Source organism: Bos grunniens, chromosome 29 (assembly GCF_055505025.1).
Source record: "Bos grunniens cultivar Pamir isolate PY7600 chromosome 29, Bosgru_T2T1.0, whole genome shotgun sequence".
Taxonomy (NCBI): Eukaryota; Metazoa; Chordata; class Mammalia; order Artiodactyla; family Bovidae; genus Bos; species Bos grunniens.
Genome location: NC_141193.1, coordinates 25299141 through 25360088, shown reverse-complemented (window position 1 = coordinate 25360088; position 60948 = coordinate 25299141). Strand labels below are relative to the sequence as shown.

The following is a 60948-nucleotide window of genomic DNA, read 5'->3' as shown; positions in this document are numbered from 1 at the left end:
AAACAGAGGTGAGTTGAGGGGTCAGCTGAGGTTGGAGCCTTTGCTTGGACACTCCTGCTGAGGAGGAGCCTGCTTATTCCTTCCCCATTGTGATCTTTCCATGATTGATAGTATTGCCTGAGCAGAACCCTGCTCCCCTGTAACTTCCCTGCCCCGGTCCAACTTCGGTCCTGAGGGACCACACTGGATGGGTCCACCTCTGCTGATCTCTGTAGCCCTTTGACCATTTTAAAGACACAGGTCACATTCTCTCAAGCTTTTTCTTCAATTTACTCATCCCTATTTCCTACAACAACTTCTCTCTTGGCATGGGTTCTTCTTTCAGGTAGTCCCTCCACTTCCCACCTTTAACTTAATTTTTAAGAAAATATTTTGGCTCTGCTTTGCAGCATGTGGGATCTTAGTTCCCCAACCAGGGATTGAACTCTGCAGAGGGAGCTCAGAGTCTTAACCTCTGGACCACCAGAGAAGCCCCCTCCCACCTTTAGTCACACAATGCCTGAACTCTGGAGAGTGTCTGATCAGCCAGAAGACAGTAGCAACCCCTTCGGGAGCCTGACAGTCTACTCCAAGCATGCCCATACTCTTCTGTCTTGCCAGGAAGCTGTCTCTCTTCCCTGAACATTTGAGGGAACATCCCCCAGTGGCATCTGGGGTGCCCTGGGCAATGGATACAAGCCTGGGCCAGAGCCTCAGCTGGGGAAACAGGTTTGATGAGGCCCTCGCTGACTCATCTCCAATCGCAAACAAGCTGTGTCTGGGAGCACGTGACCCAGCTTCACCAGCAAATGGATGACCTGCCTTTTCTCCTCTGGTGAGAATCAGGCACCAGGGGCTGTTCACTGGCCCAAGATGGGTGTGTGGCTTGGTGTGGAAAATAGAGGTGTGACTCTGGCTCCATCTTTAGAACCCATGTAGCCTTATTGGAAGAGAGGATATAGACTGGGTGGCCAGAGGTGGGCCTTCACGGAAGAGTCAGGGCTACAGCTAGACCTCAAAGGGTAGGGGAATGTCTGTCGGTGAGAAGAGTAAGGCTGTGCATTAGGAGGGCAAAGAAAGATGCGGAACTCCAGAGTACTGAAGGTGGACCCAGGGAAGAAAAAGAAGACTCTGTGGTCACAGCAGAGACTCTCTGCACGTGAACATCAAGAGAAAATGCTCTAAAGGTAGTCTATCAGGCTAGACTCTCCTCCAGGTAGGGAGGGGCCAAGGGCTCTTGAACCAAAGACGGAGATGATTAAAGTGGTGAGTGTTTGGGGAATGGGTCTGGCAAAACTAATGATGAATCCTGAGCCCTGCTGTGGCCCAGGAGAACAGGACTCCAGGATGTCTAGGGAGGGAAAACCCTTCCAGGAGGTCATCCAGGGAACCCAGGGGAGCATCCGGCTGGCCTAGTTTTGGTTCCCCTTCAGGTGATTTTTCCAGAAGTCCTTCCTAGGGGGATGAGGACAGGGAGAACAGGAGACTGATCAAAGCAGGGACTTGCTTGGGGCTGTGGCCCAAGGAAGGAAAGTGGTGTAGTAGGAAAAGCAGCAGACTGGGAGTCTGGAGTCCAGATCTAGTCTCTCCTTATCCTCTTAGTGCCCTTGACCACTTCCCTTCTTCTCTGCAAGTTATAGTTTTCCTTGGAGAAACAGGAGTTTTGAGATCTGTGACCAGTTTACTTCTATATCGTCTGACTCGAGTTTTTTTTAACAGAGTTATCCTGAGAGAGTTGGCACCATCTCTGAGGTTCTTGGGCCATCCTGCCCTTGGTGTGATCATCATGTACAACAAGCAAAACAGGTCCTATGAGGCAAAGCAAATAAGTCCTCCCTGGAAATTCACACTCGTGTCACCGCAGAGCTCATGGTACTGGCATCAGCTCCAACAGGAAAATCCACATGCTTGTCAGTAACATCCTGGGCCCTCCCACATGGGCTGTGGCACCAGCACAACCGAATCATGTTTAGCAAAGGAAAGATCATGGCCAGCTGTGTTGCTGAAGATACTGATGAAAGTCAGTACTGCCCTGGAGGACTGAATTCCTGACTGATTTCCAAGTTCTGAGTTCAGAACTAGGTTTTCCCTTTGCTGACAAATCTCCACCAGGATTAAAGGGAGCTGGATGTATCTCTGTCATCAAACACATCATGACAAATTAGTCATTTGTTAATTCATCCAAAAACATGCATTGAGCAACTGCCTTACTTATTAAATGTACGTGTGTGAATGGATGGATGGATCAGGAGACCCAGGATCTGGTTCACTGATCAGCTGGGCATATGAGGTAGGATTTTCTCTCTTACAAGTGACAGAAACTTAAATCTAACAGCTTGAGAGAGAGAGAGAGAGAAGTACATTGATTTCTGTATCTGAAAACTTATCAAGAGTTTGCAAAAAGTCCCTCTTTATCTTGAAGCCCTGGTTTCTTCTGTGTTAGCTTCATCTTTCAACATCCAGTGACCAGGCTCACCACCCAGCAGCTCCAGACTTACATTCTTCTAGCTTGGCAACTCCAACGAGGAGAGGGCCTTATCCCCAGGACTTCTAGAAGAAGTCCTTGAGGGGATTCTCACTGGCTCAGCAGGTGTCAGATGCCATCCCTGGACAGATCCTGTGGCCAGGAGGGTCCAGCACTGAGTCTGAATTCTGGGCCACCCACAAAGTCTAGAGGCGATGTCAGCCCCAGAGAATCCCCACGGACAGAGTGAGAACAGGGAGAAAGGGAACAGATCCCCAGCAGGCATGTCTGCAAATGCCCTCTCACTGGGGAGCTCTGTGACTTCCCTGGTGGCTCAGACGGTAAGGCGTCTGCCTACAATGCGGGAGACTGGGGTTCGATCCCTGGGTCAGGAAGATCCCCTGGAGAAGGGAATGGCAACCCACTCCAGTACTCTCGCCTGGAGAATCCCATGGATGGAGGAGCCTGGTAGGCTACAGTCCATGGGGTCGCAAAGGGTCAGACATGACTGAGTGACTTCACTTTTGGGGAGCTTTAAGGCAGTGCCTCTGCCTCTTAGAACCTCTCATTTTTCTCCCCATCACCCCCACCACAGACTTCGCCCTCTAACAAGGTGGTGCGGGGGGCAGTAATTCTTTTCACTGGTCATTTAATAGTAACCACCACGGCTCCTCCTCCCTCTTGAAGCTTTTCCCAGCATCCTGGCCTCCAGACTCCTCCCTGTTTCTGACCTCGGCCACATAACATTCCTGCCATCCGACGTGACAGCCAATCATTAGGTGTATCTGGAGCAGAAAGAGTACCTAGACCTTTGTCTGGCCCAACACGAAAGACTGTCCTGAGTAAGACCCTTTCTTCCCTCACAGGAAACTCGCAATCTAGTCAGTGACGAACCTGCATTGCCGGGAGCCGGCATATTGCATATTGAGTGCATATTGCATATTGAGTGCAGCACTTTCCACAGCATCATTTTTCAGGATCTGGAATAGCTCAACTGGAATTCTATCACTGCCGGGAGCCAGCGTGAGGAACTCCGCCTGTGGCAAAGGTCATGAGGAAGGAGGCTCAGCATACGCAAAGACGGGATCGAGCCTCAGGAGTCCCCCTGGAAATTCTCGAGCATCTACCCCCCAAACCAGAGTCTGCCTACTTTCTGCTTTGTGCTTTCACCTACACCTCTGACTTTATGGGGGGCTGTCTCCCACTACCTCTCTCTGAAAAAAGAGTTAGCTTACAGCTCCAGTTAATAATTCCTGGGTATGACAGTGTTTCAACCTACAAACTCCTTTGGAAATCCTCTAGCCTGCCTGAATAGGTTTTTCCAGCCGCATGTGATTGTTCAGAGCCTCCCAACTGTGAGAGGCGGGAGATGTTCTAAACTGTCTAAATACAGATTCCTTTGAGCAGTTAAAAGATTGATTAGAAATTGTATTGGTGAAGGGTTTTTCACTTATTGGGCCAATGTTTGCTGCTAAGTCTCCATACCCCTTACCTACTGTGTCCTTGGCAGTGTATTGATTGATATAATGGGTTTATAGAAATGTAAGTAGTAGCCTCAATGTTTGTAACCTTGGACCCTTGAGTTAATTCTTTTCTTGATTGAGCCCACTTCACCTTTGCCCTATAGGAATGCAACTCTATCCAATGCTTTTTGGAGGCTGGTGCCTGACTTTAGAATAATCACCTTTAGAGAAAAATAAGTTTCTTAAAATGTTAACAGGCCTCCAGGCCAGAAGATGATGTAAATCACCTAAACTTTTGCATATGATAAGTTTGCAGGAAGAAAGCCTGGCTTACTGCATGACTCTACCCCTTCCCCCATTATTCTCTATACATAACTTAAGGTATAAAAACTACTTTGGAAAATAAAGTGCGGGCCTTGTTCATCGAAACTTGGTCTCCCCATGTCGTTCTTTCTCTTACCTTCTGGCTGAATTATTCAGCCTCTTTTCTTCACTGAATTTTCCTACTGAGCTATCCTTATTTCAGCCTCTTTTCTCCACTGAATTTCCTCACTGAGCTATCCTTATTTCAGCTGCTTTTCTCCACTGAATTTCTTCACTGAGCTATCCTCATTCTATTACCCTTTATATCTTTGATGAATATTTAAATAAATAGGTCGCCCATGCCGTCTCTCCTTTGAATACCCTGGATCAGCTGGGGCTGGACCCTGGCACTGCATTATTCTCTGAACTTCTCTGTGTGTAAGTCTAATCTCCAAAAAAGAACTACCGGTTCCCTTAGGCAAGGCCAGGCCTTATCCTTTCCCCCATCTCTGCATCCTTCCAAGCTGCACCATCTCCAGTGGACCAGTCTCGGGGCCTGGGAGCCCCCATCAGCAGAAGTATTGGCAGCCTTACCCCACAGGTCCCAGGCTTCTTGCCAAAGGATGCACAAGCTCCCAGCAGGCAGGACAGCCCTCCTCTTTGTCACTTCACACTGCGGGCGCTGCTTCCCACACACCTCACCCTGGGCCCTTGGTCACCACATCACATGCACCTTCAGCCCTAGCTTATCGGTGATTTACATCTTTCATTCTGAAGTCACTGGAACCATGTGACCCCAGCTGTCCCTTGGATCCAACCATTTCCAAGACAAGGAGAGGAAGGCTCCTTCTCTGTTTTGTATCGGACCATCTTGCAAGGCCAGAAACGGAGTGGCAGCTTCATGATCTATGCCTGTGGTCAACATATATGGTCTGACCACCCGCCACTCGGTGCACAGAACAAGTACTGGGGAAAGTGGTGAACTGCAGTCCGGGCAGTCTGTCCTCCAGGAGCTCTCACACCAGCAGGAAAGCCCATTGGCCCCTCCCCCAACCCTGGGATAGTTTTTCATGCTCCCTCGGGTTCCCTTCTATCCAGCCAATGGGATGGGGATAAACTTGGTACAAGCACAGGAGTGTCTCAGTTATGGGACAGGGGAGTGGGGAGGAAACGGACAGAGTGGCCTCACGATGCGCTACTCACAATGGTCATCCATCATTTGTCAATCAGGTCCCTGGACTCAGCATATGGACCCAAACTCCTTTCTCCCTCACCTGCTGCCCAAGAGGTGTTGGAGCAGCCACTGGCCACATGCTGGGGCATCTTGGCTTTGGCCTTAGCCATTTGTTTAAAGCATCCATCGGAACTTTCCTGGGAGGTTCCTGTGCCTACTGCTTACTCCAACGTGCCCTTGTCTGCAGTGGACACACTCAGAAACCCATGCTTCCCTTCTATCTTTCACATCAGCACAGGCCTGACTGCTGGAGACCAGCTCAAAGGACAATTGGTGGACAAGTCTACACTGAAATGAAGCAGCCAAACTGAACAGAGCCAAATGGAATGATCTCTTCTAGGCACACAGGAACTGATTTTTTAAAAATAAGGAATATTTCCTGATCCATCTGCTCTTCACTGAGTATCTCTTGAACTTCTGAAGGTGGGACTTTCTCTGGCAAATTTCTGCTCTTGTCTCCTTTGAACTCAGAGGTGAAATTAATCCTGGGATCCCAGTCTGCTTCTTTCTCCTCCACCTCTTCTTTCTGACATTAAAATCTGTCTCTGCCTTTCATATCCACAGAGAAGAGGGTGGGGCTCCACTAATGAATGTTTGAGAAGCCCTTTGAGATCTTGGATGAAAGGCACCTTCTAAAATACAATTAAAAATAATAGGGGTAATTACCAGCTGGCCTAGTCCCTGTGGGATAATTAGACAGTTTTCCTCGGGCAGATTCTGAATTCATGCAGAAATACACGGGTTCACAAGGCTAAACTGATCTGAGATTTCAGGGGCCATTGTTATGCTTCCTCCATTCTAGGATCATAGACTAGAATTTTTCTGAAATCTGAGGCACATCGTAGCCATCCAGAGCTGGAAAGTATCTTTGAGATGATCTGTCCCACCCCTTTGGTATGCAGATGAAGACGGGGAGGCCCAGGGTGGCAAGGTGACCACCTCAAAGTTGCACACCGAGTGCAAGAGCCACAGCGCAGGAGGTCCAGTCCCTGTATACCCCGCTTAGGGGATTCCTGTCACCCTACTCCTAATCAATAAATCACCTTTTCTCGTCTCTGTATACTGATCACTTTCTATTGCACAGAAGAGTCGTGGAATGAGTCAGAGAGAGCTGAGTACAAATCTTAGCTCTGACACATATGAAAGACAGTAGCTGGCAAGTAAGCCTCAGTTTCCTGATGCATAAAATGGGAATAACGATGCCTGCTTCACAGAGGTGTTAAAGGAGCCAGTCAGCAATGCACACAGAAGTGCCTGGCATGGAGCATGTATTCAGTCAATGCTGCTGGAAGACATGCTCCAAGAATGAGCCTGGCAGTGCAAGGGTTTGACTGACGGTCCTTGCTTTATATTGGTATCTTCAATCTGCATTTAATGAGCACCTAGCATGTGCTGAACACTATGCTAAGCTCTCCAGGATTTATCTCATTCAATCATCATCACCATGCCCATGAGGTCAGCCATGAGCAATCAAGTTTCAGAGAGGTTAGCTAACTTGTCCAAGGTCACACAGCTGAAGAGGAGGTGAGACTTGAACCCCGTGCTCCCAGTCACTATGAGACACTGCTTTCTCTTGTGAAAAGAGACGTGAACATTGTTACAATCACAGTGGAGTCTTTGCTGTGATACAGGAAAGGAGTGACGGGGGGTGTGGGGACAGTCATAGCCTAAGATGATGCACTGAAGGACTTTTACCTTCGAGGTCATGAAGGTTACACTCTTCTTCTTGTGTAAGATTATTCATTCTGAGGGGCTATACTGATGCAAGGCACATGATCTCCCCAAAGAATGCAAGGTCAGTAGCTGTAGCTGAATCTCAAATCAAGAAATCTAGATTGGGGTCCTGGATCTGCTTCTTAGAATCCAAGTACCTTTGCTCAAGTCCCTTAAGCTCTCTGCTTTCCGGGCCCCGTGTTCCTGGTCTGGAAAACAGAGATGACACTTCTCACATTACCCCTTTACTGCAAAAAGGGTCTTTGGAGATTCAAATGGGAATGAACGTGGAAGTACTTTGTCACTACCACTTTCTGTACAAATACAAATCTGTATTTGTACAGAAAGCAAAGTACTGATAGCTTTGAAGATTTTCAGTGTGATAAAGGAAGTGGCTGGAAGTCCCAGGCTGGTGCTGGACTTCAGAAAGACTGACTTAGCACCCATGGCAGGCAGGGGACAATATATATTACCTGCCTTTGAAGGACGCTTCAGTACATTCAGAGTGCTGAGCTCATATTATTTGGTTAGAAGAGGGCACTTTAGGGGACCAGCCCTTTGCAATTCAACTGTAAACATAATGGGTTCCATTTACTTCAGGTTTCGACTTTTTCCCAGCTGAGACCCAAGGTCAGAACCTGTTGTGTTACATTCTTTGTTTCCATATGTGGGGAAAAAAAAGCCCCTGTGAAAGGCCACTCACTGGGTGAGCCCAGCAAAGGAGGAAAGAAGACAACCCAAGCGTCATCAATTACTCTGGGTGATTTCCTCATCAATCAAGACTTTCCCAAATACCTCCCAGAAACTAGAATAACCAGGATTGTGCTCTGAATTACCCTGCTCCGGATGGATGGCTCAGAGTAATCTTCTCCAGGGATTTCCAGGGCTGACTGAGAGGATGACTGTGGCTCAGACTGTCAGAGATAAGGGAACACCCATCTGACTGACAGGTTGCCCTCTGTCAGCCTCCGGGCCTCTGGGAGGGAGAGACACCTAATACCCCAGATATGGGGCACTCACTCCCTCACATGGTTAGACACCCTCCAAGCACCGTCTGCCTCCAGGTGCTTCTCACGGACTGCTCAAGGGTCTCCAGCACCATTGGTATTGTGTCAACTCTAAGACACCCCTTCCCAAGACTAAATCCCCCACATTAGGAGGATGAAATGATATAAGCAAAAGGACATGGCTTTAGGCATCAGAAAGAAAGGCTTGATTTCCAAAATTCAAGATCAAAAACTGGATCAAAAACTCATCACCCATGTGACTTTGGGATATTTAATTGACCTCTCTGAACCTCTGTGCACTTACCTTTAAAACAAATAATAATCATCAGTACCTTTCTGGATTATTGTAAAGATACAAACTAACATAGAGAACGTGCTCACACAGAGCAGGCATTCAATACCAGCAGTCTCTACGTGGCAAGATTCAGTCATTTTAGAAACATGTATTGAGGGCTTTCTTTGGGTCAGTTGCTCTTCTGGGTGCTGCACATAGGAGAGCAGAATAGAGGAAGAGAAGGAGCATGGGAGGACTTTCCTGGTAGTCCAGTGGCTAAGGTGGCATTCCCAATGCAGGGGGTTTGGGTTCAATCCCTGGTCAGGGAACTAGACCCCACATGCTCCAACTTAAAGATTCTATATGCCACAATGAACGATTCCGTGCACTGCAACAACAATCCTGTGTGCGGCAACTAAGACCAGGTGCTGCCAAATAAGCACATGAATAAAAATAAGTATTTTTTTTAAAAAGAGAGAGAGTGGGCTTTGGTCTCAAAGATCTGGGTTCTAATCCAAATGTTTACCAACCTGGTGTCCCTGGACAGTGGGCGGACTGAGCCTCCCTCATCTCATCTCTGCACGGGGATGGTGTGGGGGTTAAATGAGATGATGCACACCACGTGCTGAGCCCAGGGCCCCATTCAGCATGAATTCTGAGGAAGCGGGAGCCACACTGCCAGAGTTAGGGATGCTGAATACGTGAAGGAGTTAGTGCCAGCCAAGTTCAGGCAGTTCAGTGGACATTTTATTATGTAGAATTTCAAGTAATCTTATTAAAGGCTATGGTTTCTCACCCTGGACTCCATGGGCTATTTCCTTTGTCCACTTATTTTCCCAGGGAAATAGACCCTTGAACATAGAAGGGAAAAGTCCTGTCCCTTTAGATTCACTGTGCTGTCTTTAAGAGTAGAAGGGGGTCAAGACTGGGGTGCAGGGTCAGCTCCCTCCGGCTACTGTTCAGAGTGGGGAAACTAAGGCAGAAGATCGGTGGTATAGATGGGACATCAGGGAGGCGAGCTGGGGGGGCCTGGTTTGGGGGGCAGATGGAGAAAACTCGGTAGGCATGAGGGCTGCCTGGCCCTGCAGATATGGGGCAGGGGCAGCTCTGGGACCTCTGAGCCCACCCCCAGGAGTCGCGCCCAGCTCAGGAACTGCCCAGGGCTGAGTCCACCCACCCAGGGTTTCTGCAGGCCTGAGAAAGGCAGCCGCTGACAGAGACATCACGCTAACCATAGCCTTTCTTCATTTGAGCCACTGATCCAGGGAGAATCTAGTGGGGAGGGAAAAGAATAGTTTCATTTTCTCCCTATCCTGGAATATCCATGCAAAGTGCCTGACCTCCCTCTGTTTCAGGTAATAGAGTAGAGGAAAATCATGCTTCTCAACCCAGTTTCCTGGGGTTATATAAAAATGCAGATTCTGAGTCTGTGGGTCTGCATGGTGCCTGAAATTCTGCACCTGTAATGAATTTAAAAGACACTTACTCCTTGGAAGGAAAGCTATGACCAACCTAGATAGCATATTCAAAAGCAGAGACATTACTTTGCCAACAAAGGTCCATCTAGTCAAGGCTATGGTTTTTCCAGTGGTCATGTATGGATGTGAGAGTTGGACTGTGAAGAAAGCTGAGCGCCGAAGAATTGATGCTTTTGAACTGTGGTGTTGGAGAAGACTCTTGAGAGTCCCTTGGACTGCAAGGAGATCCAACCCATCCATTCTAAAGGAGATCAGCCCTGGGTGTTCTTTGGAAGGAATGATGCTAAAGCTGAAACTCCAGTACTTTGGCCACCTCATGCAAAGAGTTGACTCATTGGAAAAGACTCTGATGCTGGGAGGGATTGGGGGCAGGAGGAGAAGGGGACGACAGAGGATGAGATGGCTGGATGGCATCACCGACTCGATGGACTTAAGTTTGAGTGAACTCTGGGAGTTGGTGATGGACAGGGAGGCCTGGCATGCTGCAGTTCATGGGGTCACAAAGAGTCAGAGACAACTGAGTGACTGAACTGAATGAGTTCCCAGGTAATGCTGAGGCCTCCCTGAAACTCCCTGCCCATGAACCATGTCAAAATGTTAGATAAAATATTTTAAAACACATCTTTAAATCAAGGAAGGGGAACCTAAGGCTAGGAGTGAAGCCAGACCCAAGTCCAAGCAGATGCATGTGAAGAAACGGCCACATTCTCAGGTGGGCTAGGCACGACCTCGTGGCCTAGAACTGCCACACACAGAACAGGATGATACGCAGCATTCATTCTGTACCCGTGCAGGCTGGGGAGCCACACTGGAGACCCTTCCACATAAAGCCAGGATTCAGGAAGGGCTACCCTGAGGAACACTGGGGAGAGATAAGAATTTCAGCAACAACAAAAAGAAACAAAAACTAGGAAAAGTGTCTGGGTCAATCTTGATTTGGGGGAGCTGGAGAAAAAAAATTGTCCTCTGAGATTTGAGAGCTACAGGCTGACCCTTGCTTGATGCAGGAGTCTGAAATGACAAGGCAGCCTGCCCTTAGAACCTCTCCAATGACCCTTTAAATTTCAAGCAGACTGTGGTCTATTGTATGTCCAGATGCCTGGAAACAGTCACAAGTTCTCCTGCAGGAATGCATCTCAAGCCAAACCACACAGAGTTATCGTAGGAAACCACCTCCAAAAGGGCCTCACAGTCCAAATCTCAGTGCATGCAAGGAGACAGACCACCATGAGCGAGACACAGCAGGAACAGCGCACTGCGGAGTCCAGCCCACAAAGACTTCAGATATCAGGACAGAGACGAATGAACAATTATGCTGAACATGCTTAAAGAAATAAAAAGAAAATTAAAAGTGAGTAAAGAGTAAGAGACTATAAAAATGACCAGGCAGATTTTTTTTTTTAAAAAGTGCTACTAATGATGAACAAGTTTCCCCAGCTTCCTGTTCCCCAGCCAACAACACGTTTTCCAATAGAAAAACGTTTGAAACGTGTCCACCCCCTCCCTGGCCATTAAATGCAGCCTGCTCACACCTGCCCTGTGTCAGCAGCAAGGAATGTTATTGAAAATATTTTTCCAGAATCATCTCTCCACCTGGCCCATCCTGTCTGGGGCTACTCCTCCAGGCTCTGGGATTCGCCACCTTCCTTCCCCAGCTCCCAGTTCCTCTTTTGGGCCCTCCTCCTTATTTAAGTGACACATTCAAACATTCCTCGCATCCCTCCTCAGCTCCACAGGAGCGCTTCTTTCATAGTGGGACCCTCCGTCCTAGGGGAGGGGTCTCAAACGTGACTGCACTAGCAGCAGTAATAATCCCGCCCCCTTCTACCACCACCACCTGCATATGTGTTTACAAAGCGCCTCTCGTTGTCTGCCAAAGCACTGTCATTGTCCCAGACAGAGCAGGCTCAGAGCCATCACAAACTGGCCAGAAGCCAGCAGAACTAGGATTCAAAACAGGGCTCACCCGGGTGACCCTGCCTTGGCTACTACTCCGCGGCTGCCTCTAATGACAGCAGTCATCAGTTACCAGGCAACACTCTCTGTTCCCTTGTTATGTCAAACCCTTCCCGGCCCTCATCGATCTGAACAGACATCTCCTTAGTCTTACCCAGTCGGTTAGGAAATCTCTGGGGGATGGCCAAATACATATTTATGATGAAGAAAATGCTAATTTATATCCCATCTGTCTGAAGATAATCTGTCTCTGGCTTCAGTCAGTGGAGACACATGAACAAGTCACCCCAAGCAAGAGTCGGTGTAAGCTTAGCAGACAAGAAGAGGTGTGGGAGGGAGACAGGGTCCCATGCCACTTCCCTTCCCCGTCTCAAGGCAGTATCTCAAAATCCCACAGAAAAACTTTTTTTCTTTTTTACCTACAGAGACGAAAGACCACGATACATGACAGTATGCATAAATGCGACAAATCGTAGGCAAACTGTGAAATTTGAGTTAAGTTCTGTTAGTTTCACTCCTGGGAGAGTTTTCCAGCCAGAAACAGAAAAGGAAATTTACAGGCGCCCTCTCGTGGGGAGATTTAGCACTGCAGGGCCACCCCCAGCCACCTGGGCACCTTGGGTAAGACCGCTGCCTTCATGAAGTTTACATTCCAGGGGAGGCAGGTGAGGAAAGCGAGGCAAGGAACGAGCAGATAAATGGGCAAGCTCCTCTCAGAGAGTGAAAGTAAAGAACATAAAATAGGGTGAGGTGATACTGTCTGGGTGGAGGGGGTCTGGGTAGGGCTACAATAGGGGACGGGATGGCTGAGCTAAGCCCACGTGAAAAGAAGGTACTAACCACGCGGAGATCAGGGGCCAGTGTCCCTTGCACTGCAAAGATCTGCAGGCACACCTGAGCACAGAGCACAGAGAATCCAGTGTGGCAGGTCATGCAGAGCAGAGAGAACTCCAGGCAGTGAGAGTAAAGGCGTAGACACCTCTGTGCTCAGTCGTGTCCAGCTCTTTGCCACCCCATGGACTGTAGACCGCCAGGCTCCTCTGTCCATGGGGATTCTCCAGGCAAGAATACCGGAGTGGGCTGCCATTCCCTCCTCCAGGGGATCTTCCCAACGCAGGGATCAAACCCAGGTCGCAGGTGGATTCTTTACCATCTGAGCCACCAGAGAAGACATCTCTGGGAACACCCATATTGTGCAGGTGGGAAAACGAGGTCTCTCATACACATTCAGAACATGATTTTCACCCCTGTACCTGCCCCCATGCCAGGTCCTTCAGCAAATCCAGCCAGCTCTGACGAAGACCATCCACCTCTACTCCTACGGCAGGTTCCTAATGGATCTCCTTGCCTCCTGCAAGGCATTCTTCTCTCAGCAGAAAAGTGATCTTTTCAATGGATAGGGTCTCCCCCTTGCTTAAGCTCTTCAATGACTGTACACTTAGCATAAACCCCACTCAGGCCATCCTTCTCCCTCCCTCCCTCCCTCAGCTGCAGCCATAGTAGAAGCTAACCTTTTCTGCGACAGGACCTTGGCGCTTGTGGTTCCCTACACCAGGAATGTTTTCCCCCTGCTTCTTATCAGGTCTGGTTCCCTTTCATCCTCCAGGATTCAGCTTAAACTTCCTAAAGAAGCCCCCAGTTTACTCCAGATCCCAGTAGCATGTAGATTTCCTTCATGGTACCCACCACCCTGTATAATTATTTTATTTAGTCATTGTTCTCTTGTTGTCTTTTTCCAAGTGGGTTTGTACCTCCGCGAGGGCAGAGACCATAACATTTTTATCTACCACTGGATCTTCTATGCCTCTGAGCTCCTGGCATTTAAGTGATGTTTGCGGAATAAACAAATGAGCCCCAGGAGATGGGAGCCCATGAAGATCTTTGCAATAACCTAACCCAGTACCTTTCAAATTTTATTTTTAGAACACAGAACCTCCTTCCAAATGGAATCCTATGCAGAATCTCAGAGGTGAGAAAGCAGACACGAGCCCTGCCCTTCTGTTCTGTGTTTGTACCACCAAGAGCCCTGAGTGATGCTTTGGGCTCTTGAGAAATCCCCCCAGGTGGCTGAGTTGTCCTCAAGCCCCACCATTTCTCTGGCTGCTTGCCTCTGTTTTGACTCTCAGAACAGAAGCAGGATGCGACATGGCATTCTGAATGGTCATAAGCAGTTTACAAAGAGGTTAGAGTTAAATGTTTTGGAGGAAATTTACATGTGGAAACATATTTGGTAATCTGATGATGCACACCTGGGGTGTGTGTGAGTGCTGTGGTTTTTATTTCAAAGAACAGCAAGTGACCGTGGGCTCAGGCAAATTGGGAGAATTCCCCAGCAGCCCTGTGTATGCAAAAGAGGGTTCATGGACCACCGCCTTCTGAAACCAAGCAGCACAGCCCAGTGGGCCCCACTGGAGCATGAGACAGCCTAGGCCTGGCTCACAGGGTGGCTGGGCATCCTCGGAAGGTGCCTGGGCATGTTAGACATCTTTTATGCTCCGCTTCACATCTTCTAGGCTCACCTTTTTACCTTGGCCATTGCTGAGGTGATCAGGGGCATAACAGCTGCATGAAATATCTTTTGCTTTCTGACAGCTCCTTGTTAGCTGTGTCATCTTGGGCAAGTTGCTTAACCTCTCTCTCTCACATTTATCATCTGGAAAAGGGGGGTGATAAAGGTACTCACTTCATACAGTGGCAGTGAAGATTACGAGTTAATACACATGAAATGCTCATACCAGTGCTTGACCTGCACAAAGCAAGACACTGTTATTTCAACTCTTGCCAGATATTGCCCCTCTTGTCATGATGCTGTACAGGTCTCTGCAAAAAACTTTGCTCTCTCAGCAGCCAATTTTGTAGTGTTTGTATTTTTGTGTTTTTTTGTTTGTTTGTTTGTTTTAGTTTCTGTTTTATTTTCTTTCTAACTGAGGTGTGAGAAAGTTCTAGGTTCAGTTGAAGTTCCTGGTGAAAAAACACAACTGAGATTTTTTTTCACTGATTAAAATCTGCATATTTGTATTTCAAACAATCCAGCTAAAACTTGATTTAAAAATTCCTTTTATTTCCTTTTTTGGCTTAATCAGTTCAGTTCAGTTCAGTTCAGTCAGTCGTGTCCGACTCTTTGCGACCCCATGAATTGCAGCATGCCAGGCCTCCCTGTCCATCACCAACTCCTGGAGTTCACTCAGACTCATGTCCATCGAGTCGGTGATGCCATCCAGCCATCTCATCCTCTGTCGTCCCCTTCTCCTCCTGCCCCCAATCCCTCCCAGCATCAGAGTCTTTTCCAATGAGTCATCTCTTCGCATGAGGTGGCCAAAGTACTGGAGTTTCAGCCTTAGCATCAGTCCTTCCAAAGAACATCCAGGGCTGGTCTACTTCAGAAGGGACGCGTTGGATCTCCTTGCAGTCCAAGGGACTCTCAAGAGTCTTCTCCAACACCACAGTTCAAAAGCATCAATTCTTTGGCGCTCAGCTTTCTTCACAGTCCAACTCTCGCATCCATACACGACCACTGGAAAAACCATAGCCTTGACTAGATGGACCTTTGTAGGCCAAGTAATGTCTTTGCTTCTGAATATGCTATCTAGGTTGGTCATAACTTATGAGTATCACTTATTCAGTAGGAAATCCTTATACTACATATTCCGCATGTTAAGAACAAATGTACAATAAATCACCGTTTTTTATTAAAAAAAGGAAAAGATATAGCCTTATTGCTCCCTGATTGGGACTGTCCAGAGAAGGTGGAGGGGGGCCTCCCAGAGCCCCCCAACACAGGGGCTTGCCTGTTGGGGCTGAGTAAATGGTGGGTCCTGAACACTACCCTCCCCTACCCAAAGTACACCCTGGGGGGCTGGGCTCTGGGAGAGGTGGGAAGGGGGCAGGTCTGTTGGAAAGAGCACTAGGCCAGGCGGGAGTCAGGAGCTGGATTTCACGACTGGCTCCCTGTGCAAACCCCCAGCACACAGAACAAGGCCCTCCAAGTAACGGGTGCTCAATCCTGTATTTGTTGAACGAACAGATGAATGAACCCATGGCTGCGTGACATGGTCCCTGCTCTCAGGGGGTTTCCAACCTGAAGGACAGACCCATGAATGTTACTGCAGAGCAGGGTGTGCTCTGTCCAATCTAGGGGCAGTGCTCAGGGGCTGCAGGAGTCAGTCAAGGAAAGCGCCCCGTGAGCTGGGATACATTCCAAGAAGGGAGCTTGATGGTTCTAAAGGATAAACGCGATTCCGGGAGGCAGAGAAGAGGGCTGAGCGCAGAGCACTAGGAGGCCTGCACACCCAGAGTCTCAGAGGCACCACCAGTAAAGCATTGGAACGGCACATGAGAAGGAGGTTTGACACTGCACAGATCTCCGCATTTTGGAACGTACTCTGCTCCAGCAAGGCTCTGCCCACCATTCTCCCAAAGGGCAAGGTTATCTGTAAAGTGGGCAGGAGCCCAGCTCTGCAGCCCTGGTTTTCTCAACTCCAGCCCCATACAATGAGCTGGCTGAGTAGAGAGAACTGTAGGTTCAGGGCCCACAGATGTCCTCCATCCAACAATCCCACCCCTCAGGGAGCTGCAGGCTGAAGCTGAACCCAGGCCTGGCCTGCACCTTGCCCTCCTCCTCCTCCTTGACTGGCTGCCCAAACTGTTACCACGGGGTTCACACACACCCTACCCACCCTACCCTGGACAAATCCCACTGTGAACCTCTCCCTGCCCTGCCCTGGCCAAGCACTGGCAGAGGAAAGCCAGAGAAAACCAGACTGGCAGGCAGCCAGGCCTCAACAGCAATTCGGGGAGGAGAGGGTGACCAGGGAGTCATTTGGGTTCTCTGGAGCTAGAAAGTGGGCGCGGCGGCTGCGACGGCGCAGAAGCGCGGCGGCTGCGACGGCGCAGAAGCGCGGCGGCTGCGACGGCGCAGAAGCGCGGCGGCTGCGACGGCGCAGAAGCGCGGCGGCTGCGACGGCGCAGAAGCGCGGCGGCTGCGACGGCGCAGAAGCGCGGCGGCTGCGACGGCGCAGAAGCGCGGCGGCTGCGACGGCGCAGAAGCGCGGCGGCTGCGACGGCGCAGAAGCGCGGCGGCTGCGACGGCGCAGAAGCGCGGCGGCTGCGACGGCGCAGAAGCGCGGCGGCTGCGACGGCGCAGAAGCGCGGCGGCTGCGACGGCGCAGAAGCGCGGCGGCTGCGACGGCGCAGAAGCGCGGCGGCTGCGACGGCGCAGAAGCGCGGCGGCTGCGACGGCGCAGAAGCGCGGCCGGGGAGCTCAAGGTCAGAGACGTCGGCAGAGAGGAGCCCGAGAGGAGCTACCCCACGTCCAAAGTCAGAGGCAGCGGTCAAGAGGAGCTACCCCACGTCCAAGGTAAGGAGCAGCGACTGCGCTTTGCTGGAGCAGCCGTGAAGAGATACCCCACGTCCAAGGTAAGAGAAACCCAAGTAAGATGGTGGGTGTTGCCAGACAGCATCAGAGGGCAAACACACTGAAACCACAATCACAGACAACTAGCCAATCTGATCACACGGACCACAGCCTTGTCTAACTCAATGAAACTAAGCCATGCCCTGTGGGGCCACCCGAGACTAAAGGGTCATGGTGGAGAGGTCTGACAGAATGTGGTCCACTGGAGAAGGGAATGGCAAACCACTTCAGTATTCTTGCCTTGAGAACCCCATGAACAGTATGAAAAGGCAAAATGATAGGATACTGAAAAAGGAACTCCTCAGGTCGGTAAGTGCCCGATATGCTACTGGAGATCAGTGGAGAAATAACTCCAGAAAGAATGAAGGGATGGAACCAAAGCAAAAACAACACTCAGTTGTGGATGTGACTGGTGATAGAGCAAGGTCTGATGCTGTAAAGAGCAATATTGCATAGGAACCTGGAATGTCAGGTCCATGAATCAAGGCAAATTGGAAGTGGTCAAACAGGAGATGGCAAGAGTGAATGGCAACATTCTAGGAATCAGCGAACTGAAATGGACTGGAATGGGTGAATTTAACTCAGATGATCATTATATCTAATATTGTGGGCAGGAATCCCTTAGAAGAAATGGAATAGCCCTCACAGTCAACAAAAGAGTCCGAAATGCAGTACTTGGATGCTATCTCAAAAATGACAGAATGATCTCTGTTCGTTTCCAAGGCAAACCATTCAATATCACGGTAATCCAAGTCTATGCCCCGACCAGTAACACTGAAGAAGCTGAAGTTGAACAGTTCTATGAAGACCTACAAGACCATCTAGAACAACACCCAAAAAAGATGTCCTTTTCATTATAGGGGACTGGAATGCAAAAGTAGGAAGTCAAGAAACACCTGGAATAATAGGCAAATTTGGCTTTGGAATACAGAATGAAGCAGGGCAAAGGCTAGTAGATGTCTGCCAAGAGAACGCACTGGTCATAGCAAACACCCTCTTCCAACAACACAAGACTCTACACATGGGCATCACCAGATGGTCAACATTGAAATCAAATTGATTATATTCTTTATAGCCGAAAATGGAGAAGCTCTATAGAGTCAGCAAAAACAAGACCCGGAGCTGACTGTGGCTCAGATCATGAACTCCTTATGGCCAAAATCTGAGTGAAATTGAAGAAAGTGGAGAAACCCACTAGACCATTCAGGTATGACCTAAATCAAATCCCTTATGACTATATAGTGGAAGTAAGAAATAGATTTAAGGGACTAGATCTGGTAGAAAGTGCCTGATGAACTATGGACAGAGGTTTGTGACATTGTACAGGAGACAGGAATCAAGACCATCCTCAAGGAAAAGAAATGCAAAAAAGCAAAATGGCTGTCTGAGGAGGCCTTACAAATAGCTGTGAAAAGAAGTGAAAAGCAAAGTAGAAAAGGAAAGATATACCCATTTGAATGCAGAGTTCCAAAGAATAGCAAGGGCAGATAAGAAAGCCTTCCTCAGTGATCAATGCAAAAAAATAGAGGAAAACAACAGAATGGGAAAGACTAGAGATCTCTTCAAGAAAATTAGAGATACCAAGGGAACATTTCATGCAAACATTTCATGCAAAGGACAGAAATGGTAGGGACCTAGCAGAAGAGAAGATATTAAGAAGAGATGGCAAGAATACACAGAAGAACTGTACAAAAAAGATCTTTATGACCCATACAATCACGATGGTGTGATCACTCACCTAGAGCCAGACATCCTGGGATGTGAATTCAAGTGGGCCTTAGGAAGCATCACTATGAACAAAGCCAGTGGAGGTGATGGAATTCCAGTTGAGCTATTTCAAATCCTGAAAGATGATGCTGTGAAAGTGCTGCACTCAATATGCCAGCAAATTTGGAAAACTCAGCAGTGGCCACAGGACTGGTAAAAGTCAGTTTTCATTCTATTCCCAAAGAAAGTGAAAAGTGAAGTTGCTCAGTCATGTCCGACTCTTTGCGACCTCATGGACTTAGCCTACCAGGCTCCTCTGTCCATGGGGTTTTCCAGGCAAGAGTTCTGGAGTGGCTTTCCATTTCCTTCTCCAGGGGATCTTCCCACCCCAGGGATTGATCCCAAGTCTCCTGCACTGTAGGCAGATGCTTTACCATCTGAGCCACCAGGGAAGAGCCCAAGATTCCCAAAGAAAGGCAATGCCAAAGAATGCTCAAACTACTGCACAGTTGCACTCATCTCACACGCTAGTAAAGTAATGCTTAAAATTCTCCAAGCCAGGCTTCAGCAATACGTGAACGGTGAACTTCCAGATGTTCAAGTTGGTTTTAGAAAAGGCAGAGGAACAAAAGATCAAATTGCCAACATCTGATAGATCATCGAAAAGGCAAAAGAGTTCCAGAAAAACATCTATTTCTGCTTTATTGACTGTACCAAAGCCTTTGACTGTGTGGATCACAATAAACTGTGGAAAATTCTGAAAGAGATGGGAATACCAGACCACCTGACCTGCCTCTTGAGAAACCTGTATGCAAGTCAGGAAGCAACAGTTAGAACTGGACATGGAACAACAGACTGGTTCCAAATAGGTAAAGGAGTACATCAGGGCTATATATTGTCACCCTGCTTATTTAACTTATATGCAGAATACATCATGAGAAATGCTGGGCTGGAGGAAGCACAAGCTGGAATCAAGATCGCTGGAAGAAATATCAATAACCTCCGATATGCAGATGACACCACCCTTATGACAGAAAGTGAAGAACTAAAGGTCCTTTTGATGAAAGTGAAAGAGGAGAGTGAAAAAGTTGGCTTAAAGCTCAACATTCAGAAAACTAAGATCATGGCATCCGGTCCCATCACTTCATGGAAAATAGATGGGGAAACAGTGTAAACACTGCCTGACTTTATTTTTCTGGGCTCCAAAATCACTGAAGATGGTGATTGCAGCCATGAAATTAAAAGACACTTTCTCCTTGGAAGGAAAGTTATGACCAACGTACACAGCATATTGAAAAGCAGAGACATTACTTTGTCAACAAAGGTCCATCTAGTCAAGGCTATGGTTTTTCCTGTGGTCATGTATGGATGTGAGACTTGAACTATAAAGAAAGCTGAGTGCTGAAGAATTGATGCTTTAGAACTGTGGTATTGGAGAAGACTCTTGAGAATCCCTTGGACTGCAAGGAAATCCAACCAGTCCATCATAAAGGAGATCAGTCCTGGGTTTTCTTTTGAAGGACTGGTGTTGAAACTGAAACTCCAATACTTTGGCCACCTGATGGGAAGAGCTGACTCATTTGAAAAGACCCTGATGCTGGGAAAGATTGAGAGCAGGAGGAGAAGGGGATGACAGAGGCTGGATTGCATCACTGATTCAATGGACATGGGTTTGGGTGAACTCCGGGAGTTGGTGATGGACATGGAGGCCTGGCATGCTGCGGTTCATGGGGTTGCAAAGAGTCAGACATGACTGAGCCACTGAAGTGAGTGAATGAGTGGAGCTAGAAAGCTGTGGAAGGGAGCTGGTCTCTGTGGGGACCCCAGGGCCATGTGCCTCATCCAATGACCCTGTGAGAGCTAAGAGAATTTCATCAGCTATAACAGTCCTTTTGGGGGATTCCCTGGTGGCTCAGATGGTAAAGAATCTGCCTGCAATGCAGGAGACCTGGGTTGGATCCCTAGGTAGGGAAGATCCCCTGGAAGAGGGCATGGCAACACACTCCTGTATTCTTGCTGGAGAATCGCTATGGACAGAGGAGCCCTGCAGTCTACAGTCCATGGGATCGCAAAGAGTCAGACATGACTGAGAGACTAAGCTCAGTACAGCACATAATAATCCTCTACCTCTTTACAGCCCATGTTTACACAATGTATCTACTCTAACAGAGGCAGCAACAGCAGTGGAAACCCACTCTGCCTGAGGAGCCGGGTCTGGCCCGCTGCTCTGCCCCAAAGACTCACAGGGGCAGACATAGCCTGAGCAGCTCCAGACTCTGTTGCCCTTGGGGGATTGGATTTCAGGCCAAGCTTCAGAGGCTCTGAAGTTGTGGGAAAGGAATGCGATAATAATGATGATGATGGAGACCAAGATAAGTACGTTCCTGACATTCCTAGGGCTTTTCTCCTGTGCTGAGCACTAACCTGTGTTTGAGGACCTTGCAACAACCCTATAAGGAGACACAACCATCTCACATGTGAGGAAACTGAGGGTCAGTGAGGTTAAGCAACTTCAGTTCAGTTCAGTTGCTCAGTCGTGTCCGACTCTTTGTGACCCCATGAATCGCAGCATGCCAGGCCTCCCTGTCTATCACCAACTCCCGGAGTTCACTCAAACTCACGTCCATTGAGTCGGTGATGCCATCCAGCCATCTCATCCTCTGTCGTCCCCTTTTCCTCCTGCCCCCAGTCCCTCCCGGTATCAGAGTCTTTTCCAATGAGTCAAATCTTCTCATGAGGTGGCCAAAGTACTGGAGTTTCAGCTTTAGCATCATTGCTTCCAAAGAAATCCCAGGGCTGATCTCCTTTAGAATGGACTGGTTGGATCTCCTTGTAGTCAACTAGTAGCAAATTTAAGTTAGTAATCCTTAGATCCAGGATTGGAGACCGGGAATAACCATTCCAGAGGTTGATTTCATAGACACTGCCCTAAACTGGCAGGAATAGCTCACTGCCATCCATGAATAACCATCCAGAAGCAACATGAGCCCCTTTGCCATCCTATTTAATCTGGACCTCTTTCCAGACTTCATGAACGTGAGCCCCCTGCTGGCCGGTCAAGGGTAACACGAGCCCCACAATAATCATCGACTGCCACCTAGTGGCGCCGTGAGGAATGTCACATTTCTTTTCTTTGATTTCATCAGATGTGATATTTCAAAAACCAAAATGTTAAAAACTTGCTTTTTGCTTCTCCCTGCTTCGACATCTCTAAGAATAACTGCAGGCAGATGTTATTCCTATTTTATGAATGATAAGATGCAGACCCAAGGGAGTTAAGTAGCTTCTTGAAGATCACATGATGAGGATTCAGTTCAGTTCAATACAGTCGCTCAGTCGTGTCCGACTCTTTGCGACCCCATGAATTGCAGCACGCCAGGCCTCTCTGTCCATCACCAACTCCCCGAGTTCACTCAAACTCACGTCCATCGAGTCAGTGATGCCATCCAGCTATCTAATCTGTCGTCCCCTTTTCCTCCTGCCCCCAATCCCTCCCAGCATCAGAGTATTTTCCAATGAGTCAGCTCTTCACATGAGGTGGCCAAAGTACTGGAGTTTCAGCTTTAGCATCATTCCTTCTAAAGAACACCCAGGACTAGTCTCCTTTAGAATGGACTGGTTGGACCTCCTTGTAGTCAACTAGTAGCAAATTTAAGTTAGTAATCCTTAGATCCAGGATTGGAGACCGGGAATAACCATTCCAGAGGTTGATTTCATAGACACTGCCCTAAACTGGCAGGAATAGCTCACTGCCATCCATGAATAACCATCCAGAAGCAACATGAGCCCCTTTGCCATCCCATTTAATCTGGATCTCTTTCCAGACTTCATGGATGTGAGCCCTCTGCTGGCCGGTCAAGGGTAACACGAGCCTCACAATAATTATCGACTGCCACCTAGTGGCGCCGTGAGGAATGTCACATTTCTTTTCTTTGACTTCATCAGATGTGATACTTCAAAAACCAAAATGTTAAAAACTTGCTTTTTGCTTCTCCCTGCTTCGACATCCCTAAGAATAACAGCAGGCAGATGTTGTTCCTATTTTATGAATGATAAGGTACAGACCCAAGGGAGTTAAGTAGCTTCTTGAAGATCACATGATGAGGATTCAGTTCAGTTCAATACAGTCGCTCAGTCGTGTCCGACTCTTTGCGACCCCATGAATTGCAGCACGCCAGGCCTCCCTGTCCATCACCAACTCCCAGAGTTCACTCAGACTCACGTCAATGGAGTCAGGGATGCCATCCAGCCATCTCATCCTCTGTCGTCCCCTTTTCCTCCTGCCCCTAATCCCTCCCAGCATCAGAGTCTTTTCCAATGAGTCAACTCTTCGCATGAGATGGCCAAAATACTAGAGTTTTAGCTTTAGCATCATTCCTTCCAAATACAGAAGTAGAGGGTCAGAATCATTTATCTAAAGTGTGACCTTGAGTAAGACATTTTATTATTTATTTTGGTGGACACCAAAAAACCCCCTCTGCTACAATAACAGTTTTTCTTGGCTTTATTTAATAAAAAGTTCCTCCTTTACCCATTAAGTTCCCATGCTAGTTCTACTATATTTCAGTTTGGTATTTGAGTGAATCTTTCTGGGCTGTCCTTTGCAATCCACTGATCAATCTGTCTCTCTCTAGGTCTGTACCATATAGTCTTAACTGCTACAGCTTTATACTTAAGTACAGGTCCCCCACCTTAAGCTTCTTTTTCCTAAGCATATTATCTATTTTTTATGTTTCTTTTTAAATTTAAAACTCAGTTTATCAAGCTTCACATAATTCTATTGAGATTTTTATTGGAGTTGCATTGAATATGTAGTAGAGAAAATAAAGAGAATTCATATCTTTATATTAGATTTTCCTGTGCATGAACATGAACAGTATTTACTTGGATAATCTTTAATGTCATTCAAAATTGTTTTTTTTTTGTTTGTTTCTACATAGAGGGTTGTATATGCTTTGCTTTAGATTTATTCCTAATAACATTTTTGATGTTATAAATGGTTCTTTTTAAAAGTTATGTTTTTTCCATTTAATTAATTTATTATTAGTTTTTAATTTATTTATTTTAGTTGGAGGCTAATTACAATATTGTAGTGGTTTTTGCCATACATTGATATGAATCAGCCATGGGTTTACATGTGTTCCCCATCCTGAACCCCACTCCCACCTCCCTCCCCATCCCATAAAAGTTATGTTTTAAATATTTTTCTACTAATATAAAAATAATCACTTTATAATAAAAGGCTCCTTATAACCATAAAGACTAATATAACTACATTATCTTTTGTTATTGTTTACCTGGTGAATCTTTTTCCATTTCTTTTAATCTCTTTATATCCTTAGGTTTTAAATTAATATCTCATAAACAGCGTATTATTGGATCTCATAGATTGCATTGATGACGTAAGACAGCATGTGAAGAAGTAGGGGGCACTGCTGTTTACTCAGGACCGAAGATCCCAAGACAAGATAGATTCTGCTCTCACCACAGTACATATCCATCCACCATACAAGGAACATAGCCATGCTTAGGGGTGGGCCACAGAGGTAAGATGGGGACAGAGCCACATGGCCACAGAGAGCTTGCCAGGCTGAGGCTGGATGCGCACACATGCGTGTGCACGCACACACACACACACACAAGCTCTGGCTCTGGGCACCCAGAAGCGAGGGAGCTGTGCAGATTACAGCTGCCCCGCTCTGAAAACAGCCACCAGCAGAAACAGACACTCAGGACACACGACAGTAATGAGTCCCGGGCTTGAGTGACAGGGTAGCCAGAAGAGGAGGACCTCAGAGAGGCAGCACTTGAGGCTGACAGGGGCCAGAGTGCAGAAGAAGGTGGCCCAGATGACAAGGCGGAGCTCTAGGAGCACAATTTTCATCCAAGACTTCATGGGTAAAGGCTCGGAGAGGTTATGGGAAAGGAGGAGGCCATTGGGAGAGGACAGTGCAGGAGAAGCCCACTGCATCTGACCCTCGACCACTATGACGATGAGCTAGTCAGCAGAGCCCAGGCCCAGGCCCCCTGGAAAGCCATCAGAAGGGGTCCTCGTTTTAGAGATCCCCTGGGGCTAGAGTGGAAGCCATCAGAGAACTCCTCTAGGGCCAGAGTACTCAGGCAGCCCAGAGTGGTTGGATTCACAGTCAGGGACCTTTTTTAGAACACACACAAAAATGAGCAAATGCATTGGAATCTTCTTGTCACTGATTGAAAACGATCAGATCAAACAGGAAAAATCAACCAGAGTAGCACTGAGTTAATCCAAGCCTACTAACTACACACACACGTGTCTCCATAATATAACAAACACTAGGACAACAGAATGGGAAAGACTAGAGATCTCATCAAGAAAATCAGGGATACCAAGGGAACATTTCATGAAAAGATGGGCACAATAAAGGACAGAAAGGGTATGGACCTAACAGAAGCAGAAGATATTAAGAAGAGGTGTCAAGAATACACAGAAGAAAAAAAAAAAAAAAAAGAAGAATACACAGAAGAACTTCTGTGAGAAGTTCAAAAAAGATCTTCACGACCCAGATAATCACGATGGTGTGATCACTCACCTAGAGCCAGACATCCTGGAATGTGAAGTCAAGTGGGCCTTAGGAGGCATCACTATGAACAAAGCTAGTGGAGGTGATGGAATTCCAGTTGAGCTATTTCAAACCCTAAAAGATGATGCTATGAAAGTGCTGTACTCAATATAACAGCAAATTTGGAAAACTCAGCAGTGGCCACTGCACTGGTAAAGGTCAGTTTTCATTCCAATCCCAAAGAAAGACAATGCCAAAGAATGTTCAAACTACTGCAAAACTGCCCTCACCTCACACACTAGAAAAGTAATGCTCAAAATTCTCCAAGCCAGGCTTCAACAGTATGTGAACCACAAAATTCCAGATGTTCAAGCTGGATTTAGAAAAGGCAGAGGAACCAGAGATCAAATTGCCAACATCTGCTGCATCATAGAAAAAGCAAGAGAGTCCCAGAAAAACATCTACTTCTGCTTTGTTGACCATGCCAAAGCCTTTGACTGTGCGGACCACAACAAACTGGAAAATTCTGAAAGAGATGGGAATACCAGACCACTGACCTGCCTCCTGAGAAATCTGTATGCAGGTCAGGAATTAGAACTGGACATGGAACAACAGACTGGTTCCAAATCGTGAAAGGAGTACATCAAGGCTGTATATTGTCACCCTTGCTATTTAACTTATATGCAGAGAACATCATGAGAAACGCTGGGCTGGATGAAGCACAAGCTGGAATCAAGATTGACGGGAGAAATAGCAATAACCTCAAATATGCTGATGATACCACCCTTATGGCAGAAGGTGAAGAACTAGAGTCTCTTGATGAAAGAGGAGAGTGAAAATGTTGGCTGCTGCTGCTGTTGCTAAGTCACTTCAGTCATGTCTGACTCTGTGCGACCCCAGAGATGGCAGCCCACCAGGCTCCCCCATCCCTGGGATTCTCCAGGCAAGAATACTGGAGTGGGTTGCCATTTCCTTCTCCGATGCAGGAAAGTGAAAAGTGAAAGTGAAGTCGCTCAGTCGTGTCCGACTCCTAGCAACCCCATGGACTGCAGCCTACCAGGCTCCTCCATCCATGGGATTTTCCAGGCAAGAGTACTGGAGTGGGGTGCCATTGCAATATTCAGAAAACTAAGATCATGGCATCTGGTCCCATCAGTTCATGGCAAATAGACAGGGAAACAATGGAACCCATGATAGACTTTATTTTGGGGGGCTCCAAAATCACTGCAGATGGTTATTGCAGCCATGAAATTAAAAGACACTTGCTTCTTGGAAGGAAAGCGATGACCAACCTAGACAGCATATTAAAAAGCAGAGACATTACTTTGCCAACAAAGGTTTGTCTAGTCAAAGCTATGGTTTTTCCAGTAGTCATATATGGATGTGAGAGTTGGACTATAAAGAAAGCTGAGTGCCAAAGAATTGATGGTATTGAATTGTGGTGTTGGAGAAGACTCTTGAGGTCCCTTGGACCGCAAGGAGATCAAACCAGCCCATCCTAAAGGAAATCAGTCCTGAATATTCACTGGAAGGACTGATGCTGAAGCTGAAAGTCCAATACTTTGGCCACCTGATGCGAAGAATTGACTCACTGGAGAAGACCCTGATGGGAAAGACTGACAGCAGGAAGAGAAGGGGACGACAGAGGATGAGATGGTTGGATAGCCTCACCGACTTGATGGACATGAGTTTGAGCAAGCTCCAGGAGTTGGTGATGGACAGGGAAGTCTGGCATGGGGTCACAAAGAGTTGGATATGGCTGAGCCATTGAACTGGACTCAGCTGAGGACTTTACTATGTGATGTTCACTCCTTATAAGCAGGGTCCACGAGAGTGCCCTGCAGAAAGCAGCCATTCAATAAATATCTGTGGATGAATTTACATGATGCTCGGAGGAAAAAGAAATTCCAAATGAGGAAAATTAGAGCACTGATTGTCCCGACATTTTCATTTCTAGAATCCCCAGGCAGTGTTACCTGACAGCAGATCTGAATCACCGACGGCTGGAAGGACATGGAATGAAGGACCAGACAGGAGCTGGCTGTCCCCACTGAGATGATTTTGGCCATAGGCTTCCCCAACCACACCGCTGCTCAGGAGCCCTAGGGCTCCTGTCTCCATGATTCGCTGACTTTCGGAGGAGCCTAACCCTTGAATGAGCAAGCACAGATGGACGTAAAAGACAAAGGAATGGGAAGAAAAGAATTCAATAAGCCTTCTTTCTCCTCTACTTCAGTAGAAAGTCAGCTCATAGCTGCCTTGAAGCAGGAGGCCCTTCCTGCAGCCCCTGACTCTGTAGGAGACTTCGGGTCCTCTGGCTCGGATCACCCAGGAGAAGGGCTCTTCACACCTGCTGCCTTACCTGGTGTTACCAAGAGTCTGAGAAGCTGTGTGATTCCCTATGCAAGGATCACGTCAGTTCTCACGAGGGAGTCCCAGACCTCCTGCCCTCCTCAAGCTCTCCCCAGCTTACTGAAGCCTCTTTCCTTCCCTGAAGCCTTGCAACTGTTTCTCCCTCCATCCTACCAGTTCAGACTAACCTTGATCCAGCATCCCAAGGCAGGGCCACCAAGGGTCATTCTGATTATACACTCATGGTCCTCCATCCCTGGTCAAGAACAGCCAAGATTGGCAAAGCCCACCCTCCAAAAAGGTTTTTATAGAAAGGATCTTGCAACCCAGAAACTGTCCCCACCCCCAAGTCCAGCACATTCTGTTTCCACTTTCTTGGACAACCCTGGGATTCTCTGCATTCACAGTGGCCTGGTCCTCACTCTCGCAATACACTGCTTCCCAAATAGTACAGGACTTGGAAACTAATGTAAGTCAACTCCAGGTACATTCTACTTCCCACAGGGCTGGGCTTCTTACCTGTTGGGTTCATTTTGTTATTTTTAATATATTTATTTATTTGGCTGGGTCTTAGTTGTAGCATATGAGATCTAGTTCCCTGATCAGGGATCAAACCCTGGCCCCCTGTATTGGGAATGGAAGTCTTAGCCACTGGACCACCAGGGAAGTCTCATGTTTTTGGTGCATTTTAAAGTAGTGGCTCAGATGGTAAAGCATCTGCCTGCAATGCAGGAGACCCGGGTTCGACTCCTGGGTCAGGAAGATCCCCTGGAGAAGGAAATGACAATCCACTCCAACATTCTTGCCTGGAAAATACCATGGACAGAGGAGCCTGATAGGCCACAGTCCATGAGGTCGCAAAGAGTACGACTGAGCGACTTCACTTAACCTGTCAAATATTCTTTGCCTTCATTTTGGCTTGCTTCTCCACTGTCAGATGTTCCTCACAGTGAAGCCTTTAAAGTTCTCTGCCCAGAATCACTTCCCAATTCTCATCTCTCCAACTTGTCTATTCAATCACTAATTCACTCATGCTTTCAGGCACAAATGCATGCATTTCTAGAAAAAAAAAAAAATGCTGAGCATTGGGTCAGGCACTACTGCAGGCCCTGGGACTCAAAGATGTGTTCATTCTTCTCAAAGACCTCGTAGTACAACAGGAGAGAATCGTGTCCTCAGATGCTTAAAGTACAGTGTGATAAAAGCTTTGATATGGACATATCTGTGGCTGTGTGAGCAGAGGGCAGACAGAAATAAGATTCATTATGGGACATTATTGGTTCAAATAACTATTCCTGGAGCTGGCAAGAGAGGCTGGCTCCAGAAACAGTGGGATCCAGAGTCCAAATGACATCATCAGGATATTTCCCCTCTCCTGGTTTCATTGTATCTGCTTGGCTTTCAGTGGCTGGTAATAACTGCATGGCATGGAATGAGACCAGGGATGAGCCCCCCTCTTCCAAAATATATATCTGTGCAAGTTCAAGTAGTAAAATCAGCTACACATGCACACACACCCTCCCCCCAACACATACTCCCCAACAAAACTGTCCTTTATAGGGACTCTGTAAATGACACTCGCCTGCATTCTCAATTCTAATGGAAAGAATTCTAACATAAACTTTAGGGCTGTGGATAGGGGCCTAGATTGCTGAGCGTATCACAGTTACGGAAAGGGGAGCCTCTGGGAACCATTAAGGCCCTAATGGATGTGAGTCATCCCGGGATGAAGCTTGGCCTGTCAGAGATTCCCATCTGAGGTCTCCACTCTCTTTGGTACAAAACAAATCCAAGGAGAGAGGAGGGTACATGAAGAAACCTCCACAGGTACCAAAGATTTTCATTTTAGATTCATCACAGCTAGAAAGCATCTCATTTTAAAGATAAGGGATTAGGACAAAACAGATTCCACAATTAAAAGGATCTAACTGGAAATACATTACATGTTACGAAACAGCATAAATAGTTGGATACTTTGTGTGCATGAATCTGAGTATTCATGTAGTTGTTTCCATATAGAAGTCTAACTAGAGATTTGTATTTTCATCTATATTCTCTATATTCTCCTCTCAGTAGCCTGAGAGGATTTTCTGAAACACAGAGCTGATCAAGTTACTTCCTCCCTTAAATTCTTTAAGTCAACCCCCTTGGCTCTCAAAAGGAAACTGATATTTCCTATTATGGCTACTCTAAGCTCTGCATGATGTAGCAAGGGCTAGAAAATAGAGTTTTTAGACAACCCAAAGTTGGGAAGTTAAACAAGGGTGCCCCATGAAAAACTGGGACCTCAAAAGACTAAACCTAAGTGTATTTCTCATTAGTAAAAAATAAAACCACCAAGAAATTGTTTGACCAAGCTTGGATCTAGGCAAACCAAAATTTTCTCTGGAGAATTTGTAGTCACAAGAAAGACTGTGGCCCAAACTCATATGACCTGTGGTCTCACTAGAGCTACAAATGCCAGGTGAGGTTTCTGGGGACATCCTGAGAGATGAGAGCCATGCTGGGAAGTTCCCCCAGTCCATCAGCAAAAGAAAACACAAGTTCTTTTCTGGAGGAACTCAACTATAATTCAGACCTGAAAGAATTCCCACAGATAAAGTCCCAAGGAAAGTGAGCAGCTAACAGTCTAAAATTACAAATACACAAAGAAGCAAATCACCATCACAAAGTGACAGAGGAAACACAGTAAGGTCAGGCACACAGACTCCAGCACTGGGGTTTTCAGATAGAGAGTTTTAAGACTGCTAGGCTTCATAGGGTTACAGACATAAAAGAGAATTGACAAGGTGAATCAGCATCAAGACCAGGCCAGAAACTGACCAAGCAAATATCGAAACAGAGTCTCAAGCAGATTATCTAGAAACTAATAATATAAAAATTGAATTTAAAATTCAGTGGATGGATTTAAAATCTGTGTCTAATCTTCTGTTTACAGAAGATTAGACACAGAGGAAAAGAGACTAGAAACCTAGAAGATCCACCTGTAGAAATTATCAAGAAGGCAGAAGAAAAGTTATGACCAACCTAGATAGCATATTCAAAAGCAGAGACATTACTTTGCCAACAAAGGTCCATCTAGTCAAGGCTATGGTTTTTCCAGTGGTCATGTATGGATGTGAGAGTTGGACTGTGAAGAAAGCTGAGCGCCAAAGAATTGATGCTTTTGAACTGTGGTGTTGGAGAGGACTCTTGAGAGTTCCTTGGACTGCAAGGAGATCCAACCAGTCCATTCTGAAGGAGATCAGCCCTGGGTGTTCATTGGAAGCAATGATGCTAAAGCTGAAACTCCAGTACTTTGGCCACCTCATGCAAAGAGTTGACTCATTGGAAAAGACTCTGATGCTGGGAGGGATTGGGGGCAGGAGGAAAAGGGGACAATGGACGATGAGATGGCTGGATGGCATCACCGACTCAATGGATGTGAGTTTGAGTGAACTCCGGGAGATGGTGATGGACAGGGAGGCCTGGCGTGCTGGGATTCATGGGGTTCGCAAAGAGTTGGACACGACTGAGCGACTGAACTGAACTGAACTGAACCTAGGAGCCAAACAGACAGAAAACAAGAAAGAGATGTTAAGGGATATGGAGAATAGAAAGAGAAACACTAAAATGTGTTGGATGAAACTTCTAGAAAGAGGTAATAATAAAAATGATTATAAGAGCTAGCAAGTATATAGTATTTACCATGTGTCCCTGTTCTAAAGGAAAGTGAAAGTGAAGTCGCTCAGTCGTGTCCGACTTTGTGACCCCATAGACTGTAGCGTATCAGGCTCCTCTGTCCATGGAATTTTCCAGGCAATAGTACTGGAGTGGATTGCCATTTCCTTCTCCAGCAGCTCTTCTCAACTCAGGGATGGAACCCAGGTCTCCCGCATTGTAGACAGACGCTTTACCATCTGAGCCACCAGACTGTTACGCAATTAACTCACTAATGTTCACGAGAAAACCTTTCTTTTTTACCTTTTCTACCTACTTTTATTTCATTACTAACTCTTTCTTTCTTTCCTATTTTGCATCTCTTATCCTCCATTCCTTGAAATACATTCTTCAGAAGTTCCTTTTGTGAGAGTCTTTGTGGGGTTAATGCCTAGTTAAAAAGAAAGGTAGGTAATAATGTCATCCGCACTTTATAGATGAGGAATAATATCATCCCCACTTCACACATGAGGAAACCGAAACAGAGAAGTTACAACATTTGTCCAAGGTCTCATAGAGACGCCAAGTAGCTTGGCTCCAGAGTTTGTGGTCTCAACTACTATGTAATCTATGAAGAAATAATAGCAGAAAACCATCCAGAAATACTAAATGACAGTAATCTTAAAGTCCAGGAAACATCATAAACCCAAAATGTGATATAAAGAGAAAGCCACTAGACACATTTTGATGACAGTGTACCACATGAGAGAAAAAAGAAAAGCCCTTAGGAAGGAAGAAGGCAGATCACTGAAAGTGATTGGCAACTTGATTGATAGCCAATCTCACAAGAATAACATTGGCAGCCAAAGACAGTGGATCTCCAATGTGCTGGAGGGCAGTGACTGTCACCCTGTGATGCCAGCCTGAAAAAAACCACATCCAGAAAATAAGGGTGAAACAATGACATTTGCAGACAGAAAAAAACTAGGGCATTAACCCCACAAAGACTCTCGTGAAAGGAACTTCTGAAGAATGTATTTCAAGGAATGGAAGATGAGATGCAAAACAGGAAAGAAAGAAAGAGTCAGTCACTCAGTCATGTCCAACTCTTTGCATCCTCATGGTCTGTAGCCCATCAAGCTAATCTGTCCATGGGATTCTCCAGGCAAGAATACTGGAGTAAGTAGCCATTCCGTTCCACTGGGGATCTTCCTGACCCAGGGATCAAAGCCGGGTCTCCTGCATTGCAGACAGATTCTTCACTGCTGAGCCACCAGGGGTGAAATGAGAAGTTGAACAAAAACACACTAGTTTTATGGGGATACATTTGAAGAAACACTCACTATTTAAAACTTTTAATAAATATTTAATGTCTTGGAGGGGAGGAATACTGGAGCACAGTTGACTGGGAGGAAGGGGAGGTTAAAGCTTTTAAGGTCCTGGTGTTGTTCATGAGGAAAGATGGTTGAACAGTTTGTCCACTGCACCAAACAAAGAACAGGGCAAAGCAGGGAATGAGGACTAAGACAGAACCCGCTGGTCAACCCTTGTGTCCAGGTGCAGGGCTCTGACTACAGAGATAGCAGCCTACTTCCAGACAAATTAGAAAAAAACATCTTCTGTAAAGCCAGTGACATTCTAGGCAGTACCAAAGAACTTCATCTTCTGCTCCCATCTTTTGAGAAATCTTTTTCAATGGGAAGGTTTAGAGACCTGTTCCTGCAAAGCTGGTGACTGTGATGACTGTTGGCCAGGCTCCCAGGGTTTCAGCCACGTCTCTAGCCAGCATAGATTTGTAAAGTCTGATAAGCAGCTTCCCTTGGGGGGCCAAGTTTTGCCTGGGAGTGCCAAGCACACAAGAGTGCCACTTTCCTTACTCACTCTCGAAGTGTCAAACTTTAGAATACTTCAAAACGTGAAGGTGAAGATATCTTGGTAGAGTTTCTGTGAACATTCACCATCATGCGTATGACGTTTTTTCTCATGCTTGATTAAGAAACACGGGTTTTGTAGGAACTGAGTTGGTCATTTTCTTACTAGGCTGTGAAAATTCTCTCTTAGTAATGTATCAGAAATACAGACATACACAATAGATAATTTTGCCCAAAATATGCATTATAAATACTTTTCCCCAGTTTGCTGTTTGACTTGCTTACAGTGACCTTTTCCATGAAGAAAAATTATTTTTAATTTTCAATTATTTTTATTATTTCTGAGTTTTGTGTCATGTTTAGGAAAATCTTCCCCAATCCAGAGTTATAAAAGAATTTCCCTGTGGTCACCAAGGGGGAGAGGAGAAGGGAAAGCGATGGACTGGGAATTTGGGATTGATAGATGCAAACTATTACATTTTAAATGGATAAATAACAAGGTCCTAATGTACAGCACAGGGAACTATATTCAATACCTTGTTTAAAACCATAATGGAAAAGAAAACAAAGAAACCGAGTCACTTTGCTGTACAGAAGAGATTGGCACAACATTGTAAACCAACTATAATTCACTTTTTTTTAAAAAAGGACTATTCCTCCCCTACCAATCAGAAAATACCAAAGTATTTATAGTTAAAACAAAATTCTTTGAACACACAGACAAAAATAATTTTCCCATGTCTTCTTCTGACTCTTTTTGCTTCTCTTATTTATATTTAAATACACAATCCATTTTAAAGTTAACTCAGGGAACTCAAACAGGGGCTCCGTATCAACCTAGAGGGGTGGGATGGGGAGGGAGATGAGAGGGAGGCTCAAAAGGGAGGGGATATATGTATACCTACGGCTGATTCATGTTGAGGTTTGATAGAAAACAGCAAAATTCTTTAAAGCAATTATCCATCAATTTAAAAAAAGTTAACAAGGTGTGAATATGAGCTATGGTCCCTAAGGCATTTCACTCTAGATGGCTTCTCAGTTGCCCAGTAACCTTTACTGATTTATTATTTTTATTATTTTATCTCTACCTGCTCCCATTCTAAATGGCCCCTTTATCATATCCTGGATTCCACATGCATGTGTGTTTGATTCCTGAGACTCTCGGTCCTGCTGCCTCAATCTCTCTGCCTATTTTCATGTTAGCACCTCACTGTATTCACCAAGGCTTTCGGGTATGTTCTAATCTGGTAGGGCTGACCAGTCCTCATTTCTTTCTTTTTCTCTCCAGAAGTAGTTGAGGTTTCCTTTGCCTTTTTTCTCACTTTTTTTCATACCTAGGAAAGCTAGTGTTTTCTGTGCAGAAATTTTGTCCCCACTCATCTTTCTGAGCAATCTGTCTTTGTGGTAGCGTCTCAAGATGACTCTCTGAGGTTGTCCAGGTCTCCTATCACACCATTCTCTCCAAAACTCACGTTCTTCCAATTATCCAGCCTCAACATCCACAGGAACCATGCCTGTCGGGATCAGCCAGGACTCCCTATGTCAGTTCTTAGTCTTCATCTTAGTCAATCTCTTGGGGAGGATTGATGCTGTGGCTCACTCGCATGTTCTAGAATAGCCTCTCTGTTCTGTCTCTGGGATACTTTCCTAGCTTACTACTCCTTCAGCAGCTGCTTTTCACTACTGTGTTGGCCGAGTCCTCCTCTTCTTCTGGGTCTCTGGAGGTTGGAGGCCCCAGTGTTGAGTCTCAAACCTCTTCTCCACGAATACTCACTCCCAAGGAGGAGCTCCCCAGCTCCTCTGGAATGTAAGGGGCACAGTCTCGTGCATCACCATCATCACATCTTCAGGCCTGAAACAGTGCCCTGGCACAGCATATGCACACAACAGTGCTGGGTAAATGAATGAATGAGTGAATACACTTCTCTGGTTGCTTTAAATGCTTCATAGTTAAGTTTCCAAAGGAAACCACAAGTAACTCAATGTGGAGGCAGGATGGGCACATGAAAGGAAGTCACAGGAGCTAAGACTGAAAATACTGGCTGGGCTCTGCTGCTGCTAAGTCGCTTCAGTCATGTCCGACTCTGTGCAACCCCATAGACGGCAGCCCACCAGGCTCTGCCATCCCTGGGATTCTCCAGGCAAGAACACTGGAGTGGGTTGCCATTTCCTCCTCCAATGCATGAAAGTGAAAAGTGAAACTGAAGTCGTTCAGTCGTGCCTGACTCCTAGCGACCCCATGGCAGTCTAAAAAAAATCTAGCTGGACTTCCTTGGTGGTGCAGTAGATAAGAATTTGCCTGCCAACCCGGGGACATGAGTTCGATCCCTGGTCAGGGAAGATCTTGCATGCTGTGGAGCAGCTAAGCCCATATGCCACAACTATTGAGTCTGTGCTCTAGAGCCTGGAAGCTGCAACTGCTGATGCCCACATGCCCTAGAGCCCATGCTCTGCAACAGAAGAAACTACCACGATGAGAAGCCTCCACACTGCACCTAGAGAGAAGCCTGCACAGCAACGAAGACCTAGCACAGCCAAAACTAAATACATTATTTCTTTTAAATAAATAAACTATATAGAACTAAAAAGATAAAAGTTTTTTTTTAAACCTTTAATAAAAAAAGAAATACAATCTAGCTAACAAATATCACGATGTAGAGGGAGAAAGGTGACAGAGTACAGGCGGTATGCTAAATTCCTTATCTTTTATAAGGGAACTCAATATACCCTGTTGTTGATATTCATAAATCAAAAATATAAATGTATTTTTTTTTTACTATATAAAGCTATAACATTTAATATCTAAAAGAATTAAGAATGGAAACTGGACCTTGTTTGCTACTGGGAAATGAGATTAGGAGAGATGTTACTTTTCATTTTTGCACCTTAGTCTATGGCCACACAATGCTAAATGCACCCAATCTAGTAATTTTATGCACCTTGGTATCATTTGAAATAAAATTAATGTGCATTCACTACTTCTGTGATTAAGTTTTAAAAGATCAAGTGAGCCAGGCCACGCAGGGCCTTAAATGCCAAGCAAACCGTTCTTTAGCTACAGACGCTCATGTTACTTGGTAGGTCGGCGTCTTGCGCAGGCTCACAGCAAGCAGCAAAAGGCTTTAGGACAGCCCTTCCTCACAGGGAGGGGGACCGAAGACGGCAGGATGGGTACAGAGGCAGAGGTCACTGATTGGAGTCAGGGCAAATAAAAACATCTCGTGAGCTTTCTTGTCTCTCATCTCCAGGACCTCTCATTTGCCAGTTCCCCTCCGGCAGGAAATCGCAGGGCCTTTCGGCATCTTGCTGAGCCTCCCTCGGCCACCAGGCTTCTCTCCTGCTCCTGCAGGCAGCCACACATCAGAGGGTGAAAAGCATTGTCTGCCGTGTGTCAATCCCAGCAAAGCTATTTCTTTTCTACTCACTACCTCCAGCAAGAAGAATGGCGTCAAGGTAAGAATTTGCTCAAGAACTATCTCCAATCAAAGGCAGATTTGTCTCCTCTTGAGTCCACACTCTCATGAGTTCATGTTGGGGTAGGGCAGGCAGGGGGCACAGGCATCCATCAGCAACAGTCAGGAGACAGGAAGCTCCCAGTGGAAGCTTTGGCTGCTGGTAGCTTGAACTGTGGGAGAGCCCAACAGGGTCAAGCAGGTTCTTCCTGCTTCTGTTCCACTTCCCTATACGCTGGTCTTCTCTCCAAACATTCAAATCTGTTTATGAAGAGAACTATTTTGTGAATTCTAATTTAGGGAGGGAGGTGGCACGTGGGCATTGAAAAGTTAAATTGCGGCTGATAACCTCAGGCATCACTGATTTGCTTGCTGCTGCTGCTGCTGCTAAGTCAGTTTAGTCGTGTCCGACTCTGCGAGCCCAGAGACGGCAGCCCACCAGGCTCCCCCGTCCCTGGGATTCTCCAGGCAAGAACACTGGAGTAGGTTGCCATTTCCTTCTCCAGTGCATGAAAGTGAAAAGTGAAAGTGAAGTTGCTCAGTTCTGTCTGACTCCTAGTGACCCCATGGACCGCAGCCTACCAGGCTCCTCTGCCCATGGGATTTGCCAGGCAAGAGTACTGGAGTGGGTGCCATTGCCTTCTCCGGATTTGCTTGCTAGTCAATGTTATTTTATTTTGTTTGTTTTGTTTCTTGTATCCTGGTATCTGGCCTTATCCCAGCAGAAAATACAGGGCATAATCTATGATGGTAATTTAGGAGAATTTAACACAAGTGGGCACAGCTAAGGGATATTTCTAAAGGACGCTGAACCCCACCCCCCACCCCCAACCAAGACCAAGTCTTCATAGGGAGCTGTTACTATTGCTGGGCCTGATGGGGAAAAGGAAGAAGCTACCAGAACCCAGGGGGGGCTCTGGCTGGAGCTGTAGTTGTCACTGTGGTTTTAGGAAAGGGCCACCAGACAGGGGCTATGTCCTCAAGTAGCATAACACTGCCAACTTCCATCTCACAGCCTGGCGGGGAGGCAGCCAGGGAGCTCAAAACCCCAATCACTCTCTTCTGCCTCCTCACTCTCCAGCCTCCTGTCAGCATGGCCCTTTCACTGGAAGCAAACGGGAGGCAGAGAGAGGGAGGCCATCAGCTAGGCACTGATACATCTCCTCCCGGAATGCAGAGATGGGTACAGAGGAAGGAAGGGGGACGATGGCCAAGGGTGAAAACCTGTCTCTCCCAAGGCCTCCTCACGGTCCCGGGACTGGGTCAGTTTCTCATTGTATCTCCTCAGTTTGTTTCTTTGACTGTTGGCTTGCACCTCTATTTAGTGTCACTTCTTTGGAATAATCTCTCACCATCATCAGAGATCGGCTTCCCGGGTGGTGCTCCCTATCTGTCAGTAAGGAATTCACCTGCCAGTGCAGGAGACACAAGAGACACGGGTTCGATCCCTGGGTCAGGAAGGAGGGCACAGCAACCCACTCCAGTATTCTTGCCTGGAAAATTCCATGGACAGAGGAGCCTGGCAGGTTACAGTCCATGGGGTCACAAACAGTCAGACACGACTGAAGTGACTTAGCATGCACATATCATCAGAAATGCCTTGAGAATGTATTCATTGGGTTTTTATTTTGAGGTAGGGGTACACAGGCACTTATAAGTATTGAGTTGGCCAAAACATTCGTTCAGGTTTTCCATACCATCTTATGGAAAAACTCTAATGAACCTTTTGGCCAACCCAGTATTTTCAGTTTGCAATTTCGGTTTCTCTAGAGAAAAATCCATAATAAGAGTGACTTAACCTGTGTCCACCACAGAGAGCTAGGCACTGGGCACACACCAATGCATGGAGAAAAGCATTGTCTGTCCTTACAAAGCTCACACATGGGGCCCTTTCTAGCTCAAGAGGCCTCCTGACCCACTCACACCTGTCATAGCAAGAGCTCTTCATGACCCTAAATCATGATCTCCTTTCTTCCTAGGGGGTGCATTCCTCTTAGTCACAACGATGGCCCCCACAGCATGACTTCCTGGCCCTAGAAGGTTATTTCAGTCCCAGACAGAAGGAACGCTGAGCTCAGAGTCCTTTGGTCACCCTCACATAATTTGTCCATACTTTTCTCCTCCTGCCTCTCTGCGGACATGACATGGCCTGGGAGGCTGACTGGAGGGGACATTCTCATGTCATTAGAGGGTCGTGTTGCAGTAGAGAGAGCCCAGGCAATAGAGTCAGAGAGTTGCTGTTGTTGTTCAGTCGCTAAGTTGTGTCCGACTCTTTCCGACCCCATGGACTGCAGCACATCAGGCTTCCCTGCCCTTCGCTATCTCCCTGAGTTTGCTCAAACTCATGTCCATTGAGTTGGTGATTGCTAACTAGCCAGCTCATCCTCTGCCACCCCTTTGTCTTTTTGCCTTCAGCCTTCCCCAGCATCAGGGTCTTTCCAGTGAGGCAGTTCTTCGCATCCGGGGGCCAAAGTATTGGAGTTTCAGCTTCAACATCAGTCCTTCCAGTGAATATACAGCGTTGATTTCCTTTAGGATTGACTGGTTTGATCTCCTTGCTGTCTGAGAGACTCTCAAGAGTCTTCTCCAACACCACAGTTCAAAAGCATCAATTTTTTGGCACTCAGCCTTCTTTATGGTCCAACTCTCACATCCATATGTGACTACTGGAAAGACCATAGCTTTGAGTATATGGACCTCTGTCAGCAAATTGATGTCTCTGTTTTTTAATATGATGTCTAGGTTGGTCATAGCTTTTTTCCAAGGAGCAAATGTCTTTTAGTTTCCTGGCTGAAGTCACCATCTGCAGTGATTTTGGAGCCCAAGAAAAGAAAAATCTGTCACTGCTTCCACTTTTTCCCCTTCTGTTTGCCATGAAGTGATAGGGCCAGATGCTATTATCTTAGTTTTTTGAATGCTGAGTTTTAAGTCAGCTTTTTCACTCTCCTTCTTTACCCTCATCAAGAGGTTCTTTAGTTCCTCTTCACTTTCTGCCATTAGAGTGGTATCATTTGCATATTTGAGGTTGTTGATATTTCTCCTGACAATCTTGATTCCAGCTTGTGCTTCATCCAGCCCAGCGTTTCACATGATGTACTTTGCTTAAGTTAAATAAGCAAGGTGACAATATACAGCTCTGTTGTACTCCTTTCTCAATTTTAAACCAATCACCTGTTCCATGTCTGGTTCTAACTATTGCTTCTTGACCTGCATACAGGTTTCTCAGGAGGCAGGTAAGGTGGTCTGGTATTCCCATCGCTAAGAATTTTCCACAGTTTGTTGTGATCCACACAGTCAAAGGCTTTCATGTAATCAACGAAGCACAAGTAGATGTTTTTCTCAAATTCCCTTGCTTTCTCTATGATCCAGCGAATGTTGGTAATTGGTCTCTGGTTCCTCTGTATTTTCTAAACCTTGTACATCTGGAAGTTCTCGGTTGTGTACTGTGGAAGCCTAGCTTGAAGGATTTTAAGCATAACCTTACTAGCATGTGAAATGAGCACAATTGTGCGGTAGTTTGAGCATTCTTTGGCACTGTCCTTCTTTGGGATTGGAATGAAAACTGACCTTTTCCAGTCCTGTGGCCACTGCTGAGTTTTCCAAATTTGCTGGCATATTAAGTGCAGCACTTTAACAGCATCATCTTTTAGGATTTGAAATAGCTCAGCTGGAATTCCATCACCTCCACTAGCTTTGTTCATAGTAATGCTTCCTGAGCTCCACTTGACTTCACACTCCAGGATGTCTGGCTCTAGGTGACTGACCACACCAGCATGGTTATCTGGGTCATTAAGCTGTTTTTTGTACAGTTCTTTTGTGTATTCCTGCCATGTCTTCTTAGTCTCTTCTGCTTCTGTTAGGTCCTTACTGTTTCTGTTCTTTATCATGCCCATCACTGCATGAAATGTTCCCTTGATGTCTCTAATTTTCTTGAAGAGATCTGTAATCTTTTCCATTCTATTGTTTTTCTCTATTTCTTTGAATTTTTCATTTAAGGCCTCCTTTCTATTCTCTGGAATTCTGCATTCAGTTGGGTATATCTCTCCCTTTCTCTCTTGCCTTTCACTTCTCTCCTTTCCTCAGATACTTGTAAGGCCTCCTCAGACAACCATTCTGCCTTCTTGCATTTCTTTTTCTTTGGGATGGTTTTGGTCACTGATTCCTGTTCAGTTCAGTTCAGTCGCTCAGTTGTGTCCGACTCTTCGCGACCCCATGAATCGCAGCACACCAGGCCTCCCTGTCCATCACCAACTCCCGGAGTTCACTCAGACTCATGTCCATTGAGTCAGTGATGCCATCCAGCCATCTCATCCTCTGTCATCCCCTTCTCCTCCTGCCCCCAATCCCTCCCAGCATCAGAGTCTTTTCTAATAAGTTAACTCTTCGCATGAGGTGGCCAGAGTACTGGAGTTTCAGCTTTAGCATCATTCCTTCCAAAGAAATCCCAGGGCTGATCTCCTTCAGAATGGACTGGTTGGATCTCCTTGCAGGCCAAGGGACTCTCAAGAGTCTTCTCCAACACCACAATTCAAAAGCATCAATTCTTCGGCGCTCAGCTTTCTTCACAGTCCAACTCTCACATCCATACATGACCACAGGAAAAACCATAGCCTTGACTAGATGGACCTTTGTTGGCAAAGTAATGTCTCTGATTTTTAATATGCTATCTAGGTTGGTCATAACTTTCCTTCCAAGGAGTAAGCGTCTTTTAATTTCATGGCTGCAGTCACCATCTGCAGTGATTTTGGAGCCCAGACAAATAAAGTCTGACACTGTTTCCACTGTTTCCCCGTCTATTTCCCATGAAGTGATGGGACCAGATGCCATGATCTTCGTTTTCTGAATGTTGAGTCTTAAGCCAACTTTTTCACTCTCCACTTTCACTTTCATCAAGAGGCTTTTGAGTTCCTCTTCACTTTCTGCCATAAGGGTGGTGTCATCTGCATATCTGAGGTTATTGATGTTTCTCCCGGCAATCTTGATTCCAGCTTCCGCTTCTTCCAGCCCAGCGTTTCTTATGATGTACTCTGCATAGAACTTAAATAAGCAGGGTGACAATATACAGCCTTGACGTACTCCTTTTCCTATTTGGAACCAGTCTGTTGTTTCATGTCCAGTTCTAACTGTTGCTTCCTGACCTGCATACAAATTTCTCAAGAGGCAGGTCAGGTGGTCTGATAGTCCCATCTCTTTCAGAATTTTCCACAGTTTATTGTGATCCACACAGTCAAAGGCTTTGGCATAGTCAATAAAGCAGAAATAGATGTTTTTCTGGAACTCTCTTGCTTTTTCCATGATCCAGCAGATGTTGGCAATTTGGTCTCTGGCTCCTCTGCCTTTTCTAAAACCAGCTTGAACATCAGGAAGTTCACGGTTCACGTATTGCTGAAGCCTGGCTTGGAGAATTTTGAGCATTACTTTACTAGCATGTGAGATGAGTGCAATTTGTGCGGTAGTTTGAGCATTCTTTGGCATTGCTTTTCTTTGGGATTGGAATGAAAACTGACCTTTTCCAGTCCTATGGCCACTGCTGAGTTTTCCAGATGTGCTGGCATATTGAGTGCAGCACTTGCACAGCATCATCTGTCAGGATTTGAAATAGCTCAGCTGGAATTCCATCACCTCCACTAGCTTTGTTTGTAGTGATGCTTCCTAAGGCCCACTTGACTTCACATTCCAGAATGTCTGGCTTTAGGTGAGTGATCACACCATCGTGATTATCTGGGTCATGAAGCTTTTTTTGTACAGTTCTTCTGTGTATTCTTGCCACCTCTTCTTAATATCTTCTGCTTCTGTTAGGTCCATACCATTTCTGTCCTTTATCCAGCCCATCTTTGCATGAAATGTTCCCTTGGTATCTCTAATTTTCTTAAAGAGATCTCTGGTCTTTCCCATTCTGTTGTTTTCCTCTATTTCTTTGCACTGATCCCTGTACACTGTTACAAACCTCCGTCCATAGTTCTTCACACACTTTATCAGATCTGATCCCTTGAATCTGTTCATGACCTCCACTGTATAATCATAAGAGATTTGATTTAGGTCATACCTGAATGGTCTAGTGGTTTGCCTTACTTTCTTTAGCTTAAGCCTGAATTTTGCAATGAAGAGCTCATGATCTAAGCCATAGTCAGCTCCAGGTATTGTTTCTGAGTCAGAACTGGGTTTAAATATTCCAGGTCTCCAGGGCTCTGTGGACTGCAGTAAGTATCTGAATCTCTGCAAGCCTCCAGTTCCCTCCTCTGTGACACAGGGACAGTAACTCCCACCTAGCAGGGTGGCTGTGAGAATGGATGATCACACGGCAGGTGCTTTCACATCTTTGTGTTCCCAGGAACACCAGCGGAGGGTTTCTGAGCTTGGATCCAACCATCACAGCCTGGGAGACAGAATTCACACTTATGAATCACACTGGTGAGGACCATCCTCAAACTTTCAGCACGGTGACCATGACCCTGTTCGTCCTGACGGCCATCATTGCCCTGGGAGGACTGGCAGGAAACGCGGTTGTGCTCTGGCTCCTGGGCTTTCACTTGCGCAGGAATGCCTTCACCGTCTACATCCTCAACCTGGCGGCAGCCGACTTCCTGTGCCTCTGCTGCCAAGTTATAGATTCCCTGGAGGCCCTCATCGCCTGCTGCAGCGCCAGCTCCATCCCCAGCTTTTTCACCTCTGTGATGACCTTCGCCTACCTGGCGGGCCTGAGCTTGCTCAGCGCCATTAGCACCGAGCGCTGTGTGTCTGTCCTGTGCCCCGTCTGGTACCGCTGCCACCGCCCCACACACTTATCAGCCATCGTGTGCACCGTGCTCTGGGCCCTGGCCCTGCTGCTGAGTATCCTGGAGGGGAAATACTGTGGCTTCCTCTTAACGGATTTTAGCCATCTTTGGTGTCAGGTGTTTGATTTCATCGCTGCCGGGTGGATGATGTTCTTATTTGGGCTCCTTGCTGGGTCCAGCCTGGCCCTGCTGCTCAGGATCCTGTTTAAGTCCCAGTACATACAGCTGACCAGGCTCTATGTGACCGTTGGGCTCACAGTGCTGGCCTTCCTGCTCTGTGGCCTGCCCTACGGCATCCTCTGGTTCCTCTTAATCTGGATTCAGGATGATTTGTTTGCCATCCCCTGTCACAACTGCCTGGTTGTCTTTGGTTTGTCCTGCATCAACAGCTCCATCAATCCCATCATTTACTTCTTCGTGGGCTCCTTCAGGCAAAGGCAAACAAAGAAGCGAGGGCGGCAGACCCTCAAGGTGGTGCTCCAGCGGGCCTTGGAGGACATATCAGAAGTGGGTGAAAGCGAAGGCTCCCTTCCTCAGGCAACCCTGGAGCTGAGAAACAGTCTGGTGTCCTGATTCAGAGTCTCTGCCTTGGTCAGACACACTATGGCTTTGAGCGACAACTTTCTCTCTATTACTTCGGGAGGATCTCTTAGGTTCTCTCAGCCTCTGGACCCACGCTGACTGTAAAACGGTTTAACAAATCATCTGGGTGGTGAGGATTAAGGGAGACGGTGCCTGTCACCCAAGCACTGCGTGCAGTGTCTTCCAGACTGTCTTACCCAGGGGTCTTCACCCCACCCCACGGGAGCTTCGCCAGCTCTGGGTTCCAGGACTGTTTCCACTTATGAAGAATCCCACCTTCATCAGAAGTTGAACGCAGTGCACGAAAGGTCTTAAATTTCTTTGGTCACTGCACTTGGTAGGGATTAAATATGACATTTTTGACCAGTTTCTTACAATCTGTTACTTTCTTACAATCAGTTTTTATACAATGAAAAGAATTCAATTTCCATCCAGCCCCAAAGAGTAGTCTTTGATTTTGCCAGGCCTCAGAATGACTCCCAAACTGAATAAATGTTTAATGAATAAATGACTTAATGAATGAAAAAAAATGATGAATTTTTAAGTCCAGCCTGTGCTAAATCTCCATTTACCAGATTTGAATCCCATCTTTAAGTTTGTTGCTTTCACCATTTTCAACTTTTTCAAGCATGAAGTTTTATAACCAGATAAATCAATAATAAAGCATATCTGAGGTTTGAGGTGGGTCATCTTCCTGTGGTTTCCTTCTACTTACCATCCAGCAGAATCCGACACGCACACCTTCTCACTCCTATTCCTTCATCTTTGCCCTGGAGCTCACTAATCCTTCCTGCACGTTTCCAATGTGTCTTAACTAGACTCTGTTCTCCGAGAACAGGATCTGTGTCAGATTTACCTCCTATTTCAAAGAGCTCACAGCACTGATTTTAGGAATCTAGTTACACACAAAATATTTTTGTTACCTGTTCTATAAAAATAAACTATTAAGCTTCAACATTGCATCTTTCAATAATTATTAACTGAAGTATAATTAAGACAGAGTGATTGCACAGATCATTAGTGGATACAGTTCAATGAGTTTGGCAATAATACACACCCATGTGATTGACATAGATACACTTCAATATATATAAAGTAGATAACTAATAAGTATAGGGAACTCAATACTCTGCAATGATCTATATGGGAAAAGAATCTAAAAAAGAGGGGCTATACACACATGCATAACTGATTCACTTTTCTGTACAGCAGGAACTAACACAATATTGTAAATCAACTATACTCCAATAAAAAAAATTTTAATAAATAAATATGCACCAGGTAACAAAAAGCTCCCATCAAAACATAACACATTTCCATCACCTCTGAAAGATCCCTCGTGTCCCTGCCCCAGAGGCAACCATCGTGTCTACTTCTGTCGCCAAAGATTACTTTTGCCTGAACTTTGACTCATACAATGCACTTTCTTGTTCCTGCCTTCCTTCACTCAGCGTAACATACGGGGGATTTACTTATGACATTGCATTGCACATACCCGTAGTTTGTCTCCTTCGGATTGGATGGGTGTCTACAGTTTATTTTCATATTGATAGATCTTTATGGAGTATTACACTTTTGACTATTGTGAATAAAGCTGCTGTGAATGTCCTTATTCAAATCCTTTTTGGGACAGAAGTTTTCATTTCTCTCGGGCAAATAACCTGAACTGAAATTGCTGGGTCTCATGCAGCAACTTTATGAGAAACTGTCGAACTCTTCTTAAGTGGTTGCGCTATTTCCCTTCCCCACCAGAGATGTGTGGAAGTTCCCGTTCTTGTGCACGCTTCCTGATAAACATGGTGCTACCAGTCTTTGGAGTTTCAGCCATTCAGATGAGTATGACATGGTATCTCTTTATGTTTTAATTTGCAGTTCCCAAATGACTTAAGAAATTGAACATCTTTTCATGTGCTTATTGACTACTTGTTTTGAAGTGTCTGTTTACCTTTTGCCCATTTTCATTAAGTGTTTCCCTTTTTCAATATTTGTAGGAGTTTCTATGTGCTGAATATGAGTCCTTTGTGAGTTATGCATATTATAAATATTTATCCAGTTGGTTTTGCCTATAATAGATTTTATATTTCAAAGCACATTTAAATTTATAGAAGAATTTTGCAGAAAGTAAAGGGGGTTCCCACATCCTCCCTCTCCCCATCCCACTCCCCCACAGAGTTTCTCCTTTTACCAACATTTTCCATTAATGAGGCACATTTACTGAAACTTATGAGCTAATAGTATTAACTGAATTCCATAGTTTATATTCAGTTCAGTCCAGTTCAGTGGCTTAGTCGTGTCCAACTCTTTGCAACCCCATGAATCACAGCACGCCAGGCCTCCCTGTCCATCACGTACTCCTGGAGTTCACCCAAACTCACGTGCATTGAGTTGATGATGCCATCCAGCCATCTCATCCTCTGTCGTCCCCTTCTCCTCCTGCCCCCAATTGCTCCCAGCATCAGGGTCTTTTCCAATGAGTCAACTCTTCGCATGAGGTGGCCAAAGTATTAGGGTTCAATCTTTGTGTTATAAAGGTCAATGGGTTTTACAAATGCAGAATATCATGCATCTACCATTTGAGTATCATACAGAATACCTTCTCGGTCTCCAAAATGAATACATAGAACATTTATCACAGTTATTTTAAATTCTCACTCTGACAATTCCTCACATCTCAGTCAGATTCTAAATTCTTATATAGAGAATCTTACATGGAGTATTATATGTGGAATCAACTGAGTCTATTATTAATGCTGATAAATTAGAAATATATGTTTACTCTTCAAATGTATAACCATTACTAAGAGACAGGAGAAGGATTGAACCAAATGGTGAGTAACATCTCATGGGAGGTCATGACTCAGAAAACTCCACACTCATTTGCCAGCAGGTCCCTATACAGGAAATCACGGGATGGTACAGCATCCTTGATAAGTCTCATTTGGGTACCAGGCTTCACCCTTCCTCCTGCTGGCACCTCTCCAAGGCAGAGAAGTATCCTCTAGAGACTGTCAATCCCATGAGACTTTTCCCTTCAGCATGGGCCAGCTTGGCAATTCCAACAAGAAGAAAGGAGGAAAGGTACCTTTATCGAGTATTTATTTCCAAAGCCACTGTTGGGTTTTTCCTCTTAGTGCCTAATCACTAACTCTACCTGGGGTGGAATATTCAGGAAGCCATGGTGGCAGGGGTGGGGGGTGGGGGTGGGGTTAACAGAAAAGGGCAGGAGACAGGAAGCTTCCTCCTGGCAACTTTGGAGACTGTCAGGCTTGACCTTGAAGATCTGAACTGATGAATCAATATGGTTCCCCTTGATGAATCAAGACCTTATCCCCATTCTCCTGTCCTTCTCAACCACTCAAATGTCCTATCACCGTGAGAAATCTGCTTTTGTCCTTAATTCAGAGAGCAAGATAGAGCACATGCATGCATCCCAAAACTCAAGTTATGAGAAAAACCCAGGCATTTGTTTTACTTCCTTTTCGAATGTGCTTTTCCTTTCTGTAGCTCCCAGGCTTCCAGCAGACAACAGATGGCCTAATATGTGATGGTTAAAAAGAGTTTAATTAAGGGACAGTTTACTAATCTGAGCAGGTTAGGGAAAGTTACATGGGACAATGACCTCTTTCCATTGGGGAAAGTAAAAGAAGGGAGACTTAACATCACTAGGCTAGATAGACAAGGGAAGAAGATGTTACCAGAACTCAGGGAGGGCTCTAGCTATAGCTGTCATTGTGACTCTCTGAAAGGGCCACCAGACAGGGGGTCCATCCCTGAAAGTAGAGTTAGACCACCACTGCTGATGCTACCTGGCAGGAAAAAGCCAGGATGCTTAAAAAAAAAAAAATCCCCCGATTGCTTTCCTCCTTCCCTCCAATCACCTGTCAATGTCTCCCTTTCACTGAGAGCATCCAGGAGCCAGAAGGAGAGGGAGGCCATCATGAGACACAGAGATGTCTTCTCCCAGGACAGAGAGAAGGGAAAAGATGGAAAACAGATTTGATGACAAGTCTTACAGCCTCCTCACAGTTGCTATTTCCTGGAACCTTCTCTATCTCAGCATGATTAGATCAATCTCTCATTGTATCTCACATTGTATTTTGTTTCTTTGCTTCATTGTACTTTGTTTCTTTGACTGCTTGCCTGTTTGCATCCCTATCTGGTATCACTTGTTTAGATTAATCTCTCACTATCATCATGAACTCCTTAAGCATGAAATGCAGACTTTTTTAAAGGATTTTTAAAGTATTTTAAGTTTGTGATTTGGGCTTCTCTAGAAAGAAATTCATTATAAAAGTGACTCAGGGACTTCCCTGGTGGTCCAGTGGTTAAGACTCTGAGCTTCCAATACAGGGACATGGGTTCAGTCCCTGGTCTGGGAATTAAGATACTGCATGCCACACATTGCAGCAAAAAAAAAAAAAAAAAAAGAGTGACTCAAACAAGAAAGAAGTTACTATTAATGGGACTGGACTGATGCCTTCAAGGCCTTCAGTTCAGTTCAGTTCAGTCACTCAGTGGTGTCCGACTCTTTGCGACCCCATGAATCACAGTATGCCAGGCCTCCCTGTCCATCACCAACTCCTGGAGTTCACTCAAACTCATGTCCATCGAGTCGGTGATGCCATCCAGTCATCTCATCCTCTGTCATCCCCTTCTCCTCCTGCCCCCAATCCCTCCCAGCATCAGGGTCTTTTCCAATGAGTCAACTCTTCGCATGAGTTGGCCAAAATACTGGAGTTTCACTTCAACATCAGTCCTTCCAATGAACACCTAGGACTGATCTCCTTTAGAATGGACTGGTTGGATCTCCTTGCAGTCCAAGGCACTCTCAAGAGTCTTCTCCAACACCACAGTTCAAAGGCATCAATTCTTCGGTGCACAGCTTTCTTCACAGTCCAACTCTCACATCCATACATGACCACTGGAAAAACCATAGCCTTGACTAGATGGACCTTTGTTGGCAAAGTAATATATCGGCTTTTCAGTATGCCATCTAGGTTGGTCATAACTTTCCTTCCAAGGAGTAAGCGTCTTCCAACTTCATGGCTGCAATCACCATCTGCAGTGATTTTGGAGCCCCAAAAAAATAAAGTCTGACACTGTTTCCACTGTTTCCCCGTCTATTTCCCATGAAGTGATGGGACCAGATGCCATGATCTTTGTTTTCTGAATGTAGAGCTTTAAGCCAACTTTTTCACTCTCCTCTTTCACCTTCATCAAGAGGCTCTTTAGTTCCTCTTCACTTTCTACCATAAGGGTGGTGTCATCTGCTTATCTGAGGTTATTGATATTTCTCCCGGCAATCTTGATTCCAGCTTGTGCTTCTTCCAGCCCAGCGTTTCTCATGATGTACTCTGCATATAAGTTAAATAAGCAGGGTGACAATATACAGCCTTGATGTACTCCTTTTCCTATTTGGAACCAGTCTGTTGTTCCATGTCCAGTTCTAACTGTTGCTTCCTGACCTGCATACAAATTTCTCAAGAGGCAGGTCAGGTGGTCTGGTATTCCCATCTCTTTCAGAATTTTCCACAGTTTACTGTAATCCACACAATCAAAGGCTTTGGCATAGTCAATAAAGCAGAAATAGATGTTTTTCTGGAACTCTCTTGCTTTTTTGATGATCCAGCGGATGTTGGCAATTTGATCTCTGGCTCCTCTGCCTTTTCTAAAACCAGCTTGAACGTCAGGAAGTACACGGTTCATGTATTGCTGAAGCCTGTCTTGGAGAATTTTGAGCATTACTTTACTAGCGTGTGAGATGAGTGCAATTGTGCGGTAGTTTGAGCATTCTTTGGCATTGCCTTTCTTTGGGATTGGAATGAAAACTGACCTTTTCCAGCCCTGTGGCCACTGCTGAGTTTTCCAAATTTGCTGGCATATTGAGTACAGCACTTTCACAGCATCATCTTTCAGGATTTGAAATAGCTCAACTGGAATTCCATTACCTCCATAGCTTTGTTCGTAGTGATACTTTCTAAGGCCCATTTGACTTCACATTCCAGGATGTCTGACTCTAGGTGAGTGATGACACCATCTTGATTACCTGGGTTGTGAAGCTCTGTTTTGTACAATTCTTCTGTGTATTCTTGCCATCTCTTCTTAATATCTTCTGCTTCTGTTAGGTCCATACCATTTCTGTCCTTTATTGAGCCCATCTTTGCATGAAATGTTCCCTTGGTATCTCTAATTTTCTTGAAGAGATCTCTAGTCTTTCCCATTCTGTTATTTTCCTCTATTTCTTTGCATTGATCACTGAGGAAGGCTTTCTTATCTCTCCTTCCTATTCTTTGGAACTCTGCATTCAAATGATTATATCTTTCCTTTTCTCTTTTGCTTTTCACTTCTCTTCTTTTCACAGCTATTTGTAAGGCCTCCCCAGACAGCCATTTTGGTTTTTTGCATTTCTTTTCCATGGGGATGGTCTTGATCTCTGTCTCCTGTACAATGTCATGAACCTCCACCCATAGTTCATCAGGCACTCTGTCTATCAGATCTATTCCCTTATATCTATTTTTCACTTCCACTGTATAATCATAAGGGATTTAATTTAGGTCATACCTGAATGGTCTAGTGGTTTTCCCCACTTTCTTCAATTTAAGTCTGAATTTGGCAATAAGGAGTTCAGGATCTGTGCCACAGTCAGCTCCCGGTCTTGTTTTTGCTGACTGTATACAGCTTCTCCATCTTTGGCTGCAAAGAATATAATCAATCTGATTTCAGTGCTGACCATCTGGTGATGTCCGTGTGTAGAGTCTTCTCTTGTGTTGTTGGAAGAGAGTGTTTGTTATGACCAGTGCGTTCTCTTGGCAAAACTCTATTAGTCTTTGCCCTGCTTCATTCCGTACTCCAAGGCCAAATTTGCCTGTTACTCTAGGTGTTTCTTGACTTCCTACTTTTGCATTCCAGTCCCCTATAATGAAAAGGACATCTTTTTGGGGTGTTAGTTCTAAAAGGTCTTATAGGTCTTCATAGAACCATTCAACTTCAGCTTCTTCAGTGTTACTGGTTGGGGCATAGGCTTGGATTACCATGATATTGAATGGTTTGCCTTGGAAACAAACAGAGATCATTCTGTCGTTTTTGAGATTGCATCCAAGTACTGCATTTCGGACTCTTTTGTTGACCATGATGGCTACTCCATTTATTCTAAGGGATTCTTGCCCACAGTAGTAGATATAATGATCATCTGAGTTAAATTCACCCATTCAAGGTCTTAGATACCTTTTAAATTGCTGCTCCCCATCCCTAGAGAGATGACTTCATCCTTGAGGTTCTGAATGACTCCCGGACACATGAGCGTTCCATCCAGAGAAGCGGAGGAGGAAATGCACAACCCAGGAGTTGGTTACATAAATTCTGCTCACCTCCCACTGGCCAGTGTCTAATCACATCCTGCCATACAGCATTAAGGGAGGCTGGGACAAGGATCCTTTTTCTTCCCTAAAACTCTCAGAATTATGTGATAGAAGTAATGGATATTTGGAGCAACTATCAGTTTCTGCACCTCTGAATCTCTCACATTGCAAGCTCACATGAAGATTTTTCTTGGGGGCTCCTCCCATAATAAATGATGTAGTGGAGAACAGTAGGAAAGCCTCACGCAGGGCTTGAGGAGCCCAGAACTGGTACTGAGCCTGCTATTCAGGATGTCATCTCAGGGAAACCCTTTGACTCTTTAAGCCTGGGCTTCATCCTGTGTTAAATGGAGGCATTACAATATGTAGTCTCTAAGGGACATGTGCTACATGCTGGGGATACAATAGTGTACAATAACAACCACAAAAGCCCAGGCATGTCTAAGCATTATTTAGTTTTGATAACAGGGAGACAAAAGAAACCAAAAGACATACACTTAAAAGTTAGAACTGCAACTTACCTGTTCAGTGCTGAATAAAAAGCACATGGTGAAGAGAGGACAAGATGGCAAAGTAGAAAGACCCTGAGTTCACTTCCTCTCACAAGTACACCAAAAGTACAACTGTCTGCAGAACAACCATCAAAGAAAACGACTGGAACCTACCAGAAAAGATCTTCTACCACTAAAGACCTAAAGAAGAGACCACAATGAGATGGGTAGGATGGGTAGACTCATGATCTAACCTAATCCCATGGTGACTGACCCGCAGACTGAAGAATAATTATATTGCAGAAGTTCTCGCACAGGAGTGAGAGTTCTGAGCCCATGTCAGGCTCCCCAGTCTGACAGTCTGGCATTGGGAAGACAGGTCTTCAGAGTCTTTGGCTTTCACGGCCAGCAGGGCTTAATTGCAGGCTTAACTGTTTTCAATAATCAAGACATGGAAGCAACCTAAACGTCCATTGATAGATTGAGTGGATAAAGAAGATAAAGTACATATATACAATAGAATATTACTTGCCCATTAAAAAGAATGAAATAATGCCATCTACAGCAATATGGAGGGACTTAGAGATTATCGTACTAAGGCAAGTAAGTCAGACAAAGACAAATATCATATAATATCACTTATATACTGAATCTAAAAAATGATACAAATTGAACAATAAAAATCATATGATCATCTCAATAGATACAGAAAAAAGCTTTTAATAAAGTTCAACATCCATTTACAACAAAAAACTCTCCAGAAAGTTGGATGGAAGGAATCTACCTCAAAATAATAAAGGCCATATATAATAAATCCACTGCTAACATCATACTCACTGTTGAAAAGCTGAAAGCATTTCCTCTAAGATCAGGAACAAAACAGGGATTTCCACTCTCACTGCTTTTATTCAACATAGTTTTAGAAGTCCTAGCCACAGCAATCAGAGAAGAAAAATAAAAGAAATCCAATTTGGAAATGAAAAAATAAAACTGCAGAAAACCCTAAAGATTCCATCAGAAAACAATTAGAGTTGGTCAATTAATTTGGTAACACTGTATGATACAAAATTAATATACAGAAATCTGTTGCATTTATATACATTAATAACAAATCATTAGAAAGAGAAACTTAGGAGCAATTCCATTTACCATCATATCAAAAAGAAGAAAAAAAATACCTAGGAATAAACTTACCCAAGGAGGCAAAACACATGTATTCTGAAAACACTGATGAAAGAAATTGAAGATGACACAAATAGATGGAAAGATATATCATGATCTTGAATTAATTAATATTGTTAAAATTACCATACTACCCAAGGCAATCTATAGAGTCAATGCAATTCCTATCAAAATACCAATGGCATTTTTCACAGAACTAGAACAAAAAGTTTTAAATTTGTATGGGAATACAATAGACCCTGAATAGCCAAAATAATCTTGAAAAAAAAAAAAAGAACAGAGCAGGAGGAATCACACCCCCTGACTTCAGACTACACTACAAGGCTACAGTCATCAAAACAGATGGTAATGACATAAAAACTGACACACAGATCAGTGGGACAGGACAGAAAGCCCAGAAATAAACCCATGCATTTATGATCAATTAATCTACAACAAAAAAACTTCCTCTTTAACAAGTGGTGCTGGCAAAACTGGACAGCTACAGATAAAAAAATAAAATTAGTATATTCTCTAATACCATATACAAAAATAAACTCAAAACACACTAAAAGACCTAAGACCTAAAGTAAGTAAAACTGGACACTATCAAACTTCTAGAGGAAAACACAGGCAGAACACTCTTTGACATAAATACGTAATATAAAAGTAATATTTTTGACCCACCTCATAAAGCAAAGAAAATAAAATCAAATATAAGCAAATTGGACCTAATTAAGCTTAAAAGCTTCTGCATACCAAAGGAAAATGTTGAAAAAAATGAAAATACAACCTATTGAATAGGAGAAATACTTATAAATGTTATGACCAAAAAGGGGTTAATATCCAACATGCATGAACATCTCATACAATTCAACATAAAAAAAAAAAATTGATTTTTAAAACTGGCACAAGAACTGAATAGATATTTTTCCAAGAGAAAATGCAGACAGCCAACAGACACATGAAAAGATGCCCAATATCACTAATCATCAGGGCAATGCAAATCAAAACCACAATGAGATACCACCTCACACCTGTCAGGATGACTGTCAATCAAAAAGCCTACAAATAACAAATGTTGGCAAAGATGTGGAGAAGAGAGAACCCTCAAATGTTGTTGGTGGGGATATAAATTGGTGCAGCCACTGTGAAAAACAGTATGGAGGTTTCTTAAAAACTAAAACTAGAATTACCATATGACCCACTCCTGGATATATATCCAAAAAATTTCACCCCTGGGTATATATCTGAAAAAAAAACAAAAACAAACAAAACAAAACCAAAAGCACTGCCGCGGTCCAGCCCTGGCTGATCCAGGGTATTCGAAGGGGAGACAGCGTCGGCAACTATTTACATATTTATCAAAGATATAAAGAGTAATAGAATGAGGATAGCTCAGTAGGAAAATTCAGTGGAGAAAAGAGGCTGAGTAGCTTGGTTTATGTGGAAAATCAATATAACCCGTGATACCAGGTTAGCTCTGACCACAGAGGCCGCAGGCACCCTCTCGAATAGCGGAAGGTGCCCCACCTTAGACACCTTCTCGAGTGGGTCTTAGAAGCCCAGGCAAATAAATGGTCGCAGAGGACCTCCGCGCTCCAGATGGAGACTTCAGCCAGAATGTGAAAAGAAAGAATGACATGGGGAGACCAAGCTCTGGTGAGCAAGGCCCATAGCTTTATTTTCAACAGGGGCTTTTATACCCTAAGTTACACATAGAGGATAATAGGGGATGCAAAGTCAGCAGTTTTTGATCCTTATCAAAAACCAGGGTTTCTTTCCTGCAAATTTATCGTATACAAATGGTTTAGGTGATTTACATCATCTTCTGGCCAGAAGGCCTATTAATATTTTATGACTCTTGACAAAGACTTATCAACAAAGACTTATTTTCTCTAAGAGTAATTATTTTAAGGTTCGGCACCATCTTCTGAAGATAAAATTGCATTCCTATAGGGCGGATGTGTAATGGGTTTACAACAAAGGAAAGAATTTATTACCTTAAGGGTCTAAAGTTACTAACACCAAGGCCACTACTTATTTTTTCTACATACCAACTATATTAATTAATACACATTCAAGGATACAATTCAGGGGATGTGAAAACTTGGCAGCAAGCATTGGCTCATCAATGAAATCTTTTACTAGTTTTATTCTGACAGTTTCTAACTCTCTGAGAGGCTCTAAGCTATTTGAATATCTTAGGCTTCCCGTGCCTCTCGAGGCTGGGAGACTGTAAACAATTGTATGCATAGCTGTAGGAGTCCGGGTAAATTTGTCAGGCGAGTTAGAGAGCCATCTGAGGGGTTTGGATTTAAACACTCCTAATTGCCCAGGAACTGTATTAATTGGAGCTGTAAGTTAACTCTTTGACAGAGAGAGCGAGATGGTGGTGGGGGACAGCCCCCAGTAAAGTCAGAGGTGAGAGCACAAAGCAATAAAGTAGGCAGACTCTGGTTTTTTGGGGGGTAGATGCTGGAGAATATCCGGGGGGACTCCTGAGGCTCGATCTCGCCTTTGCGTATGCCAAGGCTCCTTCCTCATGACCTTTGTCCCGAGTGGAATGTCTCTCGCCAGCTCCCGGCAAAGCACTAAGTCAAAAAGATATATGCAACTCAGTATTCGTTGTGTTATTTATAATTGCCAAGATATGGAAACAGTGTATGTGTCCATCAGCAGATGAACTGATAAAGAAGATGTGGTGTGTGTATATGCATATGTCTATTGGAATACTACTCGGCCCATAAAAAAGAATGAAAATTTTGCCATTTTCACCAACATGGATAGGCTTGGAGAGCGTTATGCTGGGAGAAAGAAGTCAGACAGAGAAAGAGAAATACTATATGATATCGCTTAGATGTGGAATCTAAAAAGTACAACAAACTAGTAAATATAAAAGAACCAGAACCAGCTAGTGGTTACTGGCAGGGAGGTTGGGAGAAGCAGTATAGGCATGGGGGAGTGGGAGGTACAAAGTGATGGGTCTAAGACAGGCTCAAGGATGTGTTGTAAACATGAGGACTATAGCAAATATTTTGTAGAAACTGTAAATGGAAAGTAACCTTTAAATTTTTTCTAAAAATAAAAAAAAAATTTAAGAAGAAAAGATGCTTCCATTAAACATGATGCACCATCCATTGTAAAGTGAACAGTAGGTTGACAGAGATAAAAATGGTAAAGACTTAAGAAAAGAGAGAGAGGCACATAGAGACACACCTCTGCCAACAAGTGCTGACATCACCTGATATCTGTGGCTCTCTCCAGGGCCAGCCTGACCCTGCTAATCATATTCCTGTGTGGCTCCCACTGGATGCAGAGATGATAGGCTGTATGTGACCATCCTGAGCACAGTGGTCGCCACCTTTTGGTGGCCTGCTTGCTGGCATGCACTCATTCCTTGGGTGGGGGATTGAAACCAGTTAGAATTCCTTCTCTTGCTGCCTCCATGGCATCAGGCTGCCCTGTGCTAATGGCTGTGCCAGTCTCATCGTCTATTTCCTCACTGGCTTCTTTAGGTAGAATGGGAAACCCTCAAGTTGGTTCTACCAAGGGCTCTCCAGGATATTTCTGAGATGGATGAACACAGAGGAAGCTTTCCCCGGGAAACCCCGGAGAGGTCCGGAAGCAGACTGGGGAGAAGCGGTGCTGCCCTGCCAGACCTGGCAATCACCCACTCTTCTCTCAGCCTCGTGTCTCTGAAATGTCTCAGTGACTCCTCAGTGTTTTCAAATGGAGTTTTTTTTTAATCTGGCTTTTCTGTTTTTCTCAGCTGAAAGCAGAGTATCTGTATCTCTCTGTACATTATAAATAAATTTCTCATGTTATCTTCTTTGAATCATCTCTATGCTTTGTACTTCTAGTTTCTTTTCAATAGGAAAAATATTTGCCTAAAATCATAAAACCCTGTTCATAATCATTTTCTATCTGATGATAGAGAAAAAGAAGAATCCTTATTTTCCCCTGAGACTCTGTTCCCCTAAGATTCATGTTTAGGCCTGCGTTTGGAAGCCTTCTGCACATACAATGATTTAGTGAAGATGGTGAAGTATCTGCCTGCAATGCAGGAGACCCAGGTTCGATCCCTGGGTCAGGGAGATCCCCTGGAGAAGGGAATGGCTACCCACTCCAGTATTCTTGCCTAGAGAATCCCAAGGACAGACCACGGAGTGGCAAAGAGTTGGACATGACTGAGTAGCTAAAACACAAATGAGTGTCTAGAGCTCCCTGGGTTCTTTGGTCTTTGGGAAAATAATATCCTTAGAGTTAAACTCTGCATGCATAAGAACAGTCCAGGAAATCAGGTTTAGGAAAGGCCCTCTGGAGGAATTTGTCCCTAACATGGTGCCAAGTTTGCCATGGTTTCTAGGAATGAAAAACACGACCTTCACTTTTGAGAACTTATGAGTAGTTATTTAACTTTTGTTCCAATCAATGTAGAGTCAAAAAAATATGCCCACCAGTTCCAATTTGGCCACTGCAACTTCAGTATCGACTTCAAAATAGAAATTACCTTGGAAACCATTTACTGTTAGCTTACAGATATTCATTTTTGGAACACTCTGTAGCCTCAAGATTTGGTACCGATTGTTCTGGCTGTGACTTTTAGTCAGTTTCATGGTCAGTCCCCAGGAAGAGCAGGATTGAAAACATCTGAGCCTTCTATATTCATGTCAGTCATACTAATAAAAACTTTAGGTTCGATACAGAATTCTCAACTATTCTGTCAGGGGTTACTCATTCCCCATGGCACTCAGACAGACAGGAAGCGGCTGCCAACAGATGGCGTGACAACACCACAGGCTCCCCCTCAGATTCACTTGTCCCCTGAGAGGACGGTTGACAAACTCTTGATACTCAGGAGACAATACAAAGTAACTATGAAAATAATACCGTTCATAGTTTTCAGATTTTCCAGTCAAATATATTGATCATTCCTAGAATACAGTTCAATACTAGGAACTCAGATCCAAATGATTCTATATTCTACATGCAATCCCTGATTCCCAAGTGCCATATTAAGGTTTGGCTGTAGGTGAGGGCTTCCTGGGCTGGAGCACAGGGTGGCGGGAAGAGATAGGGAGACCACACTGGCAGCCTATGCACCAGGCAGGGTGCCTTGATGCCATGTCAGCAACTTAGACTGGGGCTCTTATGAGAGTCAGCTCTGTGAGTCCTGAGATTTTATCAACTGTACAGCCTTGGCTAAGGATTCCATACATCACGAAGAGCCCTGTGGAGAGAGCCAAAGACGGGAGAGGGAAAGATGGCTCACCTCTAAATTCCACATTTTAAGCCTTACATAAAATGTCAGTATTTTATGGATGACAGCTTAAGAGCTGTGTAACCAGCTATCAGAATTTGAAAGTAACCACTTTCAAATTCTATAAATCATGCTGCATCCCTTTTAAAATGTATTTTGTGCAGTATCTGAATATTTAGATATAACCTTCTATTTTGACATCCTATTATGCATATGAGAGAATAATACACATCAATTTCAGAAGACCTGAAGAGTGAGAGATCAAAGTGAGCTGCAGGGTTGAGCCACAGCCATATCTTTAGTTTTATTTATTCATTTTTAAAGAGTTTGGCAAGTATAATAAAATTTCAAGAAATGCCTGATTGTTGAGGCGGGTATATGACTGTTTATTATTTTCTGGTTTAAGTGCCTGGTTTATAGTCACTCCAGTACCACTTCATCCTCACTCCTGGAGACTTGAATATGGTCAATCCAACATTATAACCTCTCAGTTTTCTAAACACATCCTTCATTTAACCTTGTCTCCCATGCTTTTTAATCATCCAGTCCTGGATCTTGCCATCACCCACGATAGCATCACCTCCAAAATACGTCTCAAGTTTGCACTGCTTACCCCTCACTTCTGATCTGCCCTGTTTATTTTCCCTAATACCCCAAATCCAATGACTGGCAAATACTACCCTGACCTTCCATCGGTTGACTCAACACACATCATTGCCCACCATTTCCTCATGCCCTCACTTCCATTCTTGCCATGTTTAGATTCCATGATCTGTTGCTGTAATCACTACTTTGCACACACCCTCCTGGTCCTTGTCACACTTCCCTCGGCCACACTTGTCAGACAAAACCCAATTCTGGTTAAATCCATCTCTCACTCACTCCATAGAGATCTCCTCCTAGAGACCTAAGTATGGTTGGTATATGTGCTAACTTCCTTACTTTTGAAAGGGAATTAAATTTATCCAGCTTAGCACAGATCAATCTCAAAGAAAGACAATGCCAAAGAATGTTCGCACTACTGTACAACTGCACTCATCTCACACACGAGCAAAGTAATGCTCAAAATTCTTCAAGCCAAGCTTCAACAGTACATGAACCAAGAACTTCCATATGTTTAAGCTGGATTTAGAAAAGGCAGAGGAACCAAAGATCAAATTGCCAACATCTGTTGGATCATCGAAAAAGCAAGAAAGTTAAAAAAAAAAACCTACTTCTGCTTTATTGACTACACCAAAGCCTTTGACTATGTGGATCACAAAAAACTGGATTATTCTTAGAGAGATGGGAATACCAGACCACCTGACCTGCCTCCTGAGAAATATGCATGTATGTCAAGAAGCAACACTTAGAACCAGACATGGAACAATGTACTGGTTCCAAATTGGGAAAGGAGTATGTCAAGGCTATATATTGTCACCCTGCTTATTTAACTTATATGCAGAGTACATCACGTGAAATCCCAGGCTGGATGAAGCACAAGCTGGAATCAAGATTGCCAGGAGAAATATCAATTACCTCAGATATGCAGATGACACCACCCTTATGGTAGAAAGAGAAGAAGTAAAGAGCCTCTTGACGAAAGTGAAAGAGGAGTGAAAAATCTGGCTTAAAACTCAACATTCAAAAAACGAAAATCATGGAATCCGGTCCCATCACTTCATGGCAAATAGATGGGGAAACAATGGAAACAGTGAGAGATTTTATTTTCTTGGGCTCTAAAATCACTGCAGATGGTGACAGCAGCCTTGAAATTAAAAGATGCTTACTCCTTGGAAGAAAATCTATGACAAACCCAGACTGCATATTAAAAATCAGAGACATTACTTTGCCAAAAAAGGTCCATCTAGTCAAAGCTATGGTTTTTCCAGTAGTATTGTATGGATATAAGAGTTGGATCTTAAAGAAAACTGAGCACCAAAGAATTGATGCTTTTGAACTGTGGTGTTGGAAAAGACTCTTGGACAGGAAGGAGATCAAACCAGTCAATCCAAAAGGAAATCAATCCTGAATATTCATTGGAAGGACTGATGCTGAAGCTGAAGCTCCAACACTCTGGCCACCTGATGTGAAGAACTGGCTCACTGGAAAAGACTGATCCTGGGAAAGATTGAAGGCGGGAGGAGAAGGGGACAACAGAGGACAAGATGGTTGGATAGCATCACCAACTCAAGGGACATGAGTTTGAGCAAGCTCCAGGAGCTGGTGATGGACAGGGAAGCCTGGCATGCTGCGGTCCATGGGGTCGCAAAGAGTCGGACACGACTGAGTGACTGAACTGAACTGACTGAGCACAGATCAATTTTAAAAATACAAACCAAAGTTTATCATTCAAAGCTATCATCCTAACTAAAGAAAGATTAAAGAACAAAAGGTCTAACAAAGTACTGTTTTTGGAGAAATGGATGCAGAAAGACTTTCATTTTTTATTTGATACACTTCTGTGCTGTTTGGAAAGAAATTGTAAATGTGC

At 44.9% G+C, this 60948-nt stretch overlaps 1 protein-coding gene across 1 annotated transcript; it reads left to right on the top strand.

The window, feature by feature from the left end:
- The first annotated feature begins 16814 nt into the window (after positions 1-16814).
- Positions 16815-44882, top strand: MRGPRX2 (MAS related GPR family member X2). Its single transcript, XM_086385165.1, has 3 exons — positions 16815-17227; positions 36641-36845; positions 43176-44882. Exons 2-3 carry the CDS (start codon positions 36835-36837, stop codon positions 44191-44193), a joined length of 1029 nt encoding a protein of 342 aa, XP_086241291.1. The 5' UTR covers positions 16815-17227; positions 36641-36834; the 3' UTR covers positions 44194-44882.
- The last annotated feature ends 16066 nt before the right edge of the window (positions 44883-60948 follow it).